This window comes from Triticum dicoccoides, chromosome 1A (assembly GCF_002162155.2).
Source record: "Triticum dicoccoides isolate Atlit2015 ecotype Zavitan chromosome 1A, WEW_v2.0, whole genome shotgun sequence".
Lineage (NCBI taxonomy): Eukaryota > Viridiplantae > Streptophyta > Magnoliopsida > Poales > Poaceae > Triticum > Triticum dicoccoides.
Genome location: NC_041380.1, coordinates 588252289 through 588305472, shown reverse-complemented (window position 1 = coordinate 588305472; position 53184 = coordinate 588252289). Strand labels below are relative to the sequence as shown.

Genomic DNA, 53184 nt, shown 5'->3' with positions numbered 1-53184 from the left:
CCTTCCCCCCAAGTCCTAATCCAACTAGGAAAAAGGAGGGGAGTCCTACTCCCGGTGAGAGTAGGACTCCTCCTGTGCGCCTCCTCCTATGGCCGGCCGCACCCCCCCTTGCTCCTTTATATACGGGGGCAGGGGCACCCCATAGACACAACAATTGATCATTGATCTCTTAGCCGTGTGCGGTGCCCCCCTCCACCATAGTCCACCTCGATAATACTGTAGCGGTGCTTAGGCGAAGCCCTGCGTCGGTAGAGCATCAACATCGTCACCACGCCGTCGTGCTGACGGAACTCTCCCTCAACACTCGGCTGGATCGGAGTTCGAGGGACGTCATCAGGCTGAACGTGTGCTGAACTCAGAGCTGCCGTACGTTCGGTACTTGATCGGTCGGATCGTGAAGACGTACGACTACATCAACCGCGTCGTGCTAACGCTTCCACTTTCGGTCTACGAGGGTACATGGACAACACTCTCCCCTCTCGTTGCTATGCATCACCATGATCTTGCGTGTGCGTAGGAATTTTTTTGAAATTACTACGTTCCCCAATAGTGGCATCCAAGCCAGGTTTTATGCGTTGATGTTATATGCACGAGTAGAACACAAGTGAGTTGTGGGCGATATAAGTCATACTGCTTACCAGCATGTCATACTTTGGTTCGGCGGTATTGTTGAATGAAGCGGCCTAGACCGACATTACGCGTACGCTTACGCGAGACTGGTTCTACCGACGTGCTTTGCACACATGTGGCTGGCGGGTGTCAGTTTCTCCAACTTTAGTTGAACCGAGTGTGGCTACGCCCGGTCCTTGCGAAGGTTAAAACAGCACCAACTTGACAAACTATCGTTGTGGTTTTTTGATGCGTAGGTAAGAACGGTTCTTGCTAAGCCCGTAGCAGCCACGTAAAACATGCAACAACAAAGTAGAGGACGTCTAACTTGTTTTTGCAGGGCATGTTGTGATGTGATATGGTCAAGACATGATGCTAAATTTTATTGTATGAGATGATCATGTTTTGTAACCGAGTTATCGGCAACTGGCAGGAGCCATATGGTTGTCGCTTTATTGTATGCAATGCAATCGCCCTGTAATGCTTTACTTTATCACTAAGCGGTAGCGATAGTCGTGGAAGCGTAAGATTGGCGAGACGACAACGATGCTACAATGGAGATCAAGGTGTCGCACCGGTGACGATGGTGATCATGACGGTGCTTCGGAGATGGAGATCACAAGCACAAGATGATGATGGCCATATCATATCAATTATATCGATTGCATGTGATGTTTATCTTTTATGCATCTTATCTTGCTTTGATTGACGGTAGCATTATAAGATGATCTCTCACTAAATTTCAAGATAAAAGTGTTCTCCCTGAGTATCCACCGTTGCCAAAGTTCGTTGTGCCCAAACACCACGTGATAATCGGGTGTGATAAGCTCTACGTCCATCTACAACGGGTGCAAGCCAGTTTTGCACACGCAGAATACTCAGGTTAAACTTGACGAGCCTAGCATATGCAGATATGGCCTCGGAACACTGAGACCGAAAGGTCGAGCGTGAATCATATAGTAGATATGATCAACATAGTGATGTTCACCATTGAAAGCTACTCCATTTCACGTGATGATCGGTTATGGTTTAGTTGATTTGGATCACGTGATCACTTAGAGGATTAGAGGGATGTTTTTCTAAGTGGGAGTTCTTAAGTAATATGATTAATTGAACTTAAATTTATCATGAACTTAGTACCTGATAGTATCTTGCTTGTCTATGTTTGATTGTAGATAGATGGCCCGTGCTGTTGTTCCGTTGAATTTTAATGCGTTCCTTGAGAAAGCAAAGTTGAAAGATGATGGTAGAAATTACACAGACTGGGTCTGTAACTTGAGGATTATCCTCATTGCTGCCCAGAAGAATTATGTCCTGGAAGCACCGCTGAGTGCCAGGCCTACTGCTGATGCAACTAACGACGTTAAGAACGTCTAGCAGAGCAAAGCTGATGACTACTCGATAGTTCAGTGTGCCATGCTTTACGGCTTAGAACCGGGACTTCAATGACGTTTTGAACGTCATGGAGCATATGAGATGTTCCAGGAGTTGAAATTAATATTTCAAGCAAATTCCCGGATTGAGAGATATGAAGTCTCCAATAAGTTCTACAGCTGCAAGATGGAGGAGAATAGTTCTGTTAGTGAACATATACTCCGAATGTCTGGGTACCATAATCACTTGACTCGGCTGGGAGTTAATCTTCCGGTTGATAGTGTCATTGACAGAGTTCTTCAATCACTGCCACCAAGCTACAAGAGCTTCGGGATGAACTATAATATGCAAGGGATGAATAAGACAATTCCCGAGCTCTTCGCAATGCTAAAGGCTGCGGAGGTAGAAATCAAGAAGGAGCATCAAGTGTTGATGGTCAACAAGACCACTAGTTTCAAGGAAAAGGGTAAAGGGAAGAAGAAGGGGAACTTCAATAAGAACAGCAAGCAAGTTGCTTCTCAGGAGAAGAAACCCAAGTCTGGACCTAAGCCTGAAACTGAGTGCTTCTACTGCAAGCAGACTGGTCACTGGAAGCGGAACTGCCCCAAGTATTTGGCGGATAAGAAGGATAGCAAGGTGAACAAAGGTATATGTGATATACATGTTATTGATGTGTACCTTACTAGAGCTCGCAGTAGCACCTGGGTATTTGATAATGGTTCTGTTACTAATATTTTCAACTCGAAACAGGGACTACGGATTAAGCGAACACTGGCAAAGGACGAGGTGACGATGCGCGTGGGAAATGGTTCCAAAGTCGATGTGATCGCGGTCGGCACACTACCTCTACATCTACCTTCGGGATTAGTATTAGACCTAAATAATTGTTATTTGGTGCCAGCGTTGAGCATGAACATTATATCTGGATCTTGTTTGATGCGAGACTGTAATTCATTTAAATCAGAGAATAATGGTTGTTCTATTTATATGAGTAATATCTTTTATGGTCATGCACCCTTGATGAGTGGTCTATTTTTGATAAATCTCGATAGTAGTGATACACATATTCATAATGTTGAAGCCAAAAGATGCAGAGTTGATAATGATAGTGCAACTTATTTGTGGCATTGCCGTTTAGGTCATATCGGTGTAAAGCGCATGAAGAAACTCCATACTGATGGACTTTTGGAACCACTTGATTATGAATCACTTGGTACTTGCGAACCATGCCTCATGGGCAAGATGACTAAAACGCCGTTCTCCGGAACTATGGATAGAGCAACAGATTTGTTGGAAATCATACATACAGATGTATGTGGTCCGATGAATGTTGAGGCTCGTGGCGGATATCGTTATTTTCTCACCTTCACAGATGATTTAAGCAGATATGGGTATATCTACTTGATGAAGCATAAGTCTGAAACATTTGAAAAGTTCAAAGAATTTCAGAGTGAAGTTGAAAATCATCGTAACAAGAAAATAAAGTTTCTACGATATGATCGTGGAGGAGAACATTTGAGTTACGAGTTTGGTCTACATTTGAAACAATGCGGAATAGTTTCGCAACTCACGCCACCCGGAACACCACAGCGTAATGGTGTGTCCGAACGTCGTAATCATACTTTACTAGATATGGTGCGATCTATGATGTCTCTTACATATTTACCGCTATCATTTTGGGGTTATGCTTTAGAGACGTCCGCATTCACATTAAATAGGGCACCATCGAAATCTGTCGAGACGACGCCTTATGAACTATGGTTTGGCAAGAAACCGAAGTTGTCGTTTCTGAAAGTTTGGGGCTGCAATGCTTATGTGAAAAAGCTTCAACCTGATAAGCTCAGACCCAAATTGGAGAAATGTGTCTTCATAGGATACCCAAGGGAGACTGTTGGATACACCTTCTATCACAGATCCGAAGGCAAGACATTCGTTGCTAAGAATGGATCCTTTCTAGAGAAGGAGTTTCTCTCGAAAGAAGTAAGTGGGAGGAAAGTAGAACTTGATGAGGTAACTGTACCTGCTCCCTTATTGAAAAGTAGTACATCACAGAAATCGGTTTCTGTGACACCTACACCAACTAGTGAGGAAGTTAATGATGATGATCATGGAATTTCAGATCAAGTTGCTACTGATCCTCGTAGATCAACCAGAGTAAGATCCGCACCAGAGTGGTACGGTAATCCTGTTTTGAAAGTTATGCTACTAGATCATGATGAACCTACGAACTATGAAGAAGCGATGGTGAGCCCAGATTCCGCAAAATGACTTGAAGCCATGAAATCTGAGATGGGATCCATGTATGAGAACAAAGTGTGGACTTTGGTTGACTTGCCCGTTGATTGGCAAGCAATTGAGAATAAGTGGATCTTCAAGAAGAAGACTGACGCTGACGGTAATGTTACTATCTACAAAGCTCGACTTGTTGCGAAAGGTTTTCGACAAGTTCAAGGGATTGACTACGATGTGACCTTCTCACCCGTAGCGATGCTTAAGTCTGTCCGAATCATGTTAGCAATTGCCACATTTTATGATTATGAAATATGGTAGATGGATGTCAAAACTGCATTCTTGAATGGATTTCTGGAAGAAGAGTTGTATATGATGCAACTGGAAGGTTTTGTCGATCCAAAGGGAGCTAACAAAGTGTGCAAGCTCCAGCGATCCATTTATGGACTGGTGCAAGCATCTCGGAGTTGGAATATACGCTTTGATAGTGTGATCAAAGCATATGGTTTTATATAGACTTTTAGAGAAGTCTGTATTTACAAGAAAGTGAGTGGGAGCTCTATAGCATTTCTAATATTATATGTGGGTGACATACTGTTGATTGGAAATAATACATAATTTCTAGATAGCATAAAAGGATAGTTGGATAAGAATTTTTCAATGAAAGACCTCGGTGAAGATGCTTACATATTGGGCATTAAGATCTATAGAGATAGATCAAGACGCTTAATTAGACTTTCACAAAGCACATACGTTGATAAAGTTTTGAAAAAGTTCAAAATGGATCAGTCAAAGAAAGGGTTCTTGCCTGTATTACAAGGTGTGAAGTTCAGTCAGACTCAATGCCCGACCACTGCAGAAGATAGAGAGAAAATAAAAGTCATTCCCTATGCCTTAGCCATAGATTCTATCATGTATGCAATGTTGTGTACCAGACTTGATGTGTGCCTTGCTATAAGTTTAGCAGGGAGGTACCAAAGTAATCCAGGAGTGGATCACTTGACAACGGTCAAGAACATCCTGAAATACCTGAAAAGGACTAAGGATATGTTTCTCGTTTATGGAGACAAAGAACTTGTCGTGAATGGTTACGTCGATGCAAGCTTTGACACTGATTTGAATGACTCTAAGTCATAAACCGGATACGTATTTATATTGACTGGTGGAGCTGTCAGTTGGTGCAGTTCTAAACAAAACGTCGTGGCGGGATCTACGTGTGAAGCGGAGTACATAGCTACTTCGAAAGCAGCAAATGGAGGAATCTGTATGAAGGAGTTCATATCCGATCTAGGTGTAATACCTAGTGCATCGGGTCCAATGAAAATCTTTCGTGACAATTCTGAAGCAACTGCCTTGGCAAAGGAATCCAGATTTCACAAGAGAACCAAACACGTCAAGAGACGCTTCAATTCCATCCGCGATCAAGTCAAGGAGGGAGACATAAAGATTTACAAGATACATACGGATCTGAATGTTGCAGACCCGTTGACTAAGCCTCTTCCACGAGAAAAACATGATCAGCACCAAGACTCCATGTGTGTTAGAATCATTACTATAATTTATAGAGGACCAAAGAGAGAGGCAAAAATGAAACCGATATGAAAATGAAAAGACCAATGTACCCATCCAAAATTAACTTGCGGGTGGCAAGACTAATGAACCCATCCAAACTGACATGCTAGTGGAAAGACCAATCTCCCCGTCCGGCGTCATGGTGGCCCTGAAACATGGTTCAATCTTAATGAGCAACATTTGGACCAATTTACAAAAGAATTCAATTGACAACTTGTGGTATGAACCATATGTTCAAATAGAGTTTCAGTATAAACATAATTGAATTGGACTTGGAAAAGTCAATATCGGGCCAAACGGAATAAAGGTAAATCTTCATTTTGGAAGCATGGATCGGAAGAAATTATTAATTCAAATGACAATTTGAACTGGATTCCAAAACCCCAGCCATGAAAATGCAAAATGGCTGCCATGGCAGTATTCTTGAAACCTTTGCCATGACAGAAAAAATGGTTGCCATGGCAGGGTCGAATGCCCAGCCGGGCACATGCATAGGGCCGACTGGACGGCGCCTAGCCGAAAGGGCACACTCAGACCCAAAGGCCGGGCATGCATCTCCCAGACCCTGAGCCGGACAAACAGGCAGGCCGGACTCGCACGCACAAAGCAGCTCGACATGGGCCCATAGGTGGGTCCGACTGACCCATCTGGCGCTCCTGTCATGATCGGACCAGCCCGCCACGGGGCGAGGACACCACCAGGGGGCCGGGGGCCTGATGAGATCATCGTGTGTGGCTGCGGACGCGACAAAGGCCGTCAAATGACGGTGGCCCCGAGTAGTTGGGCGGAGCACCCATCATTGACACTCCAATTGTGTCACCCGGGCACGTGTTGTGCGGGCAGATCGGACGGCGCAGAGCCGCCTCGAGAGGCTCCCGCCGCAAGCCACCCAGCAGTGGATGACCTGGAGGCTCTCTTCGCCCTCGAAGAGCCCCACGAGGCGGGTACTCCACATCTTTTATCTGTACTTCTAATGGAGCAGTTGGTAGCCTGGTACGGTTTATTTTTGTTCGGTTTTTTTCGTCCCACCACCAACCACCCTTACCATGCTGGTTTCTTATCTATCGGTTTATTTATTTTTCTTCACTCTTTTATTGCAAATCAGCACTTTCCTGACATACAAAAGATTACGGATCTAACTTTCCTAATTTATCCAAATCAACCGATCCTTCCATTAATGCAATTTGTTTTAGGAAACAAATAACAGATTTTCAGTAAACAAATAATCTATACCAATATAAAAAGACCCAAGGGGGCAGATCCAAGTAATCTCGGCCATCAAATCATGCCAATCCAACGACCTAAACTGCTTCAATATCGAGCGCTCAACACATTTAACATGCAGTTAATTTCATGCCAAATATAATGCTAATCACATAATAACACACAAATAATACCCTAATTAATATCCGCATGAACTTAATATACTTCTAAATTAACATGCATTGCACGTACACATTGACTAGTAGGAGTAATATCAAGGAATGTTTTTGTGCTTAAATGTGCAAATTCGCATTTTTGTATATGTGTGTGTGGTTCAGGTGGAAAAATTGTAGTTTGTCTAAAATACTTACGTGATTAATATGTTATATTCTACTTGTGTATTTCTAGAAAAATGGTCACGCTTTTTATTCTTAAGTAATAAATGAATGACAAAAAGTCATGTCTCCATACCGTTTTGGGAGCTCGCCTATCCTGCTCAAATTTTGGGCAGTTAAAAGTTTTAGCGGGGAGGATTATAGGTGGCTTTAACTCAAGAAAAAAAGATGGTCGCCAAACATCTAAACCAAAAACAAGACAAATTAAGCAGGAAAAAAAAACAAGACAAAACTATACTTGAATATTTAACACTGGATTTTAAGGCTGGACATGCATAAATTGGTTACTCCTGCAGAATTCTCAAGGAAACTAAACTTAGCATAGCTTTACAGCTTCCAGCTAAATTTCCAAACGAGAATGCTCTCCAAGATGTATCAAAGATACACCTGTGAGTACTGGACAACTGATATGGAGATGGGCTACACTTTTACTTGTCACTTGAGAAGATGGCATGACAAGAGATTGATTACACTACTATAAATCTATCTCTATGGTTGAAACAGATAGCTCATCAGCAAACTGGAAAGCATATATAATAACCGCATATGCATCTACCATTTCCTAATAACCAGAAAATACATCCTTGAACTGGAGCATGAACAATCAATACAGATTCATGGGCAATCAATATACTAGAGACTTGATCGAAACGATGAGTCGACGCCATTTCTGTGCTTTTCTGTCTTGCTGGTCAATCTCTCAGTCTTTCTTGAGGAGATCATAGAACACCACAGGTTTCCTGTGGTTCTTGCTGCAGGCTTCCTGCAGCCAACGTAAAGCCACGGGATGTTTCAGTGATCAGTATATGAAAATCTATTTTTGTCGAAACAACGGATGGAATGCAGAGATTTCGTAGTGAACGGTTATTTTTTTTCAGGATTTGGAAGAAAAAAAGGCGCAAGGATTCCGCATTTAGTTGTTTCTTTGGACAAAAAGTTGAATCTTGCCTGCATTGCGAATGCGATGTGGAGCAGAGTCGCCTCGGACCACGGCCTGCCAATGAACTGAAGACCTATGGGCAGCCCGCCCTTATCTTGCCCAACCTGGCATGTTAACTTGTTATCGCAATGTGTAGATTCTTTTCTTTTCTGAAGAAGGTAGAACATGTTTAGATATCTGTTACCATGACTGTTATCGCCGGCAAACCAAGGAAGTTCCCTGCTATCGAGTACCGAATCAACGCGGCTTTGATTGGAGAAAACAGAGCACCAAGTTAGGAATTAGATCGTTGCAAAAAACAAGGAAATTAGGACGGACACATGGTGGTAGACATGCAGCTTCTGGAACTGTTTGCTGAATTCTGGTTTCTAGTAGCTACCTCCGTTAATGTAGTCGAGTTCACCACTGTTTAGCGCGTCATCTTGTAATGTGTAGGCAGTCACGCTGCACAAGGGGTTGATAATCTATGATGAACTGTACTAGATTTTGTTGTGGGTATTGCAGGAGTGGTGAACTGAAAGTAAATACCCGGTCATTGGTGAGACGATGACATCTGCTGTCTTGAAGATCTCTTTGTGAAAGAACATCTGACGATTCCTGAAAAATCCCGTGGCCAGATATCAGATTATACCAACCATCAATAAATAGTAACAGAGCATTCAATGTTACTACAGCGATTTAAATATCTGCGCACTATCCCAAGAAGGTAATACTGCTATATATTTACTAAAAAAGACAATCTTGCAAAATGATAGCGCACCGGAGTCGTTGTGAGTTGAGGTAAGCTCTGCTGCTGAATGACCCGTAGACAGCCAGCGCGACTCTCACGTCCCACCCGATCTCGGACCTCTTCCTGGCATAATTCACCCGGCATGCCAAGTCAGTTCAGCCACAAGTTGTACGCATTTCAAATGCAAACAAGAATAATAGCAGTAAGTAATTTCAGTTGCTTACAGTTTGTCGAGATACTTTGCAAGTGAAGCAGTGCATTCTGATCCGATCGTCACGTAGTGTGCGAGCCGCATTTCCTCGATCTCCGGGACCGTCACATCCAGAGTCTTGCAGCCAAGAAATAATCACAAGAACAACTCAAAAATCCCCTACTACAACCGGCAAACTTGGGGATCATGGGAGTTCTTGAGAGAAATGCCACCGCAGGATCTTAACAATTCCTTACCTCCCAGCCGTATTGTGCGCGCAGTGTCTGAAGAGCTTTGTCACAGCAGGTTCTGATGTCCTCGGAACTGTCGTTAAACCACTATAAACAAAAGTTATTTTAGTGTTAATTAGCTCAGTGTGAGTTCAAGAAGCTTAAATAACAAATCTGCTTGACGGGAACCACCAGATACCTTTCCATATTTTGCTAGCCTGACGTTGCTAATTGAGGGTGTCGACGTCAGCATAGGCAGATTCAGCTCAGGCTGCAAGACAGGGGCTTGTCAGTAATTCAAAAAATTTACTGAACGATGAATGCTGCGGAGGTAAATATAGGGACTTGAAGTAGCAAGAGCCGTTTGATTTACCCTCAAGTAAGATGGTTGGGACTGATCAACAATGGCCGAGTAACTGAAATTGACAGAACAAGACATTTAATTGATCAGCAAGATTGATATCAGCAGTTTGTGTGACAAAAAAGAGAGTTGTCACTGACGCTACGACGGCGTCCTCCACTGTTCCTGCCAAGATACCCGCCATCCCGACCGTCCAATTCAGTGGAAGAACTCTGGAAAATATTTCCAGCCGTGCACAGATCAGTGTCGTCTAGGTTTCAAAATGTCGTTTTGAAATGATGATTTTACGACGATGATGGTAGATACCCGGCGTTGGAGAGGCGTCCGGCGGTGGGCTTGAAGCCGACCACGCCACACAGTGCTGCCGGCATCCGGACAGAGCCTCCTCCGTCGACGCCGAGCGCGACGGGGCAGAGGCCAGCACAGACCACGGCGGCCGAGCCGCTGGAGGAGCCCCCAGCCACCTTGCCGACGTTGTACGGGTTCCTCGCCGATCTGCACCCATGAACGCCGTCAGTACGCGCACGAGGCATGGGGGTTAGGAGACATGACTCGTGGGGATGGCGTGCAACAACGTACCCGTGGTGTGGGTTGATGCCGCTGGTGCCGGCGCCGAGCTCGTGCATGTTGGTCTTGCCGGCGAGGACGGCGCCGCACGCGCGCAGCTGCGCCACGCACGCCGCGTCCGCCTCGCACGGCCGCGCCTTCCCCAGCCACCGCGTCCCGCCTGCACATGCATTCAAACCGTCATCGTTGTTGCTTTCACAAAGAAGAAAAACATCGACAGAGCCTGAAACGAAATCATGCAGCAAAGTTATTAAGGTGTGCTGTGCCATCGATGCCGTTACCTGTGGTGGGGTAGGGCAAGCAGTCGATCTCGTCTTTCACCGCCACCAGCACGCCGTCCATCACTGACAGCGGTGTCCCTGCATGCGGTTCAGGTACAAAAAACGGAAACTGTGAAAATCTGACAAGTGAGTGAAAACCTAAAGGATATGCATGTCCATTAATCTCAAAAACGATAACCAGTCCGGCAGATAGAGAGCCAAATATCTGGGAGCACACAAAAAGATACACCCAGTCCAAACAGGGGCATAACAGCAGATGAATTACCAGATAGTGAGAACAAACCCACCACCCTAACTGTAATTTTACTGTTCTAATTTAAAAACTGTAATTTACTGACAAACACACTGGATATAAGTACGCCAATGTAATGCGTGTATGTGCAAAGCATGTTTTGACTAGTGCATAATTTTCTTCTCAGTTAACGGAGATCAGGATCTGTTCTGCATTTTCACGCACACAGGGTCTTTCTTTCCTCCCTCCATATGCACGAGGCTACATGACCTAACACGAAATCTGAGATCTCTAGACATAACTCCTGCTGAAGCACTGATTGAGCTGCAATCACATGCGCTAACAACTAACATATTGGTTGCGTAATAAATGTTGAGATCTTCAGGACACGGGTAAAGCAATCATCGCACAAATCCCAACTCGTTGCTGGTAATACTACTAGTAGTGCAACACAGAATAGCCTGTCGAAATGAGGAGAATTTAGTACAAATTTGAAGAGGGGTGGTCCAAGCTAGATGAAAATGTCTTTTTTCCACGAGGTGTCGAACTCTACCACCATGTCTAACTCAACTCAGTATGTTCAAAATCCTCTAAAATTCCAGCCCATCAAAAACTACATATGTTCCCTGTCACACTTAAGCAATCAATCATTTCCCACTGTGCAAAACAGAATAAAAATCCCCCGGAATGCGACATTTGCCATGCTAAAGCTGTAGCCACTCACAACCTCTCTTTGTCTCCTAGACAACGACATGTAACCAATAAGTAACATTTATTCGACCAGCTCCCTTCCCTCGCCGTTCCATTTCCTCTAGGATCAATTAATTTAATTATGGAATAAGTTTTCTCAACTAATAGGATGGATAAGTTATGTGTTACCAGAGGTCAAAACTGAAAAACTCAGCAACTTGTTGGTCAGGTTCTGGTTGTGATGTGTTCTTGGATGGGGTGTATGTCTATGTATTGCTTGGTTGGTACCAAATGGGTGCCCAGTTTGGTTGGTGATGGGTTCATGTCAAAGCAAAAAAAGAGGGTAAGAACCAAGAGAGAAAGGGAAAGGTGATTTGTTGGTTGAGAACAGTTCACAGTTCATCCCTAGCTCTCTTGGTTCTTGGTTGAGGTAATTTATTGGATGAGTAAATGGTATTTTGTTTCTGCCATCATGCTCTGTTTTCTATGCTTCCGTTTGCGCCATCGTGCTCTGTTTGATCTGATATATAATTTGACGATGTGCCGTGTGAAAATATAAAATGCGGGTTAGATTTTTACCTGTCTGGTATCTGAGGGTGGACTCCTCGGCCTGCTTCAAGACGTCCTCAGGGTTGCAGCTGATGAAGAAGGCCATGTTCATGGTAGGGCCTGAGGACTCCTTCACTGCGGCCAGGAACCTCTTGGCCACCTACAAAACACTGTGCCCTTGCTCATCCACCATAATTCACATACCAGCAGCCATACATCATGCAGTAATTAAGAGAGTGCAGGCCCAGACTTGCATGGCCCCTCTACAGTTCACTAGCCAAGGACAGTACATTTTATGAGGAACGAATTACTGTTAATACTAGGACTTTACTGCTGCCAATATGTCGTTTTTTATTTATTTACGTTTGTGTCGAACATGTTCGTAGCTACGCAGAGGCCGGGTGTCGCTCAATGTGATTGTATTGGGTGGACGCTACATTTTGAGTTAATAAAAGCGCTGTTTAACAGAAAATGAGGAACGAATTACTGTGTGAACCTTACACCTGCTGTCAACAGCAATGCATGCAGACCTAGAACTAGAACGGACCTGGACAGGAGTGGTCTCCCCCGAGCTGTAGGCCCTGGAGAAGTCCATGATCGTCCAGCGTTTCAGGCTGGACTGCGGCGCGTCGGCGGCGAGCGTCGACTCGAGGCGCGTGGGGAGGCAGTCGACGGCCTCCCGGACGCGCTCCGCCGGCGACAGGCCGGGCTTGGTCAGGCTGACGTTCTGCTCCGGGGTGTCTGCATTGCGGCAACAGCAGCAAACGGTTTTTCTGAATCAGAATCAATCAAGATGAAACTTCGGTGCTGACAGACACTGATCAAGGAAGGAATTTGGTGTTTGTCAGAGTGCAGTGCAGCAGGGGGAGAACCTTCCCAGCGGTGGGTCGAGGTAAACAGTGGCGGCTCAGGGATCTCGGCTTCGGAGACAAGCTGCGAACAGAGCAGAGCAGAGCAAAGCGTCAGAACAGAAGCAGAGCATTTCAGCAAAAAGTAAAAACACCACAGAAGAGTGAATTGTCTGTTGTAAAATAACTGTGCCCAGGGATTGTTCTGGTGAAACAGTACTGATCAGTGCTTACGGCTGAACAACATCATCATCCACATGCATGTGGACGTGAGAATTACTGTAGAATTGTGAGGCTCAGGCATAAAAAAAAACGCTCATCACAAGTGAAGTGCATGCACCTTGTTGATGAGATTGTCCTTCTTGAGGATGTAGAGCAAGACCCAGCCGACTATTGGCATCTCGAGGACCCACACGAAGATCTTCACCAGAAGGCCGGCGACCCGCGGAGCTGGTCAACGGAATTCAGAATTCAGAATTCAGCAGCAAGAAGAGAAGAGGATGAGCAATCCCATTAGAATTGGGGGGCCGAGCCGAACCTTTGACATTGGGGCTGATGTAGAGCTCGCCGCTGCCGGGGCCGAGGTCGACCTCCGGCGCCGGCCGGTACACCTTGGCCGAGGAGCCGAAGAGGCCCATGGCAGCAGCGGCGTCTGAGTCCCGAGGAGCCCAAGAAAGATGAAAAGGACAAGAGCGCGCGGTGTCCCGAGAAAGATAGAATTGGCGGTTATATACTGGCGGGCGCCGATGAGGAGGAGGAGGTGGACGACGACGACGACAACGAGGAGGGGGAGGGTGGGAGAGAGGGAGAGAGGTGGTTTATTATTTACCGGAGGACAAAAAGGTGAGCGATGGCGGATTGATTGAAAACTTCTAGACGACTGAGTGAAAGCGAGCCCTCCTTTTCTGGGTAGGGGCGCCGGGCACGGGTGACGGGTCTGGGCGGGCGGGGACCCGGTTTGCTCGGTGACCGGAGGCCGGAGGCCGGGTGGTTGGAGGCTGGAGCATGGCTCCTGCGGCGGCGCCGGCGGTTCTGGGTCGGGTCAGAGTAGGAGGGGTAGGAGGAGGACATGGCCCTGTGGTGTGAAGTCGGACCGGGTTTGCTGCTACGGCCCGACCCGATATCTGAATTGTCGCGCACCCCTCTTACTTTTCCTCTTGTTGGAGATTTGGCGGGGACGAAAACGGTTGCGTGGTTCCCAACGGTAACTTCCGGCGAGGCCAAGAGATGCGTTGCCTTGTGGATCACCATCAACCTCCTAAGCTTGATTTAAATATTTTTAACCTTATGTTGTTTTCTTAACCCTGCTGGTAGCATCACTCTTTCTTGCAGATGTAGTACAAAAATGTGTTAACGAAATAATAAACCTCTCGACGAACTTCAAGGAATGAACTCAATTTTGATGTCACTTCAGACGCCAGAAATAAATAATAATAACAATAATATCTTACCAGGGTTATGAGATTTTTTATAACTAATTCCAAAGTCGAGTTAGGCACCAAGGAACTAATAATAATAATTTATCAACGCGAGAATTTTCAGAACCACGCACTTTTTTCATATAAAGAAAGAACTGCGTCGCTTTAGATGACAAGTACATCAAAATTATAACGACCCGTGATAAAAATTTAGCCACACGTATGCACAAGACGGACATATGCTTGGCCGATACGATCACGACCTTTGGTCTGGAACTGTATTCGCTTAATTGGCACAGCAGTTTCCAAGGCCTCGTTTTATCTACGTGTTCCGTCTAAGAATTGCGTCATGCTCTGCTGTCAAATCTATCTGTCAACTGTACTCGGCGCAAATAAATACATAGCGCTCCGAAAGGGACTGGCCTTTTTCTTTCCTTTAATTCCTTCTTGCACCCAGTTGATGTTTGGTGAATCTAGTTATACATAATTTTTCAAAAATTATATTCATCACAAGCTTTTTTTTCTCTCTGAAAATAGTAGATCCTACAAGTTCTTGGGGTTCAAATCAACATCTGACTAAATGAATATCTGAATCAAGGATTTGTAAGTTCATCTCATATTTTGAGTCAAGCTTTGACAGTAAATTTAACTAGCAAAATATAAGTAGTATGACAGAAAATAGTACCAATGGAAACTTGTTTCGAATATGAATCTAAACGTACAACCTTTATGACATATAACTTATATTTTACTAGTCAAATCAATGGCCAAACTTCGACGTGTAATAAACCCAGACGGAGAAAGTATGCACGGTTAGGTTCAGAAAAAAAAAGGTATGCACGGCGCTTGGCCGATAGCGATCTTGGGTTGGGACTATACTGGCTTAATTGGTACTGCAGTTTACAAGGTCACGATTCACCTACGTGTTCCGTCCAAAGAACGAAGTGATGCCGGCCCGGCTGTCAAATCAAAGCTTAGTAGTACGTGGTCACTTTTCTCTGTCTCGCAAAAAGGGAAAAACTGTAGCAGTACTGGACAGAAATAAATACATAGCGCCCCCAAAAAGGACTAGACATTTTTCCTTCCTTTAATTCCATTGGACTTGAAAAGAAACTACAGTGTGTTTTCCAGCACCAATGGAAGGACTGATTCATACTTTTTTCTTGCACTCAATTGATGCCTAGTGTCTGGCGACAGAACATTTATATCATAAATATTACATCCGTCAGAAGCTGTGTATTTTCCATCTGTAAATCCTACTAGATTCTGAGGGGAACTGAATATTTGGAGCTAAGGATTACTACTACTCTCTCCGTTCGAAATTACTTGTCGCAGAAATGGATGTATCTAGACGTATTTTAGTTCTAGATACATCCATTTTCAAGACAAGTAATTTCGCAGAAACGGTTCGGAATTACTTGTCGCAGAAATGAATGTATATAGACGTATTTTAGTTTTAGATACATCCATTTCCGAGACAAGTAATTCCGAACGGAGGGAGTACTTGGGAAAACCAATCCAACTCCTTGTCTCACCACAACTTTTTTTTTTGCAAAAATCACCACAAATTTATATACATACAATAAAAATAAATCAGGCCAAAACAAAGCTAACATACCTCCAACATCAATTCTACTCCCTTCGTCCCATAATATAAGAACGTTTTTGACACTACACTAGCGCCAAAAACGTTCTTATATTATGGAACAGAGGGAGTACATTATATGAATCAACAACCAATAAATGTTGCCAACTTCCCCAGAGTATAAAGTGTTTTTTGTTTGTGCGTGTGCAAAAATCACCACAAATTTGTCGACATAAAATAAGAAGTGATCAGGCCAAACAAAACTAACGCGCCTCCTCCTACATCAATTCTAGTACTACTACATTGCATGAATCAACAACCCATAAATGTTGCCAACCGCCCTAGACAATAAAATGGGTGGAATGCATGTACTCCCAGAAGTCACAACCACACGCACAAATAAAAGATGTTCTAGAAGCTCATGAAAAAGAGGATACAAAACAAGCATGGATTGGAGCAGCAGCAGCAACAACCAACTGTTCCAGCATGCAATTGATGTGCTTGCTTGCTTGCTTGCATAATCTGCATGGCATGCCCCCATTTAATTCCTCTCTTCTCCTCTCCCTCCCATTCCACGTACGGGTCCTGCTAACTAACCTAAACCCATTGAATAGCCACGGGGTTAGGGATGCATTAACTTATTTCCCCCCAGATGATGATCATATCGTGCCGTGAGCTGTGCTCACCCGAAAAGGAGGCCAGTCGATGCTCTCTTGGGCTGCTGAAGTTTCCTTCCTTCTTCTTCCATGCCAGGCTTCCTATCCACCATTTATTGTTGCCTGTACATCCAGGCTGAGCCGCCCTTGATGTAGAGGACACTAGATGGCTGCGGTGCGCCCGTGGCCTTCCAATTGTGTAGAAATCATAATAGATTGTACGGTTTAGTTGTGTATTGGTTTCCCTGGTTGTTAGTTGGTCCAGTTGGGGTTTTTCCTTGTCTGGACCATATGTCTAATAATATCTTGAGTTTCCCTAATACTACTGCTTGTTTGTTACATGCATGTCTCTTGATGCCACAGTTTTTTTTTATAGACAACTTATTTCGGTCAAGGATGTATTGGTAAACATGACTGCAGGAGCATCACCTGTGTTGTGGATGAACTGCGCTGCTGCCGGATGAGGATGACAATCTGATATTAAACAGGACTGCAGGAGCATCACCTGAAAGCGTGGGATGTTCATTCATACACAGACAAACTCTGGTGGCGGCACAAAGTGTTGGTGGTTTCTGGATAATGCTCCCCATGCATCTGAAAAAAAGAAAGAAAAAGGTTCAGAATCAGTACATAATTCATCAGCAGCAGCATGAAAAAGATAGCATAATTCAATGACAGTTGACACTTGACAATACAAGGGTTGGTCGAAGATCCTGAACCAGCCAATGCAACAACTCGGCATATCAACTGTGGGGTTCTATGTTACACCTTTCTAGTACAACATCATTATAAAACCTACAGGTTGCATCAAACACCATGAATTGACAAGTAAATGGAATTTTTTCTCGACAATCAACAATGCACTTGATTTTTAAGAACAAAGGACATGCTCAAGTTCGATTAGGTGTTAAGAAGCATCAAAGGGTACAACCTGATAAAGATTCTGTCTGCATATACACTCTATATATGGTTAGACAGTAGCATCGTGTAGCTGTTGTATTGAGATTGTAGCAGCAGCTTCAGGCACAAGAGTTAAAAGTGTACAGAATTACACAGTACAATAAAAGTACACCGATGGACAGTTTAATTTACAGAGCAAACTTGCTGATCCACAATACTGTATCAGCTGCCAAGGTTTGGATTACAAGAGTCAGCTGCTTGTCGTTCCCCACTCAACAAGGTCAGAAAACATATATGGATACCTTTGTTCTGTGGATGTCACTATTGTAGCTGAGCACAGAGTTCTCAAGAAATATTTCATACATTGCCACGGAAAAATTCAGTATTAATCCACTAGTATAATGTGCTCAAATACAAAGTGCTCTCAGCTTCTAAGGGAGGTTTGGTCTTTGCCCAAGTACTGTTGCTGAAACAAGCACAACAAACTATCTCAATGTCAAGACCCAAACATCTATACAGGGCCAGTACTGATACATCAGTATAATGTGCTGAAATATGACAAATGTGATGAAACGATTACATTATGTGTTGAAACTTCTAAGAGATGCATGTCACAAGCACAGTGAACTATCTCAATGTCAAGACCCAAACATCAATACAGGGTCAGTACTAATCCATCAGGATAATGTGCTGAAGTATGATAAATGGGATGAAATGATGACATTATGTGTTGTAACTTATAAGAGATGCATGTCAAAATCAAAGAAGCCAAGATCACTTCAGTTATGAACATAAAGTTGTGAATATACTTTTGGCCCACTTGCCAAACTGGTTTGAGACTATGCTGCAAAATCTGATATGGGCCAGTCTTGGCAACCATACTGACAGTTGCAAAAAAGCAAAAGGGAAAAAAATTCTGACGGTTCCTAAATGAGTCACCGAGGAGGTGTACTTCACATTTTCCAGGTTTATGGACATCTTAGGTCCAAGTGTAATTCAAGTCACAATTTTTTTCCGAGAAAAGATAAATTACTTTTTGTGAGCTCAAGATATGTTGGAACTGAATTCCCAGCATCTTGGATAACTTTTCACCATCTTTTGTCATGTACCAAGCTGTAAATTTGCATGGAGCTTCTACACATAACCCAAAATATAAGCTACTACCTCTGTCTCTGAACTGCAAAAACGTCTTATATTAAGGGATACAGGGAGTATGTTTATCTAAGCAGCAAGCAGCCTGCTGGTGAGCATGTTGCCATATCGAAACTGTCATTCTACTTGCTAGTAATTCAAGTCACTAATATGTTATTATTATTATTCTGAATGCCTTAGCATCATGTTTTCCAATTACAAGCGAGAAACTCAGTTGCAATATTTGCTCCTGTGAGGTCTCAAACCTGGCCGAGTTAGAGCACTAGACAATGCCCGACCACTGAGCTAGTGCTCAGTCCACACTGGCATATCATGTACACTATTACTAACATAAAATCAGCAAAAGAAGTGCAGCTCAACCATTATACAGCCTATAGTTGACATTTGACAGGCATTACAATTACAGTTACTCCTATTCGGCAAAACAGTATGCAATCCACTACTCTGCCCTTCCTTGCTGGAATAAGCTTACTTGATATTTCTTTTGGCAAGTTGTTGGAAGCAAATATCATCTCTAAGAAGCATTACTTCAGGAGACTGCAAGGAACAATACAACATATTAAGAAAGAAATATTAGGACCCTTCTGTGACTGAACTGATAAAAAGAGAGAAAATAAATTACTTTCTGTGAGGTCAAGATATATTGGAACTGAATTCCCAGCATCTCCGATAACTTTTCACCATCTTTTGTCATGTACCAAGCTGTAAATTTGCATGGAGCTTCTACGCATAACCCAAAACATAAGCTATGTTTATCTAAGCAGCAAGCAGCCTGATGGTGGGCATGTTGCCGTATCGAAGCTATCCTTCTACTTGCTAGTGACTATATATATCAAGTTCACAATGCTTGTTGCCAAAGACTTATGTACTGGTGATTCGGAACTGACGTGAGATTAGCACATGACCGCATGTTATAGTCTTCTTAGCCTGAACCTCCGCATGAACAACTTCCATCCCTAAAATGGTGGAATTCCTTGGTGTCCCTGACAGTTATCTCTCTGCGAACAATCTTAGAAAGCATCCTCAGTATACCGTGACAGCTATGGCAAGTGTACTGGTTCTTTGTGACAAAAATAGAGGTGCCAGGTGTGGTATTGATCAGACCAAAAGCGACAGCTACTCTTTCACTGTGGCCACATAAAACATCATCCTTGGATACTTCTTTATCTTCTAAAGAATAAGATTCAACAGGATCAAAACCAGATGCTTTCATCCGCTCATATATGCTATGTAGAACAGCACTTATTTCTTTCATCTGCGGGTGTGATTCATCATCTGTAAGAAATGCATGGATATCTCCTTTAACCTCAACCCAGCTACACCCATAGTCTTGCTCCAATCCCTTCTCTCGCATGGTTTTTCTCACTCTAGCCACTTCAGCCCATTTGCCAGCATCAGCATATAAATCAGACAAAAGAACATGATATCCAGCATCATTGGGTTCCAACTCAAGGACAAATTTGGCAGCAAGCTCCCCAAGTTCAGTATGCCGGTGCATCCGACATCCGTTTAACAAGGCTCCCCATACAGCAGCATCTGGTGTGATGGGCATTCTATTTATTAAGTCGTAAGCTTCTGTTAATCTCCCAACACGGCTCAGTAAATCCACCATGCATGCATAGTGCTTGAGATTTGGAACAATTGAGTATTCCTCAGTCATGCGGTGAAAAAGTTCCCAACCTTGACTAACCATTCCAGCCCTACTACAACCACACAATAGAGCAACAAATGTAACTTCATCCGGATGCTCTCCAGTTTCTAACATCTCATCGAAGAATGATAAAGCAATATCTCCATGTCCATGAGCAACAAAACCAGCAAGCATGATATTCCATGATACAACATCCTTTTCACCATGTGCACTGAACTGTGCCCAAGCATAGCCTGTCTGGCCACATTTCACATACAAGTCCAGAAGAGCATTGGGTACATAACCTTCAGATGCCAGACCTCGCCTTAAAACATGTGCATGAATCTCTTTACCATACCTCAAAGATCCAGTAGCAGCACAAGCAGCAAGAGCAGCAATGAAAGTAACAGAATTGGGTTTTACATCTGCCAGCATATGCCGGAAACAGAACAGAGCCTCAAAGCACTTATGGTTAAAGCAAAAGCCCGCGATCATTGAACTCCATGATATTACATCCTTTTCAGGCATGTACTTAAAAACTTCAATAGCTTTATCAATGTGCTTGGACTTTGCATACATTTCAAGGAGTGCATTTGCAACTACAATGTACCTGATGAAGCCCTTGCTCGTAGCAATCTCATGCAGCTTGATGCCAACATCTACTCGCCCCAAGGAAGCACAGGCAGCAAGAGCGCTTGCCACAGTGACATCGTCAGGACTTACATTATTTACTTCCATCAGTGCATACATTTCAAGAGCTTTGTCTGGGAAGCCGTTTTTCTCATACCCTGATATCATGGCTGTCCATGACATGGCATCTCTGGTCTCCATTCTTGAGAATATCGTGCATGCTTCCCCCATCCTCCCAAGACTAGTATACATCTGAATCAAAGAGTTGCAGTACGCAACATCAGTGGCAAAACCTCTTTTTACCGCTAACGCATGCATTTCCTTTGCAAAATCAAGGTCAGACAGCAATCCGGACGCAACAGTCACACTGGTTATCGTCATGAGATTCGGCTGCACCTCATTCTCCAGCATGTTAAGGAACAACTCCAGCCCCGCCTCCCGCTCATGATTCTCAAAATGCCCAGCGATCATCGCATTCCACGAGATGCAGTCAGTCAAGGCCATACCATCAAACACCTTCCGTGCTGCCCCGACGTCCCCGCACTTGGCATACATGGTCACGAGCGCATTGAGCACGTCGACCTCGACCCCGAACCCGAACCTCAGGACATGGGCGTGCACCTCCCTCCCCATCCTCAGGTCGGGGACGCCCCCGCAGGTGCGCAGCACGCAGGGGAAGGTGTAGACGTCGGGCCTGACCCCGGCCCAGAGCATCCGGTGGTACAGGTCCAGCGCCTCCTCCAGGAACCCGGCCTTGCCGTAGCCGCCCACCATGATGTTCCAGGAGAAGATGTCCCGCTGGGGCATTTTGGCGAACACGCCCCAGGCGTGCCACGACTCGCCGAAGCGGACGAGCATGCTGAGCATGGCGTTGCCGAGGCGGAGGCCGAAGGTGGGGTGCGCGGCGTCGGCGTGCTCGCAGGCGCGCATCCCGGCGTCCGAGGCCCGGCGCCACTCGCAGAGGTGGAAGAGCGCCACGTAGGCGTCCTCGTCGGGCGGCTCCGGGGAGGACTCGAGCAGCCAGAGCGCCTGCGGCAGCTGGCCGTGCACGCAGAGCGCCCGCAGCGCCGCGCTCGTGTCGGAGGGCGTCGTGGAGGTCGCCGACGACGGAGGCGGCGGCGACGGCGAGACGGCCACGCGGGTGGTGGAGGAGCTGAGGCGCCTACTCCGCGGGGCCAGGTGGCGCGCGGGCGGGGAGCGGAGGGGGGCGAGGAGGAGAGGAGGGTTTGGGTGCGGCCTGGCCGTGGGCGGAGGAGGCATTTTGGGAGCCGGCGATGGTGGTGGACGAGGAGGCGGCGGGCATGGCCCCGGGGTTTAGCGGAGGTTTGGGGGAGGCGCTGGCGCCATGGTGGCCGCTGCTTCCGTAGCGCGAAGGGATAAGCAGCCGGCTGTGAGGAGCGAAGCGAGGTGATTAACGAAGTTCAGAAAAAGGAAAAACTAGTTAGCGGTCACCCGCTGGAAATCCCCTTTCAACACCTCCATGCTGGACAGGTGCCTCTACTCCCCGCGCCAAATTCATGGCGGCCTTTTCCACATGTTCAATGCCGGAGACATGTGACAAGACGGGACAATTTTCTATCGCATTCAAATCAAATGCCCGTTCATCCGCCTGTCGGCATTAAATAGGCGTGGCGGACAAGAAATCCACTCCAACATCCGCATTAACACAACCCGCCTCTTGGTCTGGCCGGCACCCGCTATTTAAACGTGGCCTTGCCCGGCACGATGAGCACCGCACCATGTTCGCTATGATCGCAAGCTCTAGAGTGATGTGGGAGATCCTCTCGACGGAACAAAAGCAGGAGTTCGTCGACCTAGCGACTGGCTGGCATGCCCGTCATGCGCGATGAACGGAGGTTGGCTTACCGACGAGCTCGCTGGAGGTCAGCGATGATGACCAGATGATGGATGAGGCGTCCGACAACGGGTCAGCGCCCCACCCACGATCAACGCCGTCATGGCAGAATAGCAGCCAGCGCCACCGATGTCGAGGTCCGTTAGGCGTAGTAGGAGCAATGCTACAACCTCCGGAACCTCGACGAGCGTCGGCTCGTGGAAGGAAATTTTTGGTGAGCCGGTGAATGATGATGTCGTCGCGGCTATGGTCGCGGAGGGTCCAGGCTTCCTAGATTAGCAGTGGGTGATGTACGAGACCAAGAATAGCGCCCGCGACACCCGCCGTGAGCGATGACGGCTTCGCATCATGTGGGCGGATACAGATGCCCTGCTCGCGGAGATCGACGCGGAGGCGGAAAAAGAGTAGATGTGGGCCACCGCGGGCGTCATCAACTTCGTGTTGGGCACGTGGTTCGTGCTTGGCCGCAACGAGCACGAGGCCGCCCCATCCACATATGTTTGCGTCCATGCGGCAGACTCCGACGAGGAAGAGTGGGAGGTGGACGGACACGGCTACGTCTCATGTCCCACTTACTACTCTTCCCCTCCTGCAACTTCATTTCCCGAGGCTCAAGGCCATTGAGGTTGCTAGACATGGGAAAGATAGGACATGGAACACAAATGCCCTCCACGGTTGGCGAAGATTTAGACTAGGTTAAATAAGTGTCGTCCTCTTCTATTTACTTGAAATATGTCAAAAATCTAATGAATCTGGTCGGTTTAGATGAAAATCATCCGGTTTGCATGACAAGCGTCTAGTTTGTTCGAATTCAATTTGAAATGTATATAGACATTTGAGGTACATGATTGGATGGCTGGCTACGCGTCCGTAGACGGATATCGTAATCGTTTTGAAGGAAATATGCCCTAGAGGCAATAATAGTTATTATTTATTTCCTCATATCATGATAAATGTTTATTATTCATGCTAGAATTGTATTAACTGGAAACATAATACTTGTGTGAATACATAGACAAACAGAGTGTCACTAGTATGCCTCTACTTGACTAGCTCGTTGATCAAAGATAGGTATGTTTCCTAGCCATCGACATGAGTTGTCATTTGATTAACGGGATCTCATCATTAGGGAGAATGATGTGACTGACTTGACCCATTCCGTTAACTTAGCACTTGATCGTTTAGTATTCTGCTATTGCTTTCTTCATGACTTATACATGTTCCTATGACTATGAGATTATGCAACTCCCGTTTACCGGAGGAACACTTTGTGTGCTACCAAACGTCACAACGTAACTGGGTAATTATAAAGGTGCTCTACAGGTGTCTCCAAAGGTACTTGTTGGGTTGGCGTATTTCAAGATTAGTATTTGTCACTCCGATTGTCGGAGATGTATCTCTGGGCCCACTCAGTAATGCACATCACTATAAGCCTTGCAAGCATTGTAACTAATAAGTTAGTTATAGGATGATGTATTACGGAACGAGTAAAGAGACTTGCGGGTAACGAGATTGAACTAGGTATTGAGATACCGACGATCGAATCTTGGGCAAGTAACATACCGATGACAAAGGGAACAACGTATGTCGTTATGTGGTTTGACCGGTAAAGATCTTCGTAGAATATGTAGGAGCCAATATGAGCATCCATGTTCCGCTATTGGTTATTGACCGGAGACATGTCTCGGTCATGTCTACATAGTTCTCGAACCCGTAGGGTCCGCACGCTTAAAGTTAGATGACGATCGGTATTATGAGTTTTGTGTTTTGATGTACCAAAGGTAGTTCGGAGCCCCGGATATGATCACGGACATGACGAGGAGTCTCGAAATGGTCGAGACATAAAGATTGATATATTGAAAGCCTATATTTGGATATCAAAAGTGTTCCGGGTGAAATCAGAATTTTACTAGAGTACCGGGGGTTACCGGACCCACCCACCCCCGGGGGGAAGTAATGGGCCTATTGGGCCTTAGTGGAGAAGAGAGAGGGCATCCAAGAGGTGGCGCGCGGCCCCCCTTGCCCCAGTCCGAATTGGACAAGGGAAGGGGGGCGGCCCCCCTCTCCTTCCTTCTCTCCACCTCCTCCTTCCCCCCTTCTCCTACTCCTACTAGGAAAGGAGGAGTCCTACTCCCACCGGGAGTAGGACTCTCCCCTTGGCGCGCCCTCCCTGGACGGCCGCCTCTCCCCCCTTGCTCCTTTATATACGGGGGCAGGGGGCACCTCTAGACACACAAATTGATCTATTGATCTATTCCAACTGTGTGCGGTGCCCCCCTCCATAATATTCCACCTCGGTCATATCATAGCGGTGCTTAGGCGAAGCCCTACGTCGGTAGCAACATCATCACCGTCATCACGCCGTCGTGCTGACGGAACTCTCCCGTGAAGCTCTGCTGGATCGGAGTTCGCGGGACTTCATCGAGTTGAACATGTGCTGAACTCAGGGGTGCCATACGTTCGGTACTTGGATCGATCGAATCGTGAAGACGTATGACTACATCAACCGCGTTGTGCTAACGCTTCCGCTTTCAGTCTACGAGGGTACGTGGACAATACTCTCCCCTCTCTTTGCTATGCATCACCATGATCCTATGTGTGCGTAGGAATTTTTTTGAAATTACTACGTTCCCCAACAGTGGCATCCGAGCCTGGTTTTATGCGTAGATGCTATATGCACGAGTAGAACACAAGTGAGTTGTGGGCGATACAAGTCATACTGCTTACCAGCATGTCATACTTTGGTTCGGCGGTATTGTTGGATGAAGCGGCCCGGACCGACATTACGCGTACGCTTACACGAGACTGGTTCTACCGACGTGCTTTGCACATAGGTGACTGGCGGGTGTCAGTTTCTCCAACTTTAGTTGAATCGAGTGTGGTTACGCCCAATGAAGGAGCCACAGGGGGGGCCAGCAGGGGCCCAGGCCCGGGCCAACAAGCTAATATACTCATTACATCAGTGATTTTTTGTGCCCAAAACAACGTATTCCGCAGGTCTGGCCACCCCAATAGCAAGTCAGCATTCAGTAATAGTTGCCACGATAAATCCTAAGCTCAATCTTTGACTTTTCCCATTAGTATTCTAGTACTTCCTCCGTTTCTTTAGTCTGCATATAAGATTTGGTCAAAGTTAAGCTTTGTAAAGTTTGACTAACTTTATATTAAAACATATAAACATTCACAATATGAAATCAATATTATCAGATGCACCAAGAAATGTATTTTCATACTATATAGTTTTAGTATTGTAGATGTTCATATTTTTTAATATAAATTTGATCAAAATTTGCGTAGTTTGACTTTGACCAAATCTTATATGCGGAGTAAAAGGAAACCGAAGGAGTATATCCCAAGAGAACCCGTGAGGTGAGGCAGCCCAGCCCATCGCCCCTGTTTCTTCTCCAACACACGTGAATCCTCTTCCCCAAATTTCTTTGTCTCTCTTAGTCCCCTCCCCTCCCGGCCTCTCCGCCCCATGCTCGAACCCTCCAAGGAGACAGCCAGCGAGGCGGCCAGGTCCCAAATCTATCTCAGTTCCTCTCCCGTCGGCTGTCTGTTGCTCTTCTTCGAGGTACAAATTCTTCCCAGTTCCTCTCTCTTTCTCACATCTAAATTTCAGATCTGGCATTTGTTTTGTTTTGGATTGTTAATTTCTCTAAATAGGTGAGTTTCTAATAGTTGATTCTGTTCAATTTGTACAGAATAATCATGGTCAAACATAAAAGAAAGTCTGTAACAATGCATTCCTTTTTTGAGAAGAAAGCAAGAGTTGATGCTTCTGTAGAAAATAATTTGGGGGCCAGCCCTCACTTGGTGGATGAACAAGAACCAGCAGTAGAAGAAGAAATTGCAACATCAACACCGCCTGAGGTTCAGAGAGAGGGAGGGAACGATGATGCTTCTGTTCTGATAGTAGAAAGGGATCCGGGTTTGCGATGCCAAATTTGGGATTATCCTCCTAATGCTCAAGAACAAGATCGTAATGCATATATGAAGCATGGAGCATATCAGATTGAAATGGATGAGTACCCTCTTGACGATTCAGTAGTCCATCAACGCAAGTTTCAGTATCATTGGTTTAAATCCTTCCCTTGGTTGGAATATTCACCATTGAAAGATGCAGTCTATTGTTTTCCATGCTTTTTGTTTTATAAGAAGCCACTTGGAAAAAAGGGTCTAATGTGTTTACAGTGCAAGGATTCAGAAAATGGAAGCGAGTTAATGATGGAAACAAATGCGCATTCTTGACTCACATGGGAAAGGATAGTAAATCCGCTCATAGTTTTGCTGTCAAATGTTATGATAATTTGAAGAATAAGAAATGACATATGGAACAATTAGTGGTGAAGCAAACAGAAGAGGACATCAAGAAGAATAGGCTTCGTCTTAGAGTAACAATCGATGCACTACGGTGGTTAGCATTCCAAGCTTGCCCCTTCCCTGGGCATGATGAAAGTCTTGATTCAAGGAACCAAGGTAATTTTCTTGAAATGGTCAAATTGGTAGCTTCTTATGATGAGGAAATTGGTGCAGTTGTATTGGGTAATGCTCCAGGGAATGCTAAGTATACCTCACCTACAATTCAGAAAGAACTTCTGCATATGATTGCTTTTAATGTGCAAAAATAAATTTGTAAAGAAATTGGGGATGCAAAGTTCTGCTTGCTTGTAGACGAGTCAAGAGATGAATCCAAAAGAGAGCAAATGACAGTGGTTATTCGTTTTGTGGACAAACCTGGTTTCACTCGTGAACGTTTTCTTGATATTGTTCATGTCTCCGATACATCTTCAACTACTCTAAAAGAGAAGTTATCTTCTGTTTTGGCTCAACATGGATTAGTTGTGAACAATATTCGTGGACAGGGGTATGATGGTGCTAGTAACATGCGTGGAGAGTGGAATGGTCTACAAGCCAAGTTCATGGAAGAGTGTCCTTACGCATATTACATTCACTATTTTGCTCATCAATTGCAGCTTGCTCTTGTTGCTGCATCTAAAGAAGTAGCCGATGTTCACACCTTTTTCGATCATCTTGCTCTTGTTGTCAACATGGTTGTGTCTTCAAGCAAGAGAAATGATGAGCTGCAAGTTAATCAAGTGACTGAAATGGAGCATCTAATTGAGCTTAGTGAGCTTGAAACCAGAAGTGGGGCTAATCAAGTAGGAACTTTGCAGCGGCCTTGTGACACTAGGTGGAGTTCTCACTATGCTTCTATCTGCAACCTTTTGAAACTATACAAACCTACATTCTTGGTACTTAAAAGCATTGCTACTGCCAAAGGTTCAGGTACCTCACCTTCAGCACGAGCAAAGGCTTATGGTGCTGTTAAGTTGATGATGTCTTTTGACTTCATATTTGGTCTTCATGTCATGAAAGAACTTATGGGAATCACAGACTTGCTATGCAAAAAGTTGCAACAAAAATCTCAAGATATTGTGAATGCCATGGATGATGTTAAAACTACAAAAGTGTTGATTCAGGAACTAAGAGATAATGGTTGGAACAAGCTTAAAGCTGATATGCTTTCATTTTGTGGGAAACATGGAGTTCCAACACCACATTTCGATGACCTCTATGTGGATTTCATTAACTCACGTGCGGATGATGAGACTACAGTTGAGCATCATTACCGGTGTGACGTTTTCATGGTTGTCGTTGATCAGCAAGCACAAGAGTTGAATTGTAGATTCAACAAACAAGCAACAAAGCTTCTAATTTTGTGTACCTCCTTGGACCCTAGTAATTCATTCAGATCATTTAACATTGATAATATATGTTCTCTAGCATCAAAATTCTATGCAGCTGATTTTGAAGAACAAGAAAGGAACAATCTAAGGTGTCAGTTGCGACATTATGAAAATGTTGTACCCACTAACCCAAAGTTTCAAAATTTGACAAGTATATCAGAACTTTGTCAACAACTTGCAGCAACCAGGAAATCGGATGAATATCATTTGATTGATAGGTATATAATTTCTCCTCTTATCTATTAGTTGATTTTCCCTCCGTGAATTATGTATTAGTTGGTATTAGTACTGTACTAACTATTTCTTCATGAACAGACTGATTCGACTTGTTCTTACTCTACCGGTTTCAACGGCAACGACAGAACGTGCATTTTCTGCCATGAAACTTGTGAAGACAAGGCTTCGGACTAAAATGGAAGATGGATTTCTAAGGGATTGCCTCGTAATTTATATTGAAAAGGAAATTGCGGCTGGAATATCAACAAATGCAATTATAGATGAGTTCGATGAATCGTCACGTCGAGTGCCATTTACCTAAAACTAGTTTGTTCGTCTATCTTTTGTTGTCTAGATTTTTCTTTTGGGCGATGACCAATTTGAGAAGTGTACATCCTTTTGCTGTCGACAATGAATGGTGGTATAATTAATGAAGTATATTTTGACACTTTGTTTGTTTCATTTTTTTGCAAAAATTTCTGTACAAAAGTGTTGTGCTCTTTAGTCGGCCCCTGTCATACAATTTTCCTAGCTCCACCACTGGCTACGCCCGTTCCTTGAGAAGGTTAAAACAACACTAACTTGACGAACTATCGTTGTGGTTTTTGATGCGTAGGTAAGAACGGTTCTTACTCAGCCCGTAGCAGCCACGTAAAACTTGCAACAACAAAGTAGAGGACGTCTAACTTGTTTTTGCAGGGCATGTTATGATGTGATATGGTCAAGGCATGATACTATATTTTATTGTATGAGATGATCATGTTTTGTAACCGAGTTATCGACAACTGGCAGGAGTCATATGGTTGTCGCTTTATTGTATGCAATGCAATCGCCCTGTAATTGCTTTACTTTATCACTAAGCAGTAGCGATAGTCGTAGAAGCAATAGTTGGCGAGACGACAAGGATTCTACGATGGAGATCAAGGTGTCACGCCGGTGACGATGGTGATCATGACGGTGCTTCGGAGATGGAGATCACAAGCACAAAATGATGATGGCCATATCATATCACTTATATTGATTGCATGTGATGTTTATCTTTTATGCATCTTATTTTGCTTAGATCGACGGTAGCATTATAAGATGATCTCTCATTAAATTTCAAGGTATAAGTGTTCTTCCTGAGTATGCACCGCTGCGAAAGTTCTTCATGCTGAGACACCACGTGATGATCGGGTGTGATAAGCTCTACATTCACATACAACTGGTGCAAAACAGTTGCACACGCGGAATACTCAGGTTAAACTTGACGAGCCTAGCATATACAGATATGGCCTCGGAACACTGAGACCGAAAGGTCGAGCATGAATCATATAGTAGATATGATCAACATAATGATGTTCACCATTGAAACTACTCCATCTCACGTGATGATCGGACATGGTTTAGTTGATTTGGATCACGTGATCACTTAGATGATTAGAGGGATGTCTATCTAAGTGGGACTTCTTAAGTAATATGATTAATTGAACTTAAATTTATCATGAACTTAGTACCTGATAGTATATTGCTTGTCTATGTTGTTGTAGATAGGTGGCCCATGTTGTTCTTCCGTTGAATTTTAATGCGTTCCTTGAGAAAGCAAAGTAGAAAGATGATGGTAGCAATTACACGGACTAGGTCCGTAACTTAAGGATTATCCTCATTGCTGCACAAAAGAATTACATCCTGGAAGCACCTCTAGGTGCCAGACCAGCTGTATTAGCAACACCAGATGTTATGAACGTTTGGCAGAGCAAAGCTGATGACTACTCGATAGTTTAGTGTGCCATGCTTTGCGGCTTAGAACCGGGACTTCAACGACATTTTGAACGTCATGGAGCATATGAGATGTTTCAGGAGTTGAAGTTAATATTTTAAAGCAAATGCCCGGATTGAGAGATATGAAGTCTCCAATAAGTTTTACAGCTGCAAGATGGAGGAGAATAGTTCTGTCAGTGAACATATACTCAAAATGTCTGGGTATAACAATCACTTAATTCAACTGGGAGTTAATCTTCCGGATGATAGTGTCATTGACAGAATTCTTCAATCACTGTCACCAAGCTACAAGAGCTTCCTGATGAACTATAATATGCAAGGGATGAATAAGACAATTCCCGAGCTCTTTGCAATGCTAAAGGCTGCGGAGGTAGAAATCGAGAAACATCATCAAGTGTTGATGGTCAACAATACCACCAGTTTCAAGAAAAAAGGGCAAAGGGAAGAAGAAGGAGAACTTCAAAAAGAACAACAAACAAGTTGCTGCTCAAGAGAAGAAACCAAAGTCTGGACCTAAGCCTGAGACTGAGTGCTTCTACTGCAAGCAGACTGGTCACTGGAAGCGAAACTGCCCCAAGTATTTGGCGGATAAGAAGGATGGCAAGGTGAACAAAGGTATATGTGATATACATGTTATTGATGTGTACCTTACTAATGCTCGCAGTAGTACCTGGGTATTTGATACCGGTTATGTTGTTAATATTTGCAACTCGAAACAGGGACTACGAATTAAGCGAAGATTGGCTAAGGACGAGGTGACGATGCGCGTGGGAAATGATTCCAAAGTTGAAGTAATCGCAGTCGGCACGCTACCTCTACATCTACCTCCGGGATTAGTTTTAGACCTAAATAATTGTTATTTGGTGCCAGCGTTGAGCATGAACATTATATCTGGATCTTGTTTGATGCGAGACGGTTATTCATTTAAATCAGAGAATAATGGTTGTTCTATTTATATGAGTAATATCTTTTATGGTCATGCACCCTTGAAGAGTGGTCTATTTTTGTTGAATCTCGATAGTAGTGATACACATATTCATAATATTGAAGCCAAAAGATGCAGAGTTGATAATGATAGTGCAACTTATTTGTGGCTGCCGTTTAGTTCATATTGGTGTAAAGCGCATGAAGAAACTCCATACTAATGGACTTTTGGAATCACTTGATTATGAATCACTTGGTACTTGCGAGCCATGCCTCATGGGCAAGATGACTAAAACACCATTCTCCAGTACAATGGAGAGAACAACAGATTTGTTGGAGATCATACATACTGATGTATGTGGTCCGATGAAAGTTGAGGCTCGCGGCGGGTATCGTTATTTTCTCACCTTCACAGATGATTTGAGCAGATATGGGTATATCTTCTTTATGAAACATAAATCTGGAACATTTGAAAAGTTCAAAGAATTTCAGAGTGAAGTTGTTGGGGATATAACTATTTATGTAAGCCATCCAGGAGGGGCCGGATTACGCAAAGAGAAGCCCATCTGAAGCCCAAGACCAAGACGTGAAGATGGCGGTTCAGTAAAGGGTCTAAAGGCCCACAGGCGATTTATGGCCCACGGTGATAAACCGCCATGAGGGCGTGACTTGTATTGTAAGGTAGAAGTAACTAGTCACCAAGCCGGACACTGCTTATGAGCCGGCCGGGACTCTGTAAGCCGTAGGGCGTCGACCTGTGTATATAAGGGGACGACCCGCTGGCGGCTTAGGTTAAGAAACAACAAAGCGAGAACCGGGTATAGCGTATCTCGCTCCCTAGTGATCGAAACCTCAAGCAATTCCAACCCAACTAGACGTAGGCCTTCCTTCACCGTAAGGGGCTGAACTAGTATAAACCTCGCGTGTTCTTTGTCCCGATTAACCCCTTCAAGCTTCCTAGCTGCGATGGCTCCACGATTAAGTCCTTGCAAGAGGACATCTGCCGTGACAATTCCACGACAGTTGGCACCCACCGTGGGGCGGGCGCACGGTGGATTTGAGTTCTTGAAGGGCAGCTTCGAAGGGCTCAAGGGATACGCAGTTGGCCGGATGACCAAGAGTCGTCGCGGCAAGATCTACATCGACGATGAAGGCCGGGGCCTCGACACCGGCTCAATTGAGTACGGATACCGGGTCCCCTTTGGCGGAATTCACGTCTTCATCGGCCGGATTGGTGAGCCGGGCCCTGAGCCGGACAGCTGCACCGACCTCATCGAGACGGCTCAGCGTGCGAAACCCGCCCGAGCTCAACCCGTCGTGAAGCATGACTTTGTGGGTTGCATCCACGAAGGTGAACTTCCTGAAGGATCTGAAGGTGATGGTGAGCCGGCCGTCCTCTTTGACGGTGATTCGTCCGCCGGCTGAACAGATTCGCTGTATCAAGTTTAGGATGGTGTGCTTGGGGGCTGTTCCGATGGCAGCACTATTCCGGACCCCTCAGAGTCGCCAAACTGGGCAGGAGTCTTCATGGCTGGTACTCAACCCGGCCAAAATTCTACGGCCTCAGCGGCGATAACGTTTGGGTTAGGAGCAGCCGGGGCAGGAGGCCCTGTGCGCTCACCGGCTCAGGTGCTGATGGATCTCATGGATAAGCTTACTGCTTTGTTAACTGTTACAGTCATCCCTGCGAACCAATCTGAGCATGAGGCAGAGGTGGCACAGGTTCGCGACGAGATCGCCCGGGCCAAGGAAATCTTAGCAGCTGAAGACGCTAGATTAGCAACAGAGCGGGCGACTTTGGACGTGCGAGCGCAGCAACTTCAGGCAGAGGCCTTGCAGCTCACGTTGAGCTTAAACGCATCTAATGAGGTAATGAGGAGGAGACATCAGAAAACTCAGTCCCGTTTACCTCAGATTTATGATCCTTGGAATCTCTTTGCTACACCCGGGGCCGGCCCAAGTAACCCGCCAGGTGCAAATCAGTTTATGACATCCGGAGTGGGAGGCCCAGTCCAGCCTTCGGTGACGGCGCCTCTTCACGGCAATATGGCACCGCCCCATTACGTGCCAATACTACAGGGTCACTTCTCCAACCCCATGGAGAACTTAGTCGCAGCATCCGCATGTTTGGCGGCTCTCCCAGTAGATGGTGATGATCCGACAGCGGTGGAAGCCCGGAAGATCAGGGAACTTGTCCAAACAGCCCTGGCTCAGCAAGAGACCTACTCCTACAGCCGGGACAGGATTCACTCAACTCCTCCGCCCTGGTTAGCTCCGCCTCGTCAAAACCGGAGCCTGAGTTACAGTAGACACATGGAGTCAGAGGCCTTGTCAAGTAGCGCTCAGCGCCGGAACCAACCCGACGGGTATAACCCGGTTCGGGATCGGATACGGCAGGAGGACGAGCGGGCAGCTCAGCTAGCGGCTCAGCTAGCAGCCTAACAGGACTCACCGGCTTACCCGACGGCTTCTGTTGAGGCGGGTGTTGCTACTAGAACCGGAGGAGTTCCTTGTCTGATACCGGCTCTACATAATGTACGCCTGCCCAAGGATTTCAAGGGACCTCGAAAGGTGCCGAATTATACGGCCGATTTACAGCCTGGGGCGTGGATTGAAAGTTACGAGATGGCTATGGAGCTGCTGGAGGTTAGCGATGAAGTGATGGCTAAATACTTCACCATGATGTTGGACAGAACGGCCCGTTCTTGGTTAAAGGGTTTGCCACCCAATTCCATTGGTTCATGGGCGGAGCTAAAGGCCCGTTTCATCCAGAACTTCAAGGACACTTGCAAGCAGTCTATGTCGATTGTGGACCTGACAAATTGTAAGCAGGAGGAAGGTGAATCTACGACTCATTGGGTACGCCGTGTCAAAGATATAATACATTCGTTTGACAAGATGGATGCCGGCTCAGCAGTTCTCATGCTGGAGAAGAATTGTCGTTTTGAGCCTCTGAGACAGAAACTGGGGCGCCTTAAGCGTGATTGCAACGATATGGGGATGCTAATGGCGGCTTTAGTCAAGTATGCCGATTCTGATACTACCAAGGATCCCGCGTTTGATGAGGAAAAGATAGGGAAGGGAAAGAAGTACGGCAATGAAAAGGGTCAACAGCATAACCCGGCGAGTCAAGGAGGTAATAAGCGTAAGGCGGACGACAACCCGGAGTTTGTGGCCAATGCACAGGGTAACAATCAGAAGCGCAAAGGAAAGCTGCCCCAGTTTGGCGGGTCAGGCCCGTCTCTTGAGCAATTACTCAATGAGCCCTGCCCGAAACACGGCACCCGGGAACGACCAGCGACTCACTTATGGAAGGATTGCGCAATCATAAAGGCTTTCAAGAATTCTAGTACGTTTGATGGCAATCAAGGCCCAGGCGGCGGTTCAGGATCCGGCTTTCAGGGAAGCCAGGGTGGTTATAATCAACAACAGTCTGGTCAAGGAGGTCAGCAGCAGCAACAGTCGGGTTATCAGAGTCATCCAAAATAGCTAAACAGTGGGCAGTATCACGTGTTCACCACAAGTTTGTGTAAACGTGACCAGAAAGTTCATAAGAGGGTTGTGAATTCTGTTGAGCCGACAGTCCCTCGTTACTTGAGGTGGTCGGAACAGCCTATTGTCTGGAGCAGGGAGGATCACCCTCCCCGGGTTGATAATCCGGGTCAACTGGCCTTAGTAGTGGCACCACAGGTTGGTGGTTATAAATTTACTAAGGTGCTCATGGTTGGAGGTAGCAGCATCAACATCCTCTATTACGAGACCTTTCGGTGCATGGGCTTAACTGACAAGAATTTAAAGACTTCCAACACCGTCTTCCATGGGGTGGTGCCTGGTAAATCGGCGTATCCTGTGGGTAAGATTGAGCTAGAGGTGGCCTTTGGAGACGAGCATGATTCTAGGGCAGAAAAGTTAACTTTTGAGGTGGTAAAAATCAAGAGTCCATATCACGCTTTGTTCGGGCGGCCGGCTTATGCCAAGTTCATGGCGCGGCCGTGTTATGTTTATTTACAGCTCAAGATGCCGGGTTACAAGGGTACCATCACTGTGCATGGAAGCCGAAAGGTGGCCCTGGAATGCGAAGAAGGCGATGCGGCTTATGTCGAGTCTGTCTGTGCAGCAGAGGAGCTCAAATTTTATCAAGATAACATTGACCCGGCGGATGACTTCTCTCAAGAAGCCGACTATGGAACATGACCCGGCCATGAAGTTTAAATCGGCTGCAGAGACTAAGCTTGTTGATTTTACTCTGGGTGATTCATCTAAGCAATTCAACATCAATGCCAACTTGGATCCTAAATAGGAAAGCGCGCTCATCGAGTTCATCCGTGAGAACCGAGACATCTTTGCATGGAAACCTTCTGACATGCCGGGTGTACCGAGAGGACTCGCTGAGCACACTCTTAATATTGATCCGAAGTATAAGCCGGTCAGGCAGTTTCTGCGGCGATTCAATGAAGAGCGACGAAAAGCTATAGGAGAAGAGGTCGCCCGGCTCTTGGCGGCTGGATTCATTGTCGAAGTTTTTCACCCGGAGTGGTTGGCTAACCCGGTGCTCGTACTCAAGAAAAACGGCACCTGGCGGATGTGTGTGGATTACACGAACTTAAATAAGGCTTGTCCGGCTGATCCTTTTGCTCTCCCCCGTATTGATCAAATCATTTATGCTATGGCAGGTTGTGCGTGTTTGAGCTTTTTGGATGCTTATTCTGGTTATCATCAGATCAAGATGGCAGTTAAGGACTAGGAGAAGACGGCTTTCATCACCCCGTTTGGAGCCTTCTGCTATGTGTCTATGCCTTTTGGGCTCAAGAGTGTCCAGGCGACTTATCAATGATGTGTACAGAATTGTCTCCACAATCAGATTGGGCGCAATGTTCATGCGTATGTGGATGACATAGTGGTGAAATCCAGAGAGGCGGAAACCTTGATATCTGATCTCAGAGAAACCTTTGACAATCTCCGGGTTTACAAAATGATGCTTAACCCGGAGAAGTGTGTATTTAGTGTGCCTGCAGGCAAGCTTTTGGGATTCTTGGTCTCAAACAGGGGCATCGAGGCTAATCCGGAGAAGATTAAGGCAATCACTTCTTTGGCTAAACCGGCATGTATCAATGATGTTCAGCGATTGGCGGGTCGTGTTGCCTCTTTAAGACGGTTCATAAGCCGGTTAGGTGAGAAGGCCCTACCGCTGTATCAATTGATGAAGAACGCAGACACCTTTGTCTGGAGTGATGCTGCTAATGCTGCTTTTGAGGATTTGAAGAGGCAGTTATCTGAGCCGCTGGTTCTTGCGGCTCCCATTGACAAAGAGCCTTTGCTGTTATATGTGGCTGATAATTCATGAGCCGTCAGTGTGGCAATTGTGGTAGAGCGCAAGGAGGCTGGTAAGGAACATCCGGTTCAACGGCCGGTTTATTATGTCAGTGAGGTACTCATTGAGTCAAAACAAAGATATCCTCATTGGCAGAAACTTGTTTACGGGGTGTTCATGGCAAGCCAGAAGCTGAAGCAATACTTCCAAGGTCACCCTATCACTGTGGTAAGTTCTGCCCCATTGGGAGACATTATTCAGAACAGAGAGGCTACAGGATGAGTCGCCAAATGGGCCATCGAGCTCGGGCCTCATGGTCTGAAGTACGTACCGGCACTGCCATTAAGTCTCAAGCTTTGGTGGATTTCATCAACGACTGGACAGAGCTACAGGCACCTGAAGAGAAGCCCGATAACACTTATTGGATTATTCACTTTGATGGGTCCAGACAGTTGGAAGGTGTAACGCCCTCGATGCGGCTATATCTCCCACGTGTCGAGGCACGACTTAGAGGCATAACCACATTGAAAGCAATGCCGCAAGTTAGGCAACCTTCATAACATCCCATGTAATATATAGATAATAAAAGGGGAGATACATAGTTGGCTTACACTCGCCACGTCAATCAAAGTACATAAATAGCTTTACATCAACCAAACACTCATGGCCCGACTACGACGCCAAAATAAAAGATAAACCCAACATGCGACACGGTCCCGATCGCCCCAACTGGGCACCACTACTGATAATCAGGGAAAGACACATAGTAACGGCGTGAGTCCTCGTCGAACTCCCACTTGAGCTCAAGCGCGTCATCTGGAATGGAGTCATCAGGCCCTGCATCTGGTTTGGAAGTAATCTGTGAGCCACGGGGACTCAGCAATCTTGCACCCTCGCGATCAAGACTATTTAATCTTATAGGTAAGGCAAGGTAAAATATGTGGAGCTGCAGCAAGCGACTAGCATATATGGAGGCTAACCTGTTCGTAAAAGAGAGCGATAAGAGAAGGCAAAGCGCGAACGAATAACTAGAGAATAACCTGCGGCAAGCATTACTCCAACACCGTGTTCACTTCCCGGACTCCGCCGAGAAGAGACCATCACGGTAACTCACATAGTTGATTCATTTTAATTAAGTTAAGGTTCAAGTTATCTACAACCGGACATTAACAAATTCCCATCTGCCCATAACCACGGGCACGGCTTTCGAAAGTTCAAATCCCTACAGGGGAGTCCCAACTTAGCCCATGACAAGCTCTCACGGTCAACGAAGGAATAGACCTCCTCCCGAGACATTCCGATCAGACTCGGTATCCCGGTTCAACAAGACACTTCGACAAGTTAAAACAAATCCAGCAACACCGCCCGAATGTGCCAACAAATCCCGATAGGAGCTGCACATATCTCGTTCTCAGGGCACACTCAGATGAGCGCTCCATACAACTAAAACCAAACCTCAAGTTTCCCTGAGGGGGCGCTGCACAGGACTCTAGTTTGGACCAACACTCAGAGGAGCACTGGCCCGGTGGGTTTAAATAAGATGACCCCCGGGCTCCGGAAACCCAAGGGAAAAAGAGGCTAGGTGGCAAATGGTAAAACCAAGGTTGGGCATTGCTGGAAAAGCTTTAATCAAGGAGAACTATCAAGGGGTTCCCATTATCACCCAACTGCATAAGGAACACAAAATCCGGGAACATAACACCGATATGACGGAAACTAGGGCGGCAAGAGTGGAACAAAACACTAGGCGAGAGGCCGAGCCTTCCACCCTTTACCAAGTATATAGATGCATTAAGATAACAAGATAATATAATAATATCCCAACAAGTAAATAATGTTCCAACAAGGAACGGTCTCCAACCTTCACCTGCAACTAGCAACGCTATAAGAGGGGCTGAGCAAAGCGGCAACATAGCCAATCAACGGTTTGCTAGGACATGGTGGGTTAGAGGTTTGACATGGCAATTTAGGAGGCATGCTAAGCAAGTGGTAGGCATCGTAGCATAGGCATAGCAAAAGAGCGAGCATCTAGCAAAGCAAAGATAGAAGTGATTTCGAGGGTATGATCATCTTGCCTGCAAAGTTGTCAGAGTTGACTGGATCCTCGAAAGCAAACTCAACGGGCTCCTTGTTAGCGAACTCGTCTCCCGGCTCTACCCAAACAAGACAAACAAGCAACAAGAGACACAATCAACCACGTGCAAAGCTCAAACAACATGATGCAAACATGGTATGCTATGCGGGATGCGATATGCGATGGATATGCAAGATTTGACAAGGAAAGAATGAACCTGGCCTCAACATGGAAATCCAAGTATGCCACTGGAAAGGTGGGATGAAATCGCTTGAAAACGATATAAAGAACGCCGGAATCGGAGTCACGGTTTGGAAATGGCAAGCAATTCAAATATGGCACCGGTCTGCGATATACAGCAAGTAGCCACCTAAATGCAACAAGATGAACATGCTACTGCACTCACACATGGCAACAAAATACATGAAAGGTATCCATTAATGATGCTTAACAAAAGATGAACACTGAGCTATGGCCAATTCATCCATTAACAGGTTCAAACAAGCATGGCAAAAATGCATTTGGTAAACAGATTTCAGACTTAGTGAAATTAACACTTGTCTGGAATCTCAGATCAGGTAGCACACTTTGGAGCATGAAAACTATATGCTACAGGGCCTGAAAATGGCAGAGTAAAGCATGGCATGGGGCTACTCAAAGAGCTTAACAAAAGTCCCTTAGTGACCTTGAGTCAAAAGGGATCAGAAAATACAATTGCAAGCATGTGAACATGGCAAAAACATAATCAGATCACAGACTTAGTGAAAAACTGGAGCATGTAAAACAAATATCAAGTAGGCATGTTTACGAGCTCGATGCACTCACTACAGAGCATGTCATGACAATCTAAGCATAAACCCATCGAGAATACACATTATACAAGCTATACATGGCAAGAACAATAACATAGCATGCACGGATCAACTACAACATCCTCGGCAAAATCGCTAACAAGTAGACAATCTGCCCAGATTCACGAAATAGGAAAAGTAGAGCTCAATTGACTCAAGCTAGGGTGCTCCATAATTGCAAACAAAGACATGTATGGATAGAGCACTACAAGATTAACAAAACATCCTTACTGATCATCCTCAAAAGAGGCACGGATCACTAGGAAACAACATGAACATATGGCATATTGAGATAAACAGATCAAGGACTTAGTGGAATTGCTAAGTCCCTGAAATCAGCATTAACGAATGCACCACTTTGCAAGCTTGTGCTAGTCACCACACACATCACAAAAATACATGGGTTTCACCTCTGGAAAGATGGAAAAACATATAACAAAACACATGTAGAGCTCAGGGGCATATCATGCACACAATAATCATGGCAAAAATGACAAATATCTAATTGGAGCAGCAGATCTGACAATTATCTCAAATAGCACTCTTCCAACAGCATTTCGGGCATCAAGATGAACTCAAATGAAAATGATGCAATGAGATGAAATGATGTGCACTCTGAGGCGAACATTTTGATATGCTATATGCCCAAAACGGAGCTACGGATGCAAAGTTACGGCATGACAAACATAGCAATTTAGTTAGGGTTTCGGGGCAAAAAGTCAACCGAGATGTTTAGACGTGAGATTTGCACGCTTCCCGAGGATCGTCCTCGAACTCGCCAGAGACGAAGTAGACCGCCGGAGGAGGGGTTCGGCGCGGGGACGGCCGGAGTGGAGTTGGTCGGAGCCGGCCTTGGGCGGTGCGGCGGAGGCGGCGGAGAGGGGCGCCAGCGATGGGGCGTCGGGCGGCGGGGCGGTGGTGGCGCCGGGCGGTGGTGTCTCGCCGGAGCGGTGAGGCCGGTGATGGCGGGCGGCGGCGCCGGGCATCGGGCGCGGGGAAGGAGAAGGGCGCGGGGCGGCGCCGGATCTGGCCCGCGGGAGGCGGCGGCTCGGGCCGGGGGGCCCCGCCTGGGCCCGGGCGGGCCGGCAGCGATGTGGTCTCCCCGTGACAGGTGGCGGCACTGGGTTGGTCGGCGGAGGCGGCGGACGTGTCCGGTTGCGGCCGGACGTGTCCGATGCACGCGAGGTGGGTGGATCTAGGGTTTCGGGGGGAGAAGGAGAATTTCGGAGGGGGTCTTTATATAGGCATAGGAGAAGCTAGGAGAGTCCAAATGAGGTGCGGTTTTCAGCCACGCGATCGTGATCGAACGCTCTAGATGATGGAGAGGGTTTTGGTGGGGTTTGGACCAAATTGGAGGGGTGTTGGGCTGCAACACACACGAGGCCTTCTCGGTCCCTCGGTTAACCGTTGGAGCATCAAACGAAGTCCAAATGGTACGAAACTTGACAGGCGGTCTACCGGTAGTAAACTAAGGCCGCATGGCAAGTCTCGGTCCAATCCGGAAATGTTTAATCTCCACACACGAAAGAAAGGTAGGAATGACCACCGGAGGAGAATGGAGCGCCGAAATGCAAAACAGACAACGGAGAAAATGCTCGGATGCATGAGACGAACACGTATGCAAATGCAATGCACATGATGACATGATATGAGATGCATGACAACGACAACAACACACGGAGACAAAAACCCGAACCCGAGAAAATAAAATAACTTAACGCCGGAAACGTCAAGAGTTGGATTACATATTAGGTAAATCATATCCGGGGTGTTACAACAGTCCACCACTACGAAAGGTTCTCGTCCCGAGATCTAGGACTGAAAGAACACCGGGTACTCAGAACGGAGGTGATCCTCGCATTCCCAGGTGGCTTCACGGTCGAAATGGTGTGACCACTTGACTTTGAGGAATTTGATTGACTTGTTGCGAGTCTTGCGTTCAGTCTCTTCGAGAATAGCAACGGGGTGCTCACGATAAGAGAGATCTTCTTGGAGCTCAATGTCTTCGAAGTTGACGGTGAGATCAGGAGTCTTGAAGCACTTTCGGAGCTGAGAGACATGGAACACGTCATGCACATTTGCAAAGTTTGAAGGAAGCTCGAGTTGATAGGCGAGATCGCCTCTCTTGCTGACGATCTTGAAAGGTCCCACGTATCTGGGGGCAAGCTTCCCTTTGATACCGAAGTGACGAGTACCTTTCATAGGAGAGACGCAGAGGTAAACATGATCTCCGATCTCGAAAGCCAAATCACGGTGCTTACTATCATAATAGCTCTTCTGGCGCGATTGGGCTGCTTTGAGGTTATCTCGAATGACTTTGCACATTTTCTCTGCCTCTGTGATTAAGTCATTTCCTAGGAGTTGACGTTCACCGGTTTCAAACCAGTTGAGAGGGGTACGACACTTCCTGCCATACAGAATTTCGAATGGGGCCTTGCCCGAACTTGCTTGAAAACTGTTGTTGTAGGAGAATTCAGCATATGGAAGACAATCCTCCCACTTCATGCCGAAGGAGATCACACAAGCCCTGAGCATATCTTCAAGAATCTGGTTGACATGCTCGACTTGACCGCTAGTTTGAGGATGGAAAGCTGTACTGAAGCAGATGTTGGTGCCCATGGCCTTCTGAAAATAATCCCAAAACTTGGAGGTAAAGATGCTGCCATGGTCTGAAGAGATCACTTGTGGAATACCGTGCAGAGAGACAATTCGAGAGGTATAGAGCTCCGCCAATTGAGCTGCGGTGATAGACTCTTTGATAGGCAGAAAGTGAGCCACTTTAGTGAGTTTGTCGATGACAACGAATATAGCATCATTGCCACGTTTGGACTTTGGAAACCGAGTCACGAAGTCCATATCAATGTGGTCAAACTTCCATTCTGGAATGGCAAGAGGTTGGAGGAGACCAGCTGGCCTTTGGTGTTCTTCCTTCACTCTTCTGCAGACATCACATTCGTTCACGAACTGAGTGATCTCACGCTTCATTCGAGTCCACCAATAAGCCTGCTTGAGGTCCTGATACATCTTCGTGCTCCCAGGGTGGATGGAGAGGAGAGAATTGTGAGCCTCGTTCATGATCACTTTACGAAGGTCACCTTTGGGCACAACAATACGATCCTCGAAGAAGAGAGTGTCCTTGTCATCAAGGCGGTAGCACTTGTACTTGGGTTGACTCTTGGCAATCCCAATCTTCACCTTTTTCACCATAGCATCAAGAAGCTGAGCTTGGCGAATCTGGTCTTCCAAGGTAGGAGAGACTTGAAGGTTGGCGAGGAAACCTTGAGGAACAACTTGTAGATTAAGTTTGCGAAAAGCTTCACAAAGCTCGGGTTGATAAGGCTTGAGAATCAGACTGTTGCAATAAGCCTTCCTGCTCAATGCGTCAGCAATCATGTTGTGGTTTTGTCATGGCAAATGTCCTAGAGAAAGGACTTAGTCGTGGAGCCATGGCGACGGGTTAGCTTGAAGGGGTTAAAGCGGACATAGGGACGCAAGAGAGTTTATACTAGTTCGGCACCTTCGATGAAGGTAAAAGCCTACGTCTAGTTGTGATGGAATTGATGGGGTTTCGATGACTAGGGAGCAAACAAGCTTCGCCTATGTCTTGAGTTGTTGTCTGTCCTCCTTGAGCCGCCGCCGGGTCGTCCCCTTATATATACGGGTGACGCCCGTCGGTTCACAGAGTCCCAACACCGGTCCATATTCGTATCCAGGTTGGTCTCTCCTTATTCCTAACTTACAATACAAGTTTATATACAAATGCCGGTTTACAGCTACAAGTCTAAAACCGACCATGGGCCTTAGGCTCCAATACGGAGTTGGGTGGCGTGGCGATTCAGAAAAGGAAAGAGGTCACATACCCTCATGCCAAACTGCACAGCCACCCCAAAGAGTGGAACCAAACATGGTTCTATTGCAAAGACACCTCCCCTGCTGGTGAAAATCCCTTGCCTGGCTTTCGTCCGGAGCGGCTCAGCAATACACACCCCTTTCCGCAAAGGTTGACTACCCAAGAGAGAAGCAAATATGCTCCTCAACTGTCGAAGCTCAGAGCCTTTATGGCCAACGGTTTAACAGGGGTTGATCTCGCCCACTGTTGGATATCATGGAGCATACTGCCCCTTAGTCAACGCTCCGGTTTGATGTGCGAGTATACTGGCAGTGTTGATGATCCACTGCGACATTCCAACATCCAGCTCACCGATGAAGAAATCACAGAGGCTGTGAATAAGATGCTGAATGAACCGGAACACATCTGTGCTAAAACCGGCCTGCTTCCCTTCTGTGCCACCAACAAACCGCCAGCTGTAAGAGTTTGATTTTTCTTTTTGCTGAATCTGTTGTTGATATATCTTGTCATTGTTTAATAACAGTGTCTGTGTAACTAGGGCAATGATCCGTTTTGGAGCAAGAAACTGCCGCAGGAGAAACCAGAAAAACCAGACAAACTGGAAAGGGCAGCCCGGCAAAAGACTAAAGCTGTGAAGAAGACTACCCAAAGGAAAAGAACCACTGCATCCTCTAATCCGGCCCCTGATGATGATCTGGATAATCCGGAGGTAGGGCTTGATTCACTTGGCTTATTTTTCATGCGTCTTATTGATGGTGATATTTGTCAGGACGATGCCGAAGCCAGCCATGCTGATGCTGCAGAGGTAATTATTCTCTCTTCCGATTCAGAACCTTTGCCTTCACTAAAAATCCGTCAGGCAAACCGGAAAGTTAAATTTTCTCATCCTCTTGCTTATTTGGATCCCAAATTTCTTATGAAGACCCAACAGCACGAAGCTCGTCGCACAACCCGGCACAGCGGCCAGGTAGTTACCTCCGCCGGTTTACCGAACAGTCCGGTTCAGAAACACCGTTCAGAGGTCTCTAATTTGCTTGTCAGTGCTTGTCCTAAAGCGGGCTGCTTTCGTCAACCTCTTAATCCATCTGACTCCGATTACCAGGTTACTTCCCACTCATCCTCTGGCGAGTCATCGGCTACTCAGCTGCCACCGCTCAAAACGGTGCTTGGGTAAGCTATATTTATCATAATATTTGCAGCACATCGCCTTGGAACATATGCTGTATTTGATTTTGTTATTCCTTTCAGGGCCAAGCCTAGGCCAAGCAAGAAGGCTCGCCTGGACAAAGCGGCCGAAGAGGATGCCATCCTTGAACCGGGAAAAACACCAGGTGTTGAAGCGGCTATTCCTGAGGATATACCCAATGATCCACCGCAGCAAGACGACGATCTTATTGCTGAAGAGAGACCTATTAATACCTCAAATCCTGTCAATCAGCCCACAAGCTCCATCCGGATTGAGAAATCCACCGGTCCAACAAAGCCTACTGACAAGCCAACAGCCCCAGTGCAAACCGGCGATACCAAGGATGATGAGGTTGTCATTACTGGCACTGGCCATACAGAGCCAAGCAATCCTGTCGCTTTGTCCAAACATTCTGCCAAGGAAGAATTTGCTGCCTTTGGCAAAGGCAAGTGGAATGCTGATCTGGCGACTTATGCTGCTCTGAACGCCCAAGATATCCATTCCGGCTACCTGAACCGGCTGTATACCAGTCGTGACTATGAAGCCGGTCTGGTTAATATGATGAAAGATAAATATGAGGTAACTTCCATATGCTCTTTCCTGCTTGTCTATTTCAATTCTTGTTGACGCTCCTAGCCCCCGAGGGCCGGTATGTAATCTTCTTTCAAACCAGGACTGACTAATATAAATCTTAATGCTTTGAAATTCGCTGATGTAGTCCCCAAGGGCCGGTTCAACTTAGCGTAGTTAAACCGGGACTTTAAGTAATTGAGATCGCTGCATCAGAATATATACGTGCAAATAGCCATTAGCCCCCAAGTGCCAAGTTGAATACTTGTATTGATCTTGGGACTTTGTAAGCAATTGAAAGATGAAGATCAAATATGCATTAGCCCCCAAGTGCCAAGTGCATAACTTGTTATGTGGTTGGTACTTCAATCCTTGTACCGTTTTGCTGAATCATATAACTGTCTGCATGCAGGCTGAGCTGAAGACGAAAGAAAGCCAAGTCGCCGATCTCCAAGATAATCTGAAATCCCAACAAGCTGAAACCTCCAAAGCAAAAGAGGAATTAACCATCGCTTTAAGCGCCATGGAACAACTTAAGGAGAACTTCAAAAAGAAGCGGGCGGATTGGGCCACTGAAAAATCCACTTTAATCAAACGAGCAGAAGATGCCGAGGCTGCACTAAAACCGGTGGCGGATGAACTGACCAGCATAAAGTGGCACGTGCATGCCATGACCACTACTATCTTTGGTAAGCCGGTTTGACTTCTGAACTGATTCTGCCGTCTTACAGAGCTGCCGGTTTGTTAACCCTTTATGATATTTCAGGGACACGCATTGGTCATTTGGGGTCAGATGTGTGGAAAAAATTGGAAGCCGCCTATACGTTGGTCGAACAACTGTACACTGGTGCACATCGGATCATCTGTACTGCATCCCACAACAAGCCGGCGCCCACCTTGATTCAGGACACTCTGATGAAACTGTCGGTGCTTCCTGCCCGGGTTGAAGAGCTAAAGAAATCTGCTGCTCGAACCGGTGCGATCAATGCCGTAATCCGGGCAAAAGCTTGGTGCCGGATTTTGATCCTATTGAAGCGGCTTAGGGCTATCCCAGCTTGAAGGAAGACAGGTCAGAGTTTTGTGAAGCAGATCTGCGAGCAATAAACCAGGAGGTGCGTCTGCTAGCTTGTCAATTGGCTGAAGAAGCAGACTTGTCTCATTATCAAGCCCAATATGACAATCAAAACAAGCGAATAGCTGCACCAATTCATGAAGCGGAAAATCTTATCCCTCCAATCCGTAAGCATACTTATGCTCCCGATATTGACCCGTCGTTGCTGATCCATGATGAAGCTGTTTTTCAAGCATTAATGGGAATCGACTGGACAACTGTTGATTTCCAGCCGCTGGGTAGAGAAACTGAAGCTGAAGCGGCGCAGGATGACCCACAACCATCAGGCCAGGCTGGTGACCAAGCTTGAACCGGAAGCCGGTTTAAAACTGCTGCTCCTTTGCGAAAAACAATGATCTTATTGTGGGCACCGTGTTGCCTTGTAATAGGCTAGCTGATACTTTTGATGTTGATATGCCTTCGTGCATAATCGCTGCCACTTGCTCTTCCTTTGGGTGATGAACTTTCCAAAGTACTTTCTGCAATAAAAAATCTGCCATCATTGAGCGTGAAGTTGGCTTGGCCAATCTTGAAGCGGAGTTTTATAAACCCACATTGTTGGAGGAAATAGCAGCTCCTATATATATGATGCCGGTTTACCATGAAAACCGTGCCGGGTATTAATAAACACCGTGTTACTCCATAATAGGATGTTAACAAAAAGATCAAACCGGGCAAATAGTCGCCGGATTAAAAATGGACCGTGTTCCATCAATTGACAGTGTGAACCGGTTGAAAACTTTGTCGGTTTAAAAAACACTGTCGGTGTCAAAACTGGCGGATCTCGGGTAGGGGGTCCCGAACTGTGCGTCAAGGCCAGATGGTAACAGGAGACAAGGGACACAATGTTTTTACCCAGGTTCGGGCCCTCTCGATGGAGGTAATACCCTACTCCTGCTTGATTAATATTGATGATATGGGTAGTACAAGAGTAGATCTACCACGAGATCAAGGAGGCTAAACCCTAGAAGCTAGCCTATGGTATGATTGTTATATATGGAGTTGATGTCCTACAGACTACAACCCTTCGGTTTATATAGACACCGGATAGGGTTAGGGTTACACAGAGTCTGTTACAATGGTAGGAGATCTTGAATATCCGCATCGCCAAGCTTGCCTTCCACGCTAAGGAAAGTCCCATCCGGACACGGGATGAAGTCTTCAATCTTGTATCTTCATAGTCCTGGAGTCCGGCTGAAGGTATAGTCCGGCTACCCGAACACCCCCTAATCCAGGACTCCCTCAGTAGCCCCTGAACCAGGCTTCAATGACGACGAGTCCGGCGCGCAGATTGTCTTCGGCATTGCAAGGCGGGTTCCTCCTCCAAGTCCTTCATAGAAGATTGTAGACACCAAGAGTAGTGTCTGGCTCTGCAAAATAAGTTTCCACATATTGCCATAGAGAGAATGATATAAACACAAATCAAATCTGCTGACGTATTCCGCAGTGCGTCATCACACTACGGCCAAGTCCTTTACTCGAATCGTTTTTACTTTTCCACCTCAGCACGTTTTGCGAGGCGGTTTCCTTGGCACGTCTTGTCAAAGCAGAGATCGTGTACCCCCTTTACGGGATTCTCATCAATACGGACGTGGGTAACCCAACCGCGCCATTTATCACGGCGCTTGGGAGGCAAGCGAGTTTTACTAGGCTGGTGGGGACGCACAACCGCATCCGCCCATATAAGGGGATAAGGATCCACCTTTTTACCTACGCCTTCTTCCTCCTTTGCCTATCCATCTCCTGCGCACTCGAGCTCCAGCGCCCAAGCCCGCACTTCCCACCTCAACCTTCTCCAGCAATGTTCGGAGCAGGAGGCAAGTGGATGGTCTCCTCCGCTACGGAGGGCCAAGTCAAGAAGCTAAGGAAGGTCGGATACCTGTCTAAGGACATCGTGCACCGGCTTCCCAAAAAGGGGCAGCTTCTCCCCACCCCAAGGCCCCATGAGAGGGTAGTATTTCTTCCCCACTTCCTCTGCAGACTAGGTTTTCCACTCCACCCATTTGTCCGGGGGCTCATGTTCTACTACGGCCTGGATTTCCACGATCTGGCCCGAACTTCATCCTCAACATCTCGGCGTTTATCGTCGTGTGCGAGGCTTTCCTCCGCGTCCGCCCTCATTTTGGCCTCTGGCTCAAGACCTTCAACATCAAGCCCAAGGTGGTGCGCGGCAGCCAGGCGGAATGCGGAGGCGCCATGGCGGGCAAGATGGCCAACGTCCTATGGTTCGAGGGCTCTTTTGTGGAGACCCTAAAGGGGTGGCAATCCGGGTGGTTTTACATCACCGAGCCACGCGATCCGAACTGGATCACAGCCCCCGAGTTCCGATCCAGACCCCCCACGCGGCTTATGTCCTGGAAAGAGACGGGCCTGTCGTGGGGTGACGAAAAAGAGGTGACCGGATTGCAAACATGCATCCAGTCCCTGGTGAACAAGCCAATCCGGCTTGTTAATGTAATCCAGGTTATGCTCGTCCGCCGGATCCTCCCGTGCCAACAACGGGATTTTAATCTGTGGGAGTTCGACCCGACGTAGCACCAAACCCTTAGCAGGCTCTTCGACACAACGTACGAAGATGCCTGGAAGGTGCTATTCAAGGGCGCCGAGGCTCCCGCATCCGCTTTTGAGGACCGCGGATACAGCTCGCAGCGTCACGCTAGCGAGGTAAGCTATCTTCACCTTTATAGGATGTTAAGCTTTTTTCATAGTTTGACTCTATGCGGGATCTAAACTCCCTTACCTTTGACAGGCTTGGCGAGCGATATCCGGACCGATTAACTATCCGGCTCCACTGCTCGAAGACCCAGCCCCAGCTCTACTAGTGAAGCTGCTGGTTCCGGCACCTTATGTGGTGCCGGAGAAGAAGGCCAAGAAGAAGAAGACCACGGGGACTCGAAAGAGTGCCCGTAACGTGGTGGTGTCGGACTCGTCATCCGACGAGTCCGAGACGCCCTCTTCCCATGAAAACGAGGAGGAGGAAGAAGAAAACTCTCCCCCCCCCCCAGCGGAGGGAGGAGAGAAGAGGAAGGCCGCCCCAACGGGGGAGGCCGAGGGGTCTAGGAAAAGGAAGACCCCTCCGCCGGACTACTCCCCCGACGCCGAAGAGGGCGGAGAGGAGTGGCCAAACAGGGCCAAGCGTCCGGCAAAATCGTAAGTTCGGATATCAGAGTAACTCATGATGTTCCTTTGTTGCACAACTTTCCCTACTGTCGAACGTAATTATGTAGCCCGCCCCGGGCCGAAATTCAACAAATCGTCGGGCGGCTCCCTGGACTCATCGGACGTGAACTCAGTTCCGCCCGCTGTCTCCCCCCGCACTGCAGACGACGCCGAAGTGGCGTCGCGACAAGCTCTAGGGCAGGAGGAGGTGGTCCCAGAGGAGCCGCAAGGCAATCTCCCGGACTCCAGGAGTGAAGGGGATAAGGCCCCCCAGGGCTCCAAGTCCGGCTTTGTGCCGGACACCGCGCCGGAATCTTCCACAGTTCCAGACCGCGATAGGCGAACTCCTTCCAAGAGGAGCAAGCCTTCTGAGCCGGCGGCCTCCGTCCAACCGGAGGTGCCGGACAATCTGCTGGAGGTGCTCGACGGCGCCTCCATCGACGAGGGGCACCGTACTATTATGAGTACGGTGATCCAGAAGGTTCATTCCGTCAAGAGCGGACTGACTGAAGCTTGCGCTAGCCTTCTAACAGGCTTCGAGGTAAGTAAAAATATGTAAAAATATTACCGCATAGACAGTAGCCCCTGATGCTCTGTTTGGCATTCGGAAAGAAAAGCCGAATAGAGGATCTATTAAATATCGCAGGAGTCTAACAAAAAAGAGTCAATATGCGTATGCAGGCTTCGCTGCTATCCATCGCCGCACTGACTGCGGAGGTGGGTGTCCTGAAGCAGGACCTCGAGCAGACCAAGCAAGAGCTCGGCCTTGCCAAGCGGCGGCTCGAGGAGAAAGAAGGTAAGAAATACCTTACAGAAAAAGTGCCTATAAAAAGGCGTGATTGCAAAAAGATAACTGAATTGTACTGCTTATTGTAGGGGCCACGACTGAGGTGGCGACCCTTAAGCAGGCGCTGTCTGAGGCCGAAAAGAAAACGGCCGCGGAGCGCACCGAGCGAGACAGACACCCTGTGCCCTTGAGCGACCAGCTGAAACAGCTGGTCGAGCTCCACAAGGCGGCCGAACAGGCCATGAAGGGCTTCATAGTTCGGCTGTGGCCCGGAGAGGCCCTGCCTGGGAGCTATTTCAGGCTGGTGCGGCGGCTGGTGGAGGCCTGTCCGAGGCTCGAGGTCATCAAGCGCTCCGTCTGCATCAAAGGTGCCCGTCGGGCCCTTGCCCGTGCAAAGGTGCACTGGGGTAAGCTGGACGGTGAGAAGCTTGTGAAGGACGGGCCACCGCCGGGGAAGGAGCATCGCAAGCCCGAGAACTACTACAAGGATGTTCTTGCAGGTGCCCGCCTTGTGGCGGATGAATGTACCAAGGATGTGATTTTTGAATGAACTCGCTCGTGTTTATCCTGTGCGCTGAAAACTTGTTCATATGCGCCAAGCAATGCTTATTGAATTTAAAATATTACTTTCTGTGCGGCCGTTTATCAAAAAATTGAGAGATGGCCAGTCGTCGGCTTCTGCCCCCATGCCACTAGTGCTGGGGTGTTCGGGATAAACCTGAGCGCTCTTTTTCCCATAGTTGGGTCCTTAGAGGGAGGCACTCAGCACAACGAACCAGGCAATCGGACTATAATGCTTGAACACTCTCACTTAGCCATAGAACTCTATAATTTTAAATTTCGGCGAAGCCCCTAGTTTGGAAGACCGAGTTCGGGGCACTATCCACGCCTTGGCCGGACAAAGCCGGCTCCTCGCTCGAAGCGGCATAAATCTTTGGGGACTCGAAAAACCTCTCGAACATCGACCGGTCTCTCGCCTCATTATGACAGTCAGTTTTAGCTTTCTCCACTGAGGTGCTTAACCCAGCTGAACCGGGGCACAATCGCAGTGGTTCTCCTAGTGCTACCTTAGCCGATATAGCGGAACGTAAGGCACCAAAACATAGGAGCCGGGCAAACCCAACTATTGACCCAAATCATGATTCGGAGCCGATGCATATAGTGCTATAAGTTCGGGGTGCCGCACTTGTGAAAGTGTATGGACTTCTCACACCATAATGAGGGGTACTGAAGCCCCTGGCGTGTTTGCCGTACCATGGTGTACGGGTGCAATCATGTCATTTAATAAACATATATGTGAAAAGAGGATAATGCGAAAAATAGACAAAAAGCTATGCATTGTTTATAGAGAGGCTATTTATCAAAGCCGAACGATACAAATAGTGTGATAAGCAAAAAGATATTGGACTATTTAACATGTCCTGACCAGGGGCAGGCCGCGGAATTGTATTCAAAACAGGTATACCGCTCGTAACAGAGACCACCTGGGAGTTCCATAATGCGGCATGGCTTGTCTGCCTCCCTGGATCTTTCATCGTTTGTGCGGCAGTCGAATTGTCGAACAGGTCGTCCGAAGTATGGAGTCCTGAAAGTAAGAAAAAAATTAAAAAAAGAATCCGGCAGCCCCTAGTACGTTTTAAGCCGTATTTTGGGCATGCCGTTATTGTGCCCCTTCCCATGTGCCCATGGTATTTCAAGGGCGTAGTTACATACGCGAGGCACTGGTTTCGCTATGTCGCGAGAGCTGGGGTTGGGGCCGCATTGCTACGCTTGCTCAGAACGTGCCAGGCGGTCCTACTGTGGGTTACTCTGGGCGCTCTTGGCGGTGTCTGGCTTTTTAATGGCCGTACTGGAGAATTGCCTAAGAAGGCTACTTTGTACTTCCGCTGCGAGAGCCGCCATGTGCTCCTCCGTACGGAGGGAGCGTTCGGTGTTTCCATTGACCGTGATTACTCCTCGAGGGCCTGACATCTTGAGCTTGAGATATGCATAGTGCGGCACCGCATTGAACTTTGCGAATGCGGTTCGTCCGAGCAGGGCGTGATAGCCACTGCGAAACGAGACTATATCGAACATTAAATCTTTGTTTCGGAAATTGTCCGGGGATCCAAAGACCACGTCAAGTGTTACTGAGCCTGTACAGTTGGCTTCTACACCTGGTATAACACCTTTAAAGGTCGTTTTTGTGGGCCTAATCCTTGAGGGATCTATGCCCATTTTCCGCACTATATCCTGGTAAAGCAGGTTCAGGCTACTGCCGCCGTCCATGAGGACTCTTGTGAGATGAAATCTGTGTTGGGTTTCGTAGTAATTTCAAAAAAATTCCTACGCACACGCAAGATCATGGTGATGCATAGCAACGAGAGGGGGAGAGTGTGATCTACGTACCCTTGTAGATCGACAACGGAAGCGTTTGGTTGATGTAGTCGTACGTCTCCACGGCCCGACCGATCAAGCACCGAAACTACGGCACCTCCGAGTTCTAGCACACGTTCAGCTCGATGACGATCCCCGGACTCCGATCCAGCAAAGTGTCGGGGAAGAGTTCCGTCAGCACGACGGCGTGGTGACAATCTTGATGTACTACTGTCGCAGGGCTTCGCCTAAGCACCGCTACAATATTATCGAGGACTATGGTGGAAGGGGGCACCACACACGACTAAGAATATGATCACGTGGATCAACTTGTGTCTCTAGGGGTGCCCCTGCCTCCGTATATAAAGGTTCAAGGGAGGGGGGCCGGCCGGCCAAGGTGTGGCGCGCCAGGAGGAGTCCTACTCCTTCTGGGAGTAGGACTCCCCCCCTTTC

At 46.7% G+C, this 53184-nt stretch overlaps 3 protein-coding genes across 6 annotated transcripts; 1 reads left to right on the top strand and 2 right to left on the bottom strand.

Annotated features, from left to right (window-relative positions):
* Positions 1-7680: 7680 nt before the first annotated feature.
* Positions 7681-13820, bottom strand: LOC119293171 (fatty acid amide hydrolase-like). The gene is made up of 19 exons (XM_037571727.1): positions 13539-13820; positions 13341-13450; positions 13025-13085; positions 12700-12893; positions 12183-12312; positions 10682-10759; positions 10413-10560; positions 10140-10328; positions 9974-10045; positions 9846-9888; positions 9672-9743; positions 9500-9580; positions 9277-9380; positions 9083-9175; positions 8851-8919; positions 8702-8766; positions 8507-8568; positions 8331-8426; positions 7681-8145 (listed from the first exon to the last, which is right to left on the bottom strand). Exons 1-19 carry the CDS (start codon positions 13636-13638, stop codon positions 8083-8085), a joined length of 1830 nt encoding a protein of 609 aa, XP_037427624.1. The 5' UTR covers positions 13639-13820; the 3' UTR covers positions 7681-8082.
* A 2302-nt stretch (positions 13821-16122) lies between these two features.
* On the bottom strand, positions 16123-22368 carry LOC119293138 (pentatricopeptide repeat-containing protein At1g15510, chloroplastic-like). 4 transcript variants are annotated; one of them, XM_037571717.1, is made up of 4 exons: positions 19334-22368; positions 19184-19248; positions 16690-18025; positions 16124-16600 (listed from the first exon to the last, which is right to left on the bottom strand). In XM_037571717.1, exon 1 carries the CDS (start codon positions 22229-22231, stop codon positions 19634-19636), a length of 2598 nt encoding a protein of 865 aa, XP_037427614.1. In that variant the 5' UTR covers positions 22232-22368; the 3' UTR covers positions 16124-16600; positions 16690-18025; positions 19184-19248; positions 19334-19633. The 4 variants fall into 4 exon arrangements, with proteins under 4 accessions (XP_037427603.1, XP_037427614.1, XP_037427609.1 ...); XM_037571712.1 differs by having other exon boundaries at positions 16126-17253; positions 17862-18025; XM_037571706.1 differs by having other exon boundaries at positions 16123-18025.
* Positions 22369-26208: 3840 nt separating this feature from the next.
* LOC119293130 (zinc finger MYM-type protein 1-like) lies at positions 26209-29208 on the top strand. Its single transcript, XM_037571694.1, has 3 exons — positions 26209-26400; positions 26531-28794; positions 28892-29208. The coding sequence occupies exons 2-3, from the start codon at positions 27533-27535 to the stop codon at positions 29112-29114; spliced, it is 1485 nt and encodes a 494-aa protein (XP_037427591.1). The 5' UTR covers positions 26209-26400; positions 26531-27532; the 3' UTR covers positions 29115-29208.
* The last annotated feature ends 23976 nt before the right edge of the window (positions 29209-53184 follow it).

Bases quoted from the DNA above. Each gene is read 5' to 3' on its own strand.
- LOC119293138 (XM_037571706.1), bottom strand. From the start codon at position 22,231: ATGCCTCCTCCGCCCACGGCCAGGCCGCACCCAAACCCTCCTCTCCTC.
- LOC119293171 (XM_037571727.1), bottom strand. From the start codon at position 13,638: ATGGGCCTCTTCGGCTCCTCGGCCAAGGTGTACCGGCCGGCGCCGGAG. The intron at 9,889-9,973 runs GTCAGTGACAAC...TGTCAATTTCAG, and splicing joins GTGGAGGACGCCGTCGTAGC to TTACTCGGCCATTGTTGATC. The intron at 9,176-9,276 runs GTAAGCAACTGA...GAATTATGCCAG, and splicing joins GCAAAGTATCTCGACAAACT to GAAGAGGTCCGAGATCGGGT.
- LOC119293130 (XM_037571694.1), top strand. From the start codon at position 27,533: ATGACAGTGGTTATTCGTTTTGTGGACAAACCTGGTTTCACTCGTGAA. The intron at 28,795-28,891 runs GTATATAATTTC...CTTCATGAACAG, and splicing joins GAATATCATTTGATTGATAG to ACTGATTCGACTTGTTCTTA.